This window comes from Elaeis guineensis, chromosome 5, assembly GCF_000442705.2.
Source record: "Elaeis guineensis isolate ETL-2024a chromosome 5, EG11, whole genome shotgun sequence".
NCBI lineage: Eukaryota > Viridiplantae > Streptophyta > Magnoliopsida > Arecales > Arecaceae > Elaeis > Elaeis guineensis.
In genome coordinates, this window is record NC_025997.2 from 115649288 (window position 1) to 115721376 (window position 72089).

Sequence of the window (72089 nt, forward strand, 5' to 3'; positions counted from 1 at the left end):
AATCTATTTCTAATCTTAGATCACACTGGCTTGAGTTTGAAGAATAAATCACAGTACTTGTCGAGTTTCTTGAAAAAAATATAAAAAGTATCAAATATTAAATAATTAAAACTAAATAACCAAGATATTAATACTTTTTATATTAAATTATTATACTTATCACATCCTTCAACTTGAATCTTATTGATCCTCGAGTAAGGATAAAAGGTAGTTCGTGAATTCTGTTTTAGAGAATAGTTGAGGGGACTACCAAAAACTATCAATGTCGTACACAAGTTTGCTTGGACTGAAAGATTTTTCTCGCATCTTTTTATAAGAAGAAGATATCCCATTATGTAGTTGATGAAACATGTCATTGGGATATTAATAGCATCTAGTAAATTAGTTAAGTGCAAACTCATCATTTTTCTAAGATAATTCTTAACCAACTCCTATTGTTATCTTTAAATCTTCTAATCCAAAGGAGTGGTGAGGTATTGTTTTGGTGCAAGTATGTTTTTTTTTTTTTTTTTTTTTTTTAAATTGAAAGGTTTCTTTACATTGCTCACTTTTTGATGCGAACATTAATGTTTCCTGAGGCAAAGAGGCTCGGTTACTCAGTGAGAGATCAATGTTTAGAACTTGACCTTTTTTTTTCTAAATAAATCAAAATTTTATTAATAAAAAAAAAGATTCATAAGATAGATCAACATTAAACCATCTGTTTGCAAGGTTCATCTTTCCTTCTGAGATGATGAAGCCTAGCCACGCATAGAAATCTTCAGCATTCCATCCATATTCTTTCTCTCTTAAAGCCTAAACAAAAACTAAAGAATAAAAATAAAAGCTTTCTTTCTGCCGACTCCCCTCTAGATGCCCATGGGGCTCTCCCTTTTATAGGCCAAAATCTCCATGTTGGAGCTTCGTCTTCACCGCATTCTATGTGCTTGCATCCACGCCCAATACGTTCTCAAAGGCTGGCATCCACCCATTGCTGGCTGTCGTTTTTCCTTTCCTATCCCATGCGCAAACAACACCTAGCATAGACTCATGTTCTGCACATGTTTTCCCATTTAAAAACCAACCCAAAAGTCCTTAATGTGTAAGAAACTAAGGGTCCCATGCTACTTGCGCATGCATCCCTGTGCTCCAGCAAATCAAACGTGTGTCACGTGCCCAACCACATGAGCCTCCGTGTTTTCCCGCATGACTCCATGCGCTGCCTTCACCAAAAATGGCAGAACCCCTGTTGCCTTTTTAAACGGTCTCCTTACTTTAGAAACTCTTTCTTCTACGTGGCTTCTCACATGCAAAACATACACAGCACCCATGCATTCAAGGCCTCCACACTCCCACCTGGCACCTTTCCTTTTAAATATTTCCCATGCTACCCTCTCTCTTTTCTTTCTTGGCTTTTGTCCCATGCATTTAACGCCCAGTGCACCATAAGATTCCAAAATGCATGGCCCCACTTGCAAACCATGTTCTTGCCACATCATCAGTCTACAGCTCATTAGCCTTCCACATATTGCCTCTTGCTATTTATTTTCTTTTGAAACTCGCATCCCATGTTCACTCCAAATTTCGTGCAGTCCATTTCTAATGTTAGTGCACACTGGCTTGGGTTTGAAGAATAAATCACAGTACTTATCGAGTTTTCTAAAAAAAAATATAAAAAATATCAAATACTAAATAATTAAAATTAAATAATCAAGATATTAATATTTTTTATGTTAAATTATTATACTTATCACCATCTCCTTCAGATGGTCTCTACGGCAAATAGACGTATCGAATGTATTCTTACAAGGTGAGCTAAATGAGACGGTCTATATGGAACAACCATCAGGATTCCAGCATCCGTACCTTCCTACTCATGTCTGTCAGCTGAAGAAGTCCCTTTATGGATTGTGCCAAGCTCCGAGAGCATGGTTCCAATGGCTGGGGTCCTTGATTCAACACGATTTTTTTGGTTCACGAATAGATACTTCCTTGTTCTTCCATCACAGTAATGCATGCTCCATTTACATCCTAATTTATATTAATGATATCATCATAATTGGAGGAGATGTAGCTGGTATCTCTATTGTTCTACAATTTCTCAAGCAAGAGTTTGCTATTAGAGATCTTGGACAGGCCCATTATTTTCTAGGCCTAGAACTTATCTACAGTGCAATGGGCTGTTCCCTCTCCCAGCAGAAGTATATTCTTGATGTCCTGCAATGGGCCAATATGCGTGAAGCCAAACCGATCACAACCCTTATGGCTTCTGATGCCAAGCTTTCCTCTCCATCTCCGGTATTGCAAGATCGATCTTTGTATAGGAGTGTGGTGGGGGCGCTGCAATATGTTACCCTCTCATGCCTGAATGTTGTATTTGCAGTCAATAGGGTGTGTCAATACATGCACAGCCTTACGGAGATTCACTAGTCTGTTGTAAAATGCATCTTGAGATATCTGAAGGGGACCTTGCACTACAGTTTATGGTTTCATCGTGACTCACCTCGGGTTCTACAGGCATTTGGTGATGCCGATTGGGCTGGCTCTCGACCTGATCATAGATCAACCAGCGATTACACCATCTACCTCACCAAGAATCTGATCTCTTGGAGTGCAAAGAAACAAGCCATGATTGCCCAGTCGAGCATCGAAGCAAAGTACAAAGCCATCGCCAATATAACGGTCGAAGTTATTTGGCTCAGGTCTCTTTTTCGTGAGCTACATCTACCTCTTATTGACATCCCGACTCTATGGTGTGATAATATCGGGGCCACATATCTAGCTGCTAACCCTGTTTTCTATGCCCAAACAAAACATGTCGAAATAGACTTTCATTTTGTTCGGGAATGGGTGGCCTCCAAGTAGCTTCAGGTGTCCTTCATCTAGACAAAAGAATAGCTTGCGGATGTGTTTACCAAGCCTCTTCCTCAACCAAGATTCCAGCAACTTTGCTCCAAGCTTAACATGGTTGCTCTCCTCATAAACTTGCAGGGGAGTGTTGACGCAGTAGGTTGTTCAATAGTCCAACAATTTCTATCAACTTCTCCTAACAAACACAAGGGCATTTCATGCTCCTAACAAACACAAGGGCATTCCAGACGCATCCATTATTTTGTTCAACAGTCCAACAAGCCCTAACAAAATTTTCCTAACAAATACACTGACGCTCTCTTTATAAAGGTGTTCCAGGCTCTGGCTTTTATGTGATGTAATGCAATTAAAACCAACAAAGCTGCAAGAAGCTCTTAACCTATGGTTTTGTCTCTTTGAATTTATACCTTTAGTACCTATTCATTTATTTAAAAAATAAAAACATAGTTATTTTCTGATATTGACTATTATTACTTTTGCTAAATGTGCATTGGACATGAATGCTAGTAATAACAAAAGCATAAGTGGAATTTTTTTTTCTTTATTGCCACAAAAATAATTGAAATTTATTTAGAGTAGCAAATACATAATCAAAACTTCTTCAAAGCAACAATCACAAGAAGCATTCAAATACATGACAAACTTTGCTTAGTAAAGTATAATGACAGACCTACTTAGTGAAAGCCTGCAAGCTACAAAAAATGAACATGAACTAACCCTTTGAAATAGTATTTAGCAAAAAACTAGTAACTATAGGGTATGTCAAAGAAAGTTTGGGATGATAGGTCGTTTTGATGAGGAAAGCATGCAGGGATGTGAATCAATTGGCTGGTGTCTCATGCTACAGCTAGTGTCTCATGCTACAACTACTGCTCTATTTATGATACTGTTGAGAAAAATATGTCGAGATTCGATCTATAATAAGCCTAGAATAAGATTTAGGACGATGAATGGAATCCAACGAGAACAAGATCAGTCCAAATGAAATTCAGATGGAAGAGATAAGCATGAGAGAAAGCCAGCAATAGGCTGGTACAACCTCGAGCTATCCAAGGGGCCCACATGCCGATGCAGGCCAGCAAGGGGCCCAGGCCCGTGAGCGCGGCCCGGCTTGGTGCAGCCGCATGTGCAAGCGGGTGCGGCGTAGGCCCAGCGCGGACACAGGCTCGGTGCAGGTGTAGGCCCAGTGCTGGCACAGGCCCAATGTAAGTGCAGGCCTGCTGTTTGACACAGTCCACGATGGACCATGTGTGGGGAAAATTCAATGCAGGGGTAAAATGGTAATTTTAAAACTTTTTCAAAATCACTATTTTACAGTAAAAATTATTAATTAATCTAATTAATTAATAAAAATTTATCCTACACTAGGATCTAAATATGATATATAGCATGCATGCATTTAAATTTGAAATTCGAATTTGAACGATAAATACTTTACTGTAATGTGTTCAGAACACAATACCTTTGTGCGGGTAGTAGATTGCCACAATCTGATCACCGTCGGGAGAGTCTGATCATCGTGATGCAGCCACATAGCGTGTCTGACCTCTGCGGATTGTCCACACGAAGCTTCCGGTCTGATCGACTCTTCACGAGTGCTAGCTCGTTGTAGAGTCCTTTCGACGGTCAATGCTGATCGAACTCCTTCGATTGATGTCTGTCGATTCTTTGGATGCTCCAGATCGTCAGCAGACGTGCTTGAGAGGATGTTGAAGATCTTCCTAAAATTTGGTGGGCTCACAACACTCGTAGCTTACCTTCTCACTTCCCGAACTCCAGGCTGAAACCCTGAATAACTCACCGAAACCCTGCGCACACTTTTTCTTTCTTTTTTTTCTTTTTCTCTCGAAAGGATATAGACCTTCACCTTACACACAAAGATTCCTCACGCTCAGATTTTCTCTCCAAAATTTTTTTTTACACGCCCCACTCTTCTCCTCCTTTTAAAATAATGTCAAACATCTTATCCACGTGAGAGGATAAAGATAAGTAATTGCACATTTGAATTCAAATCAAATTTTGAATTCAAATCAAATTTTGAATTTAAATAGAAATCAATTTATCCCTATCCACTAAGGGCGTGAGAAGAGGAGGGCATGGCTTAATTTGTGCATGAGTGATTTCATGAGAAATATTTTTTCGTGTAATAAATGGGGCACTAAAAGAGGATAAGGTCAAGGCGCTAAAATTGGTTGCTCATTCAAATTCAAACTTTGTTTTAAATTTGAATGGCCAACCAATCATCCTTATTCACTCATTTGGTGCATTAAAGTAGGGCGTGAGGAGGGCTTTGTGTGAGAAAAAATTCATGAGAACTTCCTTCTCGTGAATTCAAATGGGCGCAGTGGAAGTGAGGTGGCGCAGGGAGAATGGGTTAAGGTGGTTTCATTATTTAAACCAACCTAATTGAACCAAATAAGTTAGGCCCAATTAGACTAATTTAAACCCCACTTAATTAGGCTTAATTAGGCTCAATAAAATCTTAATCAAATTAAAAATTGATTAAGCCCAACTCCTGATCAAATCAAGGATCAAACCATCTCGACGATTAGGTCAACTCTTAATCTAATTGGATCAAACCCAACTGAATCCAATTCAATTGGACTTGATCCAAAAATAATTACTCAATCAAATTGAGTTAATTAGCGATCAAATCACTAATTAAACCTCTCATAAATATTGAGTCCAAATCCGATGGGTAATCGGGCATCAGAATTCATCGATATGTAACCCTGATCGAAGAGTCCCAAACGAGTGGGACTCTTGACCTCGGTACCCAAAATGTGTGGGACTCATGATCAGAGAATCCTGATTCTCAATCATAGAGTTTCAGACACGTAGGACTCATAGTCCACGAGCATTAGGACTCTTCATTAGCCATCAGATCAGATAGGAACCTCTAATATGTGTGACCCCGCAGGTTCGAACCTAAGCCGGTAGCACAGGAACCAATTTCTGTACTAATCGAAGTGACCATCTAGTAATGGTACCCGATGATCGGATAGGTCGAATAGTCACAATCGCAACACTCAGAACCTACATGAATATGGTTACTGTATAATTCATCCTTTTGACCTCTGTGTTTAGGACGACTCAGGGTTAAACTGTCAACCCTGATTAGATCATCCAAATCGTGCTCAACTCAAACAGTCCTGTGACTCCTCACAAAGACTACCCTGGCCAAGGTTTTGCTAAATTGAAACATGACTGTACACAGCTCTTAAACTGGAGTGGTCAATCCCATCTTGACACACGCACCGATAAGTCAAGTACTTGACTACACCCAGCAGCCTTCCATCACTGAATTAGAAATTCAGGTAGTCCAATGCCTAAGTGCAGTGAGTTGCTTGCAAGTCACCGTGGCGGTCTCAGGTCGGAGGGACATTTATACCCATATTCCATCAGAGTAAATCTTGACAGCAGAAATAGCTCTGGAGTCGATCACGTTCAGTGCAGATGTATCCTTACATCTCACCTGTATGCCATACCAGTGTCTCCACACTCATTGGTTAAGAGGACAACCAACCTATATGGCACACAACGACTTATGCTTGATAAATATTGTCGTCCTTGGTAACAACGTATCATTTGATCGCGAATAGATTTAAGGACTAAACGACAAATCCTTCTTTATCGAGTCTAAATAGTCCTAAGGACTTCACCACAACATAGGAGTTCATTAGAAGATGAAACATTTTGTGATGAAAAATACCAAAATAATTTTTATTAATTCATAATTCATGTACATATACAAAAATGAGCACAACTGTCAACAGGCTGACGATTGACTTTGGGACACTATTCCCAACAATCTCTCACTTGGCCTAAAGTCAATCGGTGCAGTATCTAATACCCATTTTTGACTTGTAGTCGTCGAACTCCTTCACCGCAATGACTTTAGTGAATGGGTCGGCCAGGTTCTCCTTTCCATCGATCTTCAGAAGGTCGACGTCACCTCGATCCATAATTTTTCGGATGAGATGGTAACGACGCAGAATATGCTTCGTCCGCTGGTGTGCCTTCTATTCCTTCGTCTGAGCAATGGCTCCAGAGCTGTCACAGTAGAGCAGAACTGGACCAACAAGGGAGGGTACTATTCTGAGCTCGATGATGAATTTTCTCAGCCACACCGCTTCTTTGGCAGCATCTGATGCAGCGACATACTCCGCCTCGCAAACTGAATCAGCCACTGTGTATTGCTTGAAACTCTTCCAGCAGATAGCCCCACCATTAAGGGTAAAAATAAATCCTGACACACTTTTGCTGTCATCGTGATCAGACTGGAAACTAAAGTCTATAAACCCTATAAGTCTCAAGTCCGATTCACCATAAACAAGCCACTGGTCCTTAGTATTTCTTAAATACTTCAGGATGGTTTTAACAACCTTCCAGTGATTCTCCCCTGGATCAGATTGGTATCTACTCACTATCCCTAGTGAGTATGCCACATCTGGTCGTGTACATGTCATGACATACATGATAGATCCCACTGCCGAAGCATATGGAATCCTACCCATATGCTCTTTCTCTTGAGGTGTTGTCGGACAATCCCTATTCGAGAGAAAAATTCCATGGCCTATCGGTGGATAGCCTTTCTTGGAATTCTCCATGCTGAACCTCTTCAGCATAGTATCTATGTACGTAGACTGGGATAAACCAAGCAACCTTTTAGATCTATCCCTATAGATCCTCATCCCTAGTATGTAGGAAGCTTCTCCCAAATCCTTCATGGAGAACTGTGACGACAGCCAAATCTTTATTCCCTGTAATGCAGGGACATCATTTTCGATTAAGAGAATATCATCCACATACAATACAAGAAATACCACTACTGGACTATTAGCTCACTTATAAATGCAGGGCTCTTCTCCGTTCTTAACGAAGCCATACGTCTTGATCGTCCTATCAAAACGTATGTTCCAACTCCAGGATGCCTGCTTAAGTCCATAAATGGACCTCTGTAGTCTGCACACCTTAGACTCATCAGTGGATGTGAATCCTTCAGGTTGTATCATATACACCTCTTCATCCAGCTCTCCGTTTAGGAAAGCTGTCTTCACATCCATCTGCCAGATTTCATAGTCCGGATGGGCAGCTATCGTAAGCATAATCTGAATAGATTTGAGCATTGCCACAGGAGAAAACGTCTAGTCATAGTCTATACCATAACGTTGACGATATCCCTTGGCAACCAGACGGGCTTTATATATTTTCATCTTTCCGTCTGTGCCCCTCTTCCTCTTGAAGACCCACTTACACCCTATGGGTTTTACTCCTTCGGGTGGGTCAACCAATGTCCACACATCGTTGACCTTCATGGACTCCATTTCGAATTTCATGGCCTCTAGCCATTTCTCAAAGTCGGGTCTCTGCATTGCATCCATGTAGGTGATCGGATCCTCATCGTTTTCATCAAGTTCGATAGGATCGTCGTCTCTGATCAAGAAACCATAGTATCTGTCCGATTGACGTAGTAGTCTACCAGATCGCCTTAAGAGTGCTTGAACAATGGGCTCCGGATCTGATCTAATCAAATTCGATTCAGGTTCCGCAACTTGTGTCGATTTTTCCACCTGTCAAACTTCGTCAAGTTCGACCTTAGAGGCAACAGTCCCTTCATCAAGAAACTCTTTTTCTAAAAATATTGCCTTAAGTCTGACAAACACCTTTTGCTCATCAGCCAGGTAGAAATAATATCCTTTGGTCTCTTTTGGGTATCCTATAAAATTACACTTGTCAGACCTAGGTCTTAGCTTGTCCGTAATTAAATGTTTAACATAAGCCAGACACCCCCAAACCCTAAGGTGCGAGAATACTGGCTTACGTCTTATCCATATCTCATATGGCATTTTGGTTACAGACTTACTCGGAACTCTATTTAGAAGGTAACAAGCCGATTCGAGCGCATATACCCAGAGGAAGATCGGCAGACCAGCAAACCCCATCATGGATCGAACCATGTCCAACAAGATCCGATTCCTCCTTTCAGATACACCATTATGCTGTGGTGTTCCAGGAGGAGTCCATTAAGAGAGAATCCCGTTCTCTCCAAGATATGTCAGAAACTCATTGAAAAGGTATTCACCTCCTCAATCAGATCGAAGAGTTTTAATATACTTTTCAGTTTATTTTTCTACTTTATTTCAGAATAGTTTGAACATTTCAAACGACTCCGACTTATGCTTCATTAAATAGATATACCCATACATCGATAGGTCGTCTGTGAAGGTTATGAAGTCGAAATATCCACCTCTTGCACTTTAGCTCATGGGTCCACATACATCAGAATGTACCAGACCCAAGAGTTCACTGGCTCGCTCACCTTTTTCAGTAAAAGGTGACTTGATCATTTACCAAGAAGACAGGACTCACAGGTTGGAAGTAATTCACAATCACCTACTTCAAGAATTCCTTCTTGAGCCAACCTGTTTATCCTGTTCTTATTGATATGACCTAGCCTACAGTGCTAAAGGTAGACTTCTGACACATTATCTATTCTAGGGCATTTACCGGAGGTTTGAACCACATTAACAGGTTGTGATAGAAAGTAAATTCCATTATAAAGTTATCCAATAAACATTGTAACACCATTCAAAATGATATTGCAAACATTTCTTTTTATTAAAAATTGATAACCGTTCATGGCCAAAAGGCCTACAGAAATAATATTTAATAAAAAACTTGGACAATAGTGACATTCACTCAGAATTATTTTTTGAGAATTGATTACAAGATTCATGATTCCTAATGCTAGAACTGAAACTTTGCTTCCATCTCCAACGTTCAGGAATCTCTCACCTTCATCAAATCTCCTACTGACCTGCAGACCCTGCATCGAATTGCAAATATGATAAGGGCTTTCGGTATCCAATACCCAGGCAGTAGTATCACAAATGAAAAAGTTGCAAGGTGTTATTATATAAGTACCTTGCTTCTTCTTTGGCCTGTTCGGGTCCAGTGAGGCAATGTATAGAGGACAGTTCCTCTTCCAGTGCCCCTGCTTCTTGCAAAAGAAGCACTCCGCCTGGCTCTGGTCGAGCTTGCGCTTCTTGGTCTGACCCTATGCAGACGTCCCAGCATGCAGCTGTACCTTCTTATTCTTCTTCTTCTTGTTCTTCTTCCCTTTCTTAAAGGGTCGACGACTAGAAGAAGACCCTCCCACAACATTCACCGACTTCTTATGGAGATGGTGGTCCTTCTCAAAGTTCTGCAGCAACTCCAACAAGCCGTGGTAGTTCACTGCAGGCTTTGTCATTCGAAAATGAGTAAGGAAGGGAAGGAAGGACTTGGGCAGAGAATTAAGGATCGCATCCTTACTGAGCTGCTCGTGCAGGAAAAAACCCAGTTTACTTAGGCACTCAATCATTTTGATCATGTACAGTACATGATCAGTGACTGAGGCTCCATCCCTCATCCGAGCATTGAAAATGGCACAACTAGTTTTGTGCCTTTTAACGTCGTCAGGTATGCCAAAAGAGTCGTTCAACATTTGAAGCATCTCCTGTGGCTGGGCGTTCTTGAACCTGCGGTTGAACTCATCATTTATTGCCGCCAGCATTATGCACCGGACGGTGGTGCAGTCGTTGAGCCACTTCTGGTAAGTGTCTCAGACCGTCCCTCTAGCGTTCAGGGCTGGCTCCTCAGGTGCCGGATCCGTTACTACATAAAGGATCCGCTCATGCTCAAGGATGATTTTTAATTTTCGATACTAGCTATCGAAATTAGATCCCATGAGCTTGTCATTATCTAATAATGACCAGAGCGACAGGGTAGTGGCCATAGCTGCATAAAGAAAAACCAGACCTATATAAATACATAAATTATTAATACTAAAGACTTGGACTTTAGTCTAAAGTTCTCCCAGTATTTTTATGAATTGGTAGCCTTAACCTCCAATTCGAGGAATTATTTTAATTCCTTAGTGGGTACTAGAATCCACACAGACTACACACGAGCTCAACTTTGGTTGGTCAACCCATGTGCATCTATGGGTAGGTTCATAACCAGTTGTTTCTCTAAACAACTTCTAATAACTGATTTTGCCCCAGAACCTAATCAGTAGGCTTTGACCTCCACTGAAAAGATCTGGTTAGGTCCAACCATTAACATGATTTGATTTTGTGAATCGGACCAATAAATGATCAGGCCCGACTTTGACCGGCCAACCTGACCACCATCAGAAAAACTCAAATCAAATTATCATATTATGAATGATAATTCCATTAGTCAATAAGCACCAGGCCTTTGGGCCTCCAATGATTATTAAACTAATGGACTCATTATCACTCACTTAATGGGAGGCTATGATTTAGTTATCAATATAACTTAATCATTTTTAGGGACCTAATAATTTTTTAAGGATTTTATTAAAGAATAGATGAGAAGAAAATATCCAGCCAATTTCAATCCTCCCACTGACTTCACCAAGTCAGATTAAAAAAGATTTACTTAAAGCTGGCATTAGGAGCACCTAAATTAGTCAAACTGATTTACCTAATGACATGGGTGAGCCCTAATCACCAAGTGATCTAATCAAAACCTAATTTACCAGGTTGGCTAGGTAAGTGAGATCAATGGTGGGGATAAGCCATTAACTCGTCAGAGATCAAATCACTGCGAGTAGCTCCCGCTTAAAAACCACTGGTCAAACTGCTAAACTTACCTTAGACACCAACCGGTTCATTAGTTTTAATTTGATCAACTTAGTAAATAGGGTTCTACTGCGTAGCCATGAATTAAGTCCATCTTGGTCTAGTTAAAAAGACATGGATCCATTCAACTACAATTATTGGAGTTGAGTCTAGAGTATCCTTGATCTAATCTAATTCAACTTTTGATTAGATTTGATCAATTACTTTAATTTAGTCTATTTCTTTAAGCTAATCTTAGATCTAACCCAATTATGGACCTAATCCATCTAACCCATTGACCCACAAGTTTATGCAATTGTCTTAGGTCTTAATTCACAATTCTAGACCTACTAGACAACACTTAATTCTTTTAATTAAGTATTTGGGCTGATGGGTCAGGGTTTGGCATTTCGAAAATAATTTTTAAATTTGAAAGGTTTTATTTTCTGTTCACCAAATATGTTGACTTATTACACAAATATATCAGCACATTTCATAAATAGCAATCCTATTGCTAATTACATAACAGAAAATAACTCAATCATAATAAATCATGAATATTTCTTTCGCTGCTTTATCTGCATAGGATATAATCGCATCGGCACCCCTACCACCATAGGAGACCCCATCGAATGGGAAGAGAGGGTCTTTAAACCTTACTTTTCTCCTATGACCAGACGGTCATGGCAACCAACCCAATTCGATTACTTACTTTTTGGATCAAGCATATCTAAATATACCAATTTCAAAATTTAAATTTTAAATTTCAAATTTTAAAATTTGAATTTTAAATTTCAAATAAATTTCAAATTTCAAATTTTTGAATTTTAAAATTTGAATTTCAAATTTTAAATTTTAAATTTTGAATTTTAAATTTGAAATTTCAACCAAATTTCAAATTTTTGAATTTCAAATTTTTGAATTTTGAATTTAGAATTTTAAATTTCAAAATTCAAATTTCAAATTTTGAATTTCAAATTTTTTTGAATTTTGAATTTCGAACAACTTTCAAAATTCAAATTTTAAATTTTAAATTTCAAATTTAAACTTTTAGATTACAACTTAATCTATGCATGCAAATATATATATCATATCATATCTAAGAACCAGCTCTGATACCATTTGTGGAGAAAATTCAGTGCAGGGGTAAAATGATAATTTTAAAACTTTTTCAAAATTACTATTTTACAGTGAAAATTATTAATTAATCTAATTAATTAATAAAAATTTACCTTACACTAGGATCTAAATATGATATATAGCATGCATGCATTTAAATTTGAAATTCGAATTTGAACAGTAAACACTTTACTGTAATGTGTTCAGAACACAATATCTTTGTGCGGGTAGTAGATCGCCGCAATCTGATCACCGTCGGGAGAGTCTGATAGTTGCGATGCAACCACACAGTGTGTCTGGCCTCTGTGGATTGTCCACATGAAGCTCCCGGTCTGATCGACTCCTCACGAGTGCTAGCTCGTTGTAGAGCCCTTTCGACGGCCAATGCTGATCGAACTCCTTCGATCGATGTCTGTCGATTCTTCAGATGCTCCAGATCATCAGCAGACGTGCTTGAGAGGATGTTGAAGATCTTTCTAAAATTTGGTGGGCTCACGACACTCGTATCTTACCTTCTTACTTCCCGAACTCCAGGCTGAAACCCTAAAGAACTCACTGAAACCCTGCGCACACTTTTTCTTTCTTTTCTTTCCTTTTCTCTCGGAAGGATATAGACCTTCACCTTGCACACAAGGATTCCTCACGCCCAGATTTTCTCTCCAAAATTTTTTTTTTACATGCCCCACTCTTCTCCTCCTTTTAAAACAATGTCAAACGTCTTATCCACATGAGAGGATAAAGATGAGTAATTGCACATTTGAATTCAAATCAAATTTTGAATTCAAATGGAAATCAATTTATCCCTATCCACTAAGGGCGTGAGAAGAGGAGGGCGTGGCTTAATTTGTGCATGAGTGATTTCATGAGAAATATTTTCTCGTGTAATAAATGGGGCGCTAAAAGAGGATAAGGTTAAGGCACTAAGATTGGTTGCTCATTCAAATTCAAACTTTATTTTGAATTTGAATGGCCAACCAATCATCCTTATCCACTCATTTGGCACATTAAAGTAGGGCGTGAGGAGGGCTTTGCATGAGAAAAAATTCATGAGAACTTCCTTCTCGTGAATTCAAATGGGCGCAGTGAAAGTGAGGTGGCGTAGGAAGAATGGGTCAAGGTGGTTTCATTATTTAAACCAACCTAATTGAACCAAATAAGTTAGGCCCAATTAGATTAATTTAAATCCAACTTAATTAGACTTAATTAGGCTCAATAAAATTCTAATCAAATCAGAAATTGATTAAGCCCAACCCCTGATCAAATCAGGGACCAAACCATCTCGACGATTAGGTCAACTCTTAACCTAATCGGGTCAAACCCAACTGAATCCAATTCAATTGGACTTGATCCAAAAATAATTACTCAATCAAATTGAGTTAATTACCGATCAAATCATTAATTAAACCTCTCATAAATATTGAGTCCAAATCCGATGGGTAATCGGGCATCAGAATTCATCGATATGTAATCCTGATCGAAGAGTCCCAAACGAGTGGGACTCTTGACCCCGGTATCCAAAATGTGTGGGACTCGTGATCAGAGAATCCTGATTCTCGATCACAGAGTTTCAGACACGTAGGACTCATAGTCCACGAGCATTAGGACTCTTCATCAGCCATCAGATCAGATAGGAACCTCTAATGTGTGTGACCCCGCAGGTTCGAACCTAAGCCGGTAGCACAGGAACCAATTCCTATACTAATTGAAGTGACCATCTAACAATGGTACCCGATGATCGGATAGGTCGAATAGTCGCAATCACAACACTCAGAACCTACGTGAATATGGTTACTGTATAATTCATCCTTTTGATCTCTGTGTTTAGGACGACTCAGGGTTAAACTGTCAACCCTGATTAGATCATCCGAATCGTGCTCAACTCAAACAGTCCTGTGACTCTTCACAAAGACTACCCTGGCCAAGATTTTGCTAAATTGAAACACGACTGTACACAGCTCCTAAACTGGAGTGGTCAATCCCATCTTGACACACGCACCGACAAGTCAAGTACTTGACTACACCCAGCAGCCTTCCGTCACTGAATTAGAAATTCAGGTAGTCCAGTGCCTAAGTGCAGTGAGTTGCTTGCAAGTCACCATGGCGGTCTCAGGTCGGAGGGACATTTATACCCATATTCCATTAGAGCAAATCTTGACAGCAGAAATAGCTCCGGAGTCGGTCACGTTCAGTGCAGATGTACCCTTACATCTCACCTGTATGCCATACCAGTGTCTCCACACTCATTGGTTAAGAGGACAACCAACCTATATGGCACACAACGACCTATGCTTGATAAACGTTGTCGTCCTTGGTAACAACGTATCATTTGGTCGTGAACAGATTTAAGGACTAAACGATAAATCCTCCTTTGTCGAGTCTAAATAGTCCTAAGGACTTCACCACAACATAGGAGTTCATTAGAAGATGAAATATTTTGTGATGAAAAATATCAAAATAATTTTTATTAATTCATAATTCATGTACATATACAAAAATGAGCACAACCGTCAACAGGCTGACGATTGGCTTTGGGAGACTATTCCCAACACCATGTAGGAGTTCGCGGACTGCACGGTCCATACATGGTTCAGGGTGTTTCACGTCCGTTTCAGGCGGTCTATGAGAATTCTATAGACCGCTTAAGGGTCTACGATAATTTTATGGGGTCTACATGCTGATTTTATATGTGGTTGTGCAATCTGATGTTCTGGGGTGCTCGCGATCATGATAAGATAGGCAGATGGTTGGTTGGATCCTATCAGGAGATGGACATTGCTTAGGACTCGATTTGAAGCCTATAAAAAGATCTGTGGCGAACAGAGGCTATGATCCGTGGTAGCAACAGTCGATAGAGAACCCTATGGTCTGGCAACAGTAGAGAGTTGTGAGAGGCAGAGGGTCTCCTGGGTTCTAGTTAGAGCTTTGTAAGGGTAGCTTCTAATTGAGAGAGATTGTATATAAGATTTGAAAGTGTGAGAATCTCCTTTTATACTTATTCTATTTTATAGTGAAGCTTTGCATATCCCATGGAGATAAGCCTTGAGTTGATCCATGTACTTGATTATTTTTCTCATCTTATATTTTTTTCTCTTTCTTTTGCAGTATCTACACGTGATCGAGTGCAACATGAGTGGTATCGAAAAGATCCTATGATGGTGGTGTCTTCGTATCAAAAAGATCCTATGATGGTGGTGTTCTGGCCAGACATCCTCAACAACTGGTATCAAAGCTCAGACGGTACCAGCATACAAGATTGTCAAGATCATGATGGTGTTGATCAAGATTGAAGAAGATGGAGAAGACAAACTCAATCAAGATGGAGATCAGTCGGTTTGATGGAAAGAGTGGTTTCTCCCTTTGATAATAGAGGGTGAAGGACGTGCTCATTCGTAGGGGTTGATCAATGCTCTTTTATGCGAGGAGATGCCGACTACCATGGAGGTGATGGTTTGAAAGTGGCTCCAGATGCAAGCGATGAGCATGATCCGCTCATATTTGGTGGATAATGTGATGATCCATATACTTGATGAGACTTCTCCGATGGTGTTGTGGTCGAAGCTTGAGGAGTTGTACATGACAAAGTCCCTCACTAACATTCTCTTCCTCTAGAGGCAATTTTACCAACCACGGATGATCGAGGGGCAAAGCATGCAAGAGCATCTAAGCAACTTTCAGAAGTTCCTCACTGATCTCCTCAATGTTGGTGAAAAAGTTGACCAGAACATTGGTCTTGCTATCATCCCTTCCATCCTTTTTTGAGTCTTTGATGACTGTTCTTCTAGTAGGAAAGAGCACCATCAAGATGGAAGAGGTGACTTCTACAATTCTTCAAAATGAGATTCTCAGGTGGAAGAATTGGGCTTGGAGTTCAGATGGTGACTCAGCCCTAATGGTGACTGGAGGATGCGGCGGTGGAAGACGAAGCGACAGGAGATCGCGATATGGGCAATCCAGGTCTAGGATGAGGGACTACAGTAAGATCAGATGCTACTGATGTGATGAGTTGGGGCATCGTGTCAGAGATTCCTTTCAACTCAAAGATCGGATGATGGCTACTATGGCAGTGGATAGTAGAGACACAGAGATTGTTGATGCGTTTATGGTCTCAGATGAGGTATCTACTCCTTCCTAGCAGTGAACTTTAGACTCTGCTTGTTCCCATATGTTTGTTACAGAGAAGAGCTGTTTGAGTCCCTAGAGAACAATAAGGGCACTATTTACTTGACGGATGGATCGAGCTGTATGATCAAGGACATCAGGATGATCATTGTGGAGACACATGATGGAGCAGTGAAGAAGTTGGGTGAGGTCCAATACATACCCAGCTTCAAGAAAAATCTAATTTTCCTCAGTAGAATGGATTCAAGCAGCTATAGGTGGAGAGCTGATGGAGGAATCCCAAAGGTTTTGCACGGTAATAGGACGTGATGAAGAAAAAGTAGTATGGAGGATACTACCTCTTAATAAGGAGTCTAGTGCGAGATGGAGCTCCAGGAGCAGGTGCATCGGATATGAGACAGGAGACTCGGGAGGATGATAGACGACGTCGTAAGGTGAGATCCTATTGCCGCAAGAGACTATCCCGAGCAGATCTCAGGTCAGAGTGGACATAGCCCATCACGAAGATGGGATCGAGCAGTCTGGCTTGACTCCCATGTTTGCCCATCCATGAGTAGCAGGTGTTTGCCCCAGGGCATGAGGATGAGAGATAAGCTCTTAGAGTTATTGTGAAGGTTGAATATCGAGTCAAGATGAAGATTGAGAAAAATATCTTGAGATTCAATCCACAATAAGTCTAGAACGAGATTTAGAATGATGAACGGAGTCCAACGAGACCAAGATCAGCCCAAACGGAGTTCAGACGGAGGAGATACATGCGAGAAAAAGCCAGCAGCAAGTTGGTACGGCCCACGGGCCGTCGGAGGGGCCCACGAGCCAGTGCAAGCCAACAAGGGGCCCAGGCCTACAGTCATGGCCCCGCCTAGCATGGCCCAGTGCACGCAAATGGGCACGGCCCAAGCTCAACGTGGGCGCAGGCCCGCTGTTTAACGCAGTCCATGGTGGACCGCACAGGAATTCGCGGTCCACGCGATCGCCATGGACCACCACACGGTTCAAGGCATTTCACGCTTGTTTCATGTGGTCTATGGGAATTCTATAGATTGCTTAAGGTTCTATGGCAATTTTATGAGGTCTACACATTGATTTTGTGTGCGGTTGCGCGATCTGACAGCCTGGGGTGCTCGTAGTCATGATGAAACGGGCAGATGCTTGGTTGGATCCTATCAGGAGATGGACATCGCTTAAGACTTGGTTTGAAGCCTATAAAAAGATCTGTGGCGAACAAAGGCTATGATCCGTGGTAGCAACAGTCAATAGAGAACCCTGTGGTTCGACAACAATAGAGAGTTGTGAGAGGCAGAGGGTCTCTTGGGTTCTAGTTAGAGCTTTGTAAGGGTAGCTTCTAATTGAGAGAGATTGTGTATAAGGGTTGAGAGTGTGAGGATCTCCTTTTGTACTTATTTTTTTTTATAGTGAAGCTTTGCATGCCCCGTGGAGGTAAGCCTTGGGCTGATCCATATACTTGATTGTTTTCCTCTTATCTTGTATTTCTTTTTCTTTCTTTCTCTTACGGTATTTACACGTGATTAAGTGCAATGCGAGTGATATCGAAAAGCTCCTGTGGTGATGGTGTGCTGGCCAGACATCCCCAATAGATACTCTACTGATACTCCTTTGGAACTCTACTTAAACTCTTTGTTTACATTGTACAAACCTTGTTTCTTTCATTTAGCATATTTAATATCCATGACTACAGGCCCTCAATTACTTCACGATTGTTGGTGAAGGCTTCTCTTAAGCTCTAATCATCTATGCTACATGAGATTCCTGGAAGATAGGCATTCTGGACATCAAAAGCTGTTAGATACACAGAAAGTTAAAAAAAGAGAGGAGAAAATAAGATTGGAAGGAATATGGCAAACCTCCAATGAATAGCTTTGAGGATGACATGCATCGTATTGCTTGGTATATGGATGGAATTAGTAGAAGCCATTGTTAGGTATCTGAAACCAATGCCAATAAAACATGGAAATTATCAGAAAATTGTTGCTGGAATAGAACGGCATGTGTAACATTGATTTCATCTTTGCAAAATCCATTATTTAGAATCTGAAACCAATTTTCCAAAGAAAGATAGAAACCTCAGAGTCTGTTATTGGAATACAATACAATAGTAATGCTATATAACATTGGTTTCATCTTATGCACCAATTTTGGAGGATGAAAAGCAAGAGCTGCAATAAGATTGGATCCACATTCCATAGAGCAATGGTAATGGATTGATGGCTCCACTCACCTCTCAGTTAGCGAAAATGAAAAGGCTCTATCTAATATTCCATCACAATGTGTTACAGTTTTCAAAGTGTAACTACAGATGGAGGTTGCATTGATATCAATTAAATTATGCATATACATGTATGGAAAATTACTGTAAAGAAAATACATTGATGAGTAGACTCAGCATCCAAATGGTTTTGGATAGGATAGCTTGCAGTCAACAGGGCATAGCCTTTTAACCAGGACTATCCTAGTGTCTATCATGATCCAGTATTTTGGCATCAATTGTCACATGATGTATAATACCTTAGTAGGTGTTCATGTTTAAAACATCCAAACAAGTTCAGACCACATGAAAATTAGACTCTGCCACATGAAAAGTAGCCATGCGAATTGCTAGTTTTCTCTATTTGTAGTTACTTAAACTACTTTTCACCAACACTGCACCTCTGCTCTGATGCTTCACTGGCACGGCACAGCATAGTTTGCATTGGCACGATATGGTTCTATTTTCCTGCTGCCAACTGCCGTCAATTATTTTAGCTCTTTATGTTTACTTCAGTGTGCTGAATCTTAAGTTGCAGACTTGTCAATTAAAATATGATCTATATCTTTGCCTAAAAATCTTCATCTGCCACAACAAATAATCACTTTGCTCTGCTTCAGTTTTTCAGCAGGCTGATGTGTCAGCATATGGACTTTAAGATTGGCTGATGTGTTAGCTTGGACTAGGAAAATATTACCTCAAGTGCAATTATAACTCTTTGGGCTGAGCTTGGGCTGGGTGTCTACCACTGCAGGCTAAATCCAAGCAAGAACACCTATGCACAATTTTTTATCCCCAGCAGTCATGAGCTAATGGATAATGTCTTGGTCCACTCTTCTTGCTTACTGTTGGCCTTCAAGGAATCATACCACAGTTAGTAGGGCATTTTGATTTTTGAGCCTTGCATTTCCTCCAAGCTATCAAATCATTATCCTTTGAATTGTCCAGAACGATTTGGCTTGTCTTTTCAGGTTATGGCCCAAATTCTCTAAGACATTACTTCTCATATTCTAATATTTATAGAATATATATCTTTGTGAAATTTCACTATTATTGGGCCCCTTCATGAACTTGTTTGTGATTCTCTGAAGTGGCTGTCATCCAATGCAATGATCTTTTTCTCAAACCTAGTACTCTTCCTTTAAGTCATATTGTTTCTTTATATGCTTTCAGCCCTTTAAGTGAATTCCTATTACCATCAATTTATTTGCTACTTGCCTGATGTTCATTACTTTACCTGTTTAGGTTCTGTTAGCTGTTGTTTTTGTTAACCACTTATGGGATTTGAGCCCATACAATAGCTCATAGCTCATCCATTTCGAAATCCAGAGAACCACATATTTATGGCCTTGGAACCTTCTTATTTTAGCTTTTACAATTACAATGGACTAGATAAATAGTGCTCAAGATCCTCGTCATCCAACTACTCTTCACTTTGCATTCATATTTGTTGGATCTACCTCAACATAATTTTATAGAAATTTCTGTCTGTAAGATTAAGCATTGATAAATTGAGTAAAAGCCAAGTTGATTTTGTGGAATTATCTTGGATAAATTTAGTTAAGGCCAATTGCCGAGAATTGTTTATTACTTTTTGGCACATAAACTCCCTGCCCCTAGATGCTTTAGTACTCAAAAAACTGATCTAGATTATAATATATGCATTCAAGACACAATATGGGGATAGCAAGAAATTCTAAAAGTAAAGTAATAAGTGTTATACTATATTGTTAGTTGAGATTCTATTTGCTTGTTACTGTTTAAATTTACTCATATTGTAACTTGATATATTGGTGGAAAAAGGTTTGATGCATGGTTTTCAAAATCGTCCTAAAGCAAGTGGTTCGAGGCGTGCCGAATCGGATTGGCAGAGAATCGGGATGGTTTCGGCATGAAAAATGGCACACACCAATGCCTGAGAAGAAAGGGAGGGAAACAGAGGAAGAGAGAGAGGAAGAAAGAGAGGCCGTCGAAGGCCAGCGGTGGCCCTCTGTGGCTGTCGGATGGTCGTGGAAGCCTCTGCGGCTTGGTTCGCCCGATAGAGCTGCTATAATAAGCGAGAAAGAGAGAGAGGGGGGGAGGCCATTGGAGACGGAAGGATAGGATGGTAGAGGGGCTGTCGGAGGTCTTCGGATGGACGTCGTGGCCATCAAACTGCAGAAATGGCACAGACAAAGTCATAGCCGTGGAACAAAGGTGACCATAGAATAGGGTGGCCGCCCCTATTTATGCATCAGCCGTTTTTTAAAAAGAGAGATGAACAATGAAGCCAGCACTTGGTTTGCCAACTTTACTTTATAAGAATTTAAAAAAAATTCAGGAACAGTGAAGCCGACAAACCTATTGCTGGCTTCACTATTGTTGGGCTTTTTTAAAAAAAATCCCAAAATAAAGGGCTTTTTTAAGCCCCTGTTTCATAGCCAGAGAGCCGAAAGTGGCATTTACGCAGCCTAACGGCCACAGCGGCCAACTAGAGGCCCTCTGGCGGCCTCTCCACTGGACCCCATTGGTCTGATTCTTTCCCCCCTCTCTCTTCTCTCTTTTCTCCCATGCGGTGGCCACCACAGCCCTCTGAGGGCCCACGCAACCCTCAAGTGGCCACCGATGTTATCTCCACTGCCTTAACCTCCTTCCCTCACCTCCTCTCTCTCTCTTTCTCTCTCTCTTTTCTTCCTCCCCAGTTCATCCCTTCCTCCCTTTGTTGGTTTGCACTGGTCCGGTTTGGTATGGGGCCATGCCGGACCGTGCCGTCGGTCGGCTGGAACGGCCACTAGTACTGCTATTCAAAATCTTGGTTTGATGTTTACTCAATTTTTAGAATAGCTTTAGGACCTTGTCACTTTGAGTTGTAGATCCAATTCTTTCCCATTCCAAAAAAGATGCTTGGCTGAATTACTGGAATTTATTCAAATTTATTCACAAATAGGGAGTAAATGTATTGGGTTCAGGTACCAAGTGAGTTTTTGGATAGTAAGAAATTTACAAACTATCTTGCTAGACTTTTAGGACTTTTCTCAAACTATTTATTCATCAAAATACTGCCTCAGCACTAAAACATGAAAAAATAATTATAGAAATATATAAATGCTTGTATTTTTTGGATCAAAAGGTGAAGGAGAACACCTTACATTTCATTAGAAATTAAATTAGTATGACTAGGAAAAACATGAAAAAAAGAGAGAAACCAAAAAAGGGGAAAAAAGAAAAAAGAGGCAAGAAGTCCCACCTTGGATTTTTATGCATTTCTTATATTATTATTAGATAAAATTTTTTGAATGTTATACCTTGACTCAAGGAAACCGTGATATTATTTATCGGGTTTTTGAATATGTCTTTGTAAATAGCAATGATGTTCTTGAAAAATTGAGCTATAGAGTTGTTAAAAATTCAATGTTATGTGTTGATTTACCCTGCATAAAATTATCATTTGAAAACACGGATCCAGCATTAGACAAATTTCACGTTCAAGTGTTTACCAAATTTCGGCCGCATTCAAATCAATGTGTTTGTCAATCAAAGTTTCAGACAGTAATTGTTCTACCTTTGCTTATTCTCAAAGCAGAGCTTTGCATCTTTGTCCTTTTGGTTGGTTTCGAATTGTTGGAGTTTTGTAATTAGCAATGAAAACAAGCTTCCTTTGAGGAGCTGAACTCCTATTGTATATTATTTTTCTCTTATTTAATAATAAAATTTCTGGGTGGCTATCCACCTCCATATCAAAAAATAATAATAATAAAAAGAAAGAAAAAAGAAAAAAGAAACTCCCAGAAAGCACATCCTGGTGTAGTGGCTTGCATCTATTGGGATTATAGGCATGGTGGGTGCAAAACCAACAAAGATATTTCATTTCCAATAATGATTGGTTAAATTTCAATTCGTACCTTGGAGTCACTTAACAAATAATGCATTAGTATAAATATAGCTGACAGGCTTGTGACTAGATACATTTGGACTTAAAGTCTGACACTTAATCTCTATCCAAGTTTATTGTGTTCTTTTTCAGCTTAGAGAATGGGATTTTAATGGAAGGTGCAAGTTCTGTTGGCCATCTGAAATATAAATTCAGAGCTGCTGGTTTCAGCTGTTCTGTTAAAGATGGATTTCTTCTCAACTTGAAGTCTTGGTGTACGTTTCCTGGATTAGCCTGCTCTAACCAAAGCTGGAATATGCTGAAATCTTATTAACTTCTCTTCAATTTTGCTCTCTCAATATACTTTGTAATATATCACACTGTAAAAAGTGACAATGTACTTCAATAAAAGCATGGTGGCACTTCTCAGCCTCCCTTTTCAACCAGATAAAAAAAAAGACAGATTGCATTAAGAGCAAGTAGTTGATAAAAGATCTGAAGCAAACACTACCTGATCTTTCCTTATATACCTGCTAGTTTAATTTAGTAAGGCTACCTATTATATACATAATTTTTGACTTCTCTCTATGCAAAACTGCTCGTAACACCATTACAAACTAAACATACATAGTCCAAACTTTCATGTTCAAACAAATGCACTACACTAATGGTCATGAAGAACATAGATACATTAACAAACATAAGAACCAGAATATGACGAACTAGGTAGCACTGCCTGCAACTTCTAATCAAGCAACCAAGAAAGAGAAGGGCTTGTTATATCATGCTCTTCAATGCTTGCTGGGGCCTTCATCAGGTGCATCATCAAATTGCCCGAAGATCTCCTCAACAGATGAAAAGGAGAGGTCTAATGGAGAAAGGCTGGCCAAATCAAGTTGCCCCATGCCGGCAGGCACAAAATCAAGGTTTTCTCCTCCTTGCCTGCAGCAGTGTGTTCCATGTAGCAGAAGTTTTGCTTGGAGACAACGACCTGGCCCTTGCCATTACGAACCAGTTTCACGGATTGGGTGGATTTCCATCAACCTTGGCCTGCAACCCGAGAAGCCCTGGTGCTGTTTGTCGCATCAGGATGCTTTCGAGTGGTCCACGTGAAGAAGAACCATTGAGGCAATCTATTGCTCCTGTCAAATTGAGCTGAAGAAAGGAACCCAAGAAAAGCCTGACTAGTTAGAAACCTTAATGGCACCAAACAAGATAAATAAGATGATAAAGAAGGGATCATGGTGTAAATCTTTATATATCTCTACGTACCAGTAAGGTTGCTTGGGTGAGTTCCATAGACATCTGCTTCTTTGATCCTGTCAGCTGGGAGCAGCACATGTTGGAGCTTCTTCTTGAGGAAGGTATCCAAGATCTCCTCATCCGTTGGATAGAAGACAAACCAGGTGCCGGCGGCGAGACTGCCATGTTTGCTGGCTGGCTTCAGCTGAGGAGCGAGCAGAGCAAACAAAGGGCAGGGTATCAAGGAGAAGAAGACCACCAGAAGACGATCAAGAAGGGGGGAGGAGAGGGGGAGAAAGAGGGACGGCGTCGGAGATCAGGAACAACGACACGGTTTCTTGATATTAGAATATAGGCGCGCGCTTCTTAAATATAACGGTCTTCCATGTCCGATTTGGTTTGGGAAACCGGTGGTTCCGGTCTCTGTTAAAAACCGGCGAGGCGAGACTGGGTAGCTGCCGGTTTCATATTTTTTTGAAATTGGGTTGGACCAGAACAAATGTTCTGTGGAAGGGTTCTGTTATCCTGGACAGGACTTTGGACCAGAACAAGCAGAGTGATGTTCCTCACAGACATCGTCTTGCAGACCAAGTGCTGTTGAAGACTAGATGCTTTCATTGGTTATGCCGGAATAAGAGGCTGAACGCTAGAGATAATGTTGCCGCAAAACCTGGAAAGATCTCTGTGGGTGTGCGCTTTGTTACAAGGCAAGGGAAACCATGGATAATTGGTTTTCAACATACAAGTTCTTCTCTGCCATTTGGAAGTCTGGTTGCTCAGTCCTTGGCGTGCTCCACCCACAATCTAGCTTTGAGTACCTCTGCCTAGCTTGGAGAACGAGAAATTTTTCTAACTCATCGCAGCCTGTTATCTTGATGTTGCTGGTCACTACGTCTTGGGCATGTTAGAGAGAAAGGAACTCGCATATTTCTCGAAATAAACAGTCTTCCATTGCTACAGTTGCCGCCGAGGGGCTCTCAACCTTTAATCACAGGTCAAATCTATGCAACTCGGAACTGCTGGTGGAATTCCGAAAGATCTTCCTTAGAATTGAAAATCTTAAACAGAAGCATCTTTTGATTCGTAGTGAAATCTCTGCTATAGGCACTTGCGGATGATTACAGGTGCTCAGAAAAAATTGACATCAGGAATTTCATTCACTGATTGCCGGTTTGATTCAGAAGTTCCATGTTCTCAGCTGTGTTTCTTACAAAAATGGACTACAACCAAAACAGAGAAGGAAAGAGTGCTGCTGGGCTCAATGCACGACAGGAAAAGGTGCTCTTCTATTTGAGCCTGGAGAATGGGATTTTAATGGAAGGTGCAAGTTCTGTTGGCCAGCTGAAATTCAAATTCAGACCTGATGGTTTCAGCTGCTCTGTTAAAGATTGATTCTTCCCAACTTGCCGTCTTGGTGTTTTCAGGATTAGCCTACTGCTGAAATCTTGTTATCTCTTTTTTAATTTTACTGAATGGGATTTTAATGGAAGGTGCAAGTTCTGTTAGCCAGCTGAAATTCAAATTCAGACCTGCTGATTTCAGCTGCTCTATCAAAGATTGAGTTCTTCTCAACTTGCCGTCTTGGTGTTTTCAGGATTAGCCTGCTGCTGGAATCTTGTTATCTCTTCTTTAATTTTGCTGTCTCATCATGCTTTGTTTATATATCATGTTGTAAATTTTTATAATTTACTTCAGAAAAAGCAGGGTGGCGCTTCTCAGCCACACTTTTCATCCAAAAAAATAAAAAAACAAAAAAGATTAACAAGTAGTTGATGGAAGATCTTGAACAAAACTACTTGATCTTTCCTTATATACTTACTAGTTTCGTTTACTAAGGCTATCCTTCTATATTCAAAGGAACATAAATAGAGGTACCACCGCAGAGTGCAGGATACCGCCAATGTCAAAGTCCATGCATATTTTTGCTTCATTCATGAGGGCTCTTCTATAAAATATTCACTAGGCAAGAAATGAAAAAGTTTAATCATGGTTTCCTTGTTTTCTTTTGTTTGCTTTTCCCCCTTCGAATTCAATTACTACATTGTTTGTTTTTCTTAAAGTCAATCATTTGATGGTTAAGAAATTCCAGATCAATCATCAAGCGCATGGAGCTTAGAGAATTCAAGCGACACTTAAAATTTTTTATGAAATTAAACCTCCTGTGATATTATCACCGTAGGGATTTAAGGAATCACAAGAATATAATTAAAAACTCGCATCATGAGTCTCAAGCAACAAAAATGTTGTAATAACAACAAAACATTAACTTCATATTCATTATTTACAGACCCATTTGCTGCCATGTATCATACCACCCAACATCAGCCAGCTCACCAAAAACTCAGTAATGCTGTGTAGAACTCAGTAATGCTGTTGAATCATATCACTTCACCATCAGCATTCACATCTTCGTAGAACTGCCAACCCACCACCTGCATGCTGGGATGCATGTCTTAGACCCTGTCCCTTACTTTTGATGCAAGTCAAAATGAAAAGTGGGCGACTCCCTGCTTGGTCTCCTGTTCACAAAGTCCATGGGGCTAAAGACAAACAGTTGAACTGGCCTGCAACTTGTTTGCAAAGATAGATTAGGAAGAAAAGACCATTTGAACAAGAGCAGCATTGTCTCTAACATATCCAGCTGCGATAATTGCAATCATTGAAATGTTGCCAGATTACGTGCTTTATGAATCTAACAAATTCTCTGGTTAAGGCGGTGACTGAAGCAAGGCAGTGAAATATTTAACCCAAATCCTGACAGTGACAATGGTGTTGATCCACAAGCTGCAGTTTCGATCTGACCTATCTAATCACAACACTTGCACCTAAGCATGATACATCCTTAACGTGTTCATGGAGTAACGAGATGTTTCCACCTGTCTCCTATAATTAACAACCTTCAGAAGTGTGCCGAAATGAGAAACTCTAATACATTCACCTGATATCCGAGCATCAAGATGATACCTTGCTTTAACTTGAACAACTAGAATCTAATTAAGCCCTGCAGCAGCTAAAGGCTCACAAATGTGCGAGATTGTCTCCAAGAAGTTAAAATGATACAAAAAGCCCCATGTTTTACCTTCTCCACAAATCAAACAGTAGTTCTTCCAGGGGAACTGAATCCCAGTGAAACTTTATATAATTTGAGAGTATAAGCTGGGTTAATTAGAAGTAGATTTTACCAGACCAATAAGTCAGCACAAATGATAACCTAAAGTCATAGCCATGCCAACCTAGACCCTTGTAAAACCTCTTAAGTTGCCAGCAACCATTAGTACAAAAATCATGATGATGGTTAATATTGATCTCTCCAATGGTGAATATAATTCTCAAACCAGCAGAATAGATTTCACCAGGTCTATCACAAATCTCTTTACCAGATGACTCATGGCTTTGAACCACTGGAATCAAAAGGAAGCAGTAGTACCACATGGCTTCCAATTACATTTTTACTGAAGATGATGAATGCCATCCCTTGTTCTTCCAAGTTCCTAACCTGAATTACAAAACACCAAAGAGAAGGAAGAAAAAATGGAAGAAACATCTGTAAGCAATCCTCCAGAGATTTACACAAGCAAAAGCTAGATGTAGGAAATTATAACAAATTCATGAACGGCTATGACTCTACCCTACTTCGTCAAGTCTACTGGGCTTCATGAACTAAAAGACTCATACCAAGCATAACGAGTGAACAATGCACCTAGCATATTGCTTGTTTCTAAGAACATCCAGATATTTTTGCTCCCTTCCCAAACATCATAAATATATATTGACATTTTGCAATACATGCTGAATTTTTGAATAAGCTACCAGCAGATGTTATGGTGGAGATTACTCATCTTTTGGCACAAAGAAGCCTAAAGTGTCATAAACTGGAAAGAAATGTCATACCAACTGGACGAAACAGCCCTTAGGGTATCCCTTCTGTTCAGCTTGACATAGATAAAAAAATTACAACAGTCATTCTTATGTATGGGCAACACATTTGCATTCACCAAGTGGACATTAGAAGAAAAATGTTATTCACTTCTAAAAACAACCAACTTGTTTTATTTTCCCAAAAGTTGTACACTAAATGGGTTTTCCTCTTCCAAGTTTACAAGATATACAATGTATAAAGGGGGTCGATTCACTTGTAATGCTTGAAAATTAGGTACATTACTGATGCAATTGCCTTCCCAAAATGAGAACAAGAACCAAGAAAACACCATTCACATTCTTTAATCCTACTGTCAACAATAACAATTATCTGAAGAACAATTTATAAATTATGAATTCAGACCAGAACCAAAGGAACCAAGAAACCTAAACTCAGATACCCCGCACAGGCATCAGACTGAAATGATTTCCATCAATCTTCAATTCTTATCAGGTAAAGAATATCCTGTCACTGAAACAACCACCTAAACTACATATCAGGACCAAGCCAAAAAAATAAAACAATGAATATTTAATGGGACCTGCTAATGACAATTTTTTCCTTTTATTTTTTTATCCAAAAAGAACTTTATAACTTTCTTCATAAGTTTGAGCTTCTTTTTGCAATTGGTTGTCAATGCTCCACCTTTCCCTCCAACTTCATGAACCACACCATGGTGCCTTATATCCCCACCATATAAAAAATATGAACAGATACAATCTGTCATTTACCAATCTTGAATTTACCATCTCACATAAAATGCAAAAAATATCCCTCCTATGGTTAGAATTCTAGGAATTGGTTGCATATATAAAAATTAATCATAGTAAGATAATTTCTATCAAAAAAATCATAAGAATAGTTACTAGTGAGTAGAAATTATTCAAATAAAGAATAATTGAGCAAAAATTATCATAAACATAATTATCCACAAGTAAAAAATTCCCAAATAAAAAACTCATAATTTAGTAGAATATTGGTCAAGAAAATTACCGAATAAAAATTTTTGAAACAATTCCAAATTTGTTTCCACAATAAGGAATCTCAAATAATTTATTTTCGACATAATGAATTCAGATAAGAAAACATATTGCCAATTACTCGTAAATAGAGAAATATTCAAATACAGAAAATTTGAGAAATTATTTGAATCATCAACCGTACTTCAATTACTGTGATCCATTAGGTAGAGGTTTTCATTCAACTTACTAGCGATTGATTTTCATTTCAACCATACCTCGTTTATTGTGAGCTGGTAAGCTAATAATGAGGTACCAATGAAAACTAGGAACATATGGTGCTCTATTGCATGTTACCCATGCTTTAACGAGATGATCACCGATTGTTTCATGCAAACTTTACTAGTAAATTGTCATTAAGATTAACATTAAATAATCAATATTGTTTTTAACAGAGTGATTCATTTTTTTTACTCTTCTACTAGGTAGTTTTCTTATTAAATCCTTTTATTCTATTCTTAAAAGTTTTTAAGTTTTATTCTAACTTATATTCTCTAGTTCTGTTTCTATATTTAGTTTTTTATCTTTGAGCTTGTACTTTAACTACTAATACATTTGTTTCAAAAAATGAAAACATATAACTAAGTTATTTTCTGATATTCACTACTATTACTTTTGCTAAATGTGCATTGCAAATGCCTGGATGCTAGTGGATGCTAGTAATAACAGAAGCATAAGTAGAATTTTTTTCTTTTTAATGGAACAAAAACAATTGAAACTTCTTTGGAGTAGCTAATACACGACAAAAACTTCTTCAAACCAACAATCACAAGAAACAGCCAAATGCACGACAAACTATGCTTAGTACAGGATAATAACAGACCTGCTCAATGGAAAAACTGCAAGCTACAAAAAAAGAACATGAATTAATAAGTCATTAGCAGAAAAACTAGTAACTATAGGGTATATCAAAGAAAGTTTGGGATGATAGGTCATTTTGATCAGGAAAAGCATGCAGGGATGTGAAAGGATATCTTAAAAAGTAAAGGGATTGAGATTATTCCAGAATCCCGTTTCTAATTTTAACATGTGTATATGAGAAATGTCAATGGTGTGAAGAGTAATGCAGAATCCATCATTGCTAGCAGAGAAGAACACTTAAGGATAGATGACTTGAATTAGGAGTTGTTGCCCAGCTATGCAACCCAAGAGGGACAGATGAATTGGGTTTTTGAAAATTTAAAATTAATCTAGAACCACAAGGATCAAGTAATAAAAGGCAAGTTAGTTGAAATGAGTAATTTAAACAAAATGAAGAAATTAGATGCAAGAGTGCAAGAAGAAAAAGAAAATAAGATAGAGAACAAGTAAACACACCACAAACAACCAAGATTTATAGTGGTTCGATACCAACTTTGTATCTACATCCACTCCCTAAGCTCTTACTTGAGAATTCAAATCCACTAAATCGTATTCAACAAGAATATAACATCGGTACCTCCGACTCTAGCTATCCCAAACTAGAACACTTATTTTTCGGGTACAAGCCAATCCAATACAATCCGATTCAAGGTTCGGATCAACCTTTCCACGTTTTGGAACCCTTTCAAAACTAAAGATCAATTCAAAAACAGAGTATAACAGTTAATCACACGGAAATACAAATGTAGCTCCTTTAATGAACAAATAAAACTTTAAATACACTTTACACAACAATGAAGAAGCTTTTCTGATTTTCTTCAACGTGGTTGAAGACTTGAATAAGCTCTTGAGAAGTTGGTGAACTTGAAATGAAAGCTTCTTTAACTTCAAGAAGGCACTTTCTTAGGGCTGAAATGAATGCTTGAAAATCCTCTTTTTAAAACCTTGTTTATTCTCTCCTTTAAGTACCTTTTATAGCTTCAAATGATGGTGGAGAGTGATCTGAGTAGTTTTAGAGCCGTTGGAGATCATTAAATGAGCATTAAATGTACCAAAATGAGCTGAAAAACTAGCCGTTATAGAGTTTTTCCGTCGCAGGGGTCGACACATAGGGTCGACTCATACATATGAGTCGACTCATGGGGTCGACTTCTGTGGCACAGAACAGAAAATGATTGTTCTGTAATTTTGGCGTGCACAGTAACAGAGATCGACTCATAGGGTCGACTCATGCATAGGGGTCGACTCATGGGTTGACTCAATTAGGTGTGCCAGTCAAAAAACAGCGTGCCGTTCAGCCCCATATGACATGAGTCGACTCATGGGGTCGATTCAATTTTATAAACATGATTTTCTTTCAAAATACACATCCAAAATTATTAAAATTACCTTCAATAGATCACAAATCTTCTGTTCTTGCTCTTGAGGCTTTCGAATTAGGACTTGATGAAATTACGATTCTGCCCCTGAAAAATAATAAATTTTTTTCCAAACCAAAATCATTAGTAACCCCCTCAAATGCTTTGTAATCATCAAAATCAATTCAAAGAGCAACAATCTCCTCTTTTTTGATGATGACAAAACACTTGAGTAAAAGCAGAGTATAACATATATAAAGCATTGAACATGAATTTTAAATTTATGAAGATGCATCACTTAAACATCATAGCCAGTTATTTGAATGAAATGCATCATGAGTAGTTTATCAATTTGAAATTTGCTTATAAGATCATTTGCTTTGAAGATTAAATTGAAAATTGCTGACAATTTTGGTTCTTTGACACATTTGCTTTGACAATTTTACTTATTGCTCTCGATTCTATTTCTCTATTGCTTATTGCTCGATCTCGATTTTTTATTCTCTACTCTTCCTTTTTGACAGCATCAATTAAGATCTTAAGAAATTTTGAAGAGAAAAAAATGATAACATAAACGACATATTTTCTCTACTCCCCCTTTTTGATACCATATTTTATTTCTTTGCTCCCCCTCTTTCATTGTTTATTTCTACATATCAATTTGCTCATTTAGAAGATATTGCTATTCATGATATTTCTTCACATATATATGAGTCATTTTTCATATCTTATAATTAAAATATTTTAATTGATCCCATTCATAAACATTAATCCAAAGACATTCATTGAAATTCAAAGCATAAAAAATATATATATCAAAATATAACTGAATACATTAAGTCAAAATACATAGATCATACAAAAATCATGGATAACAACTATCTAAGAGTCAATCAGTCAACGAAATACAAAGGCTATAAGATAGATCCTAGACAAAAATAAAAAAAAGATTAACTATTCTAGATCTAATAGATATCATGACTAGAGAGATCAGAATCTGAAGAGTCAGAGATATGATGAGATGTAGGATTAAATCCACGAGCACGATCTCGACCACATCTGCCTCGGCCATGGGTAGAAGTACCGGCATGAGTAGAGGGGCGAGAAGATCCTGGAGCCTGGGAAACTACGGACTATGCTAGAAAAGAAAATCTGATGGTGTCCAAAAGATCCAAAGCTCTCGACACAGACTGCATCAGGATACTAAACTGAGTAGAGACAGTCTCACAGGAGCCCCTGATCTCTCTCCTCAAAAAGTCAAATCCACTTTCTAAAACTCCTCGAAGTCTAGCCGCCTCTGCAGATAGGTCTGAGACCTTCGTGATGTCCTCATACGGTTGGAGATAGGCTAAGGCTAAAACTTGTCCTTGCAAGTCTAAAACTCTGCCTGTCAGTCTCAAAATATATTCCTCAAACTGCTTAATACGTACGGACTGAGCAGTAAGCATCTGAAAGACGATAGAGATATGAGGGATCATGGTCTGATCAGAAACAGCCTGAGAAGTCATCTCCTGAGCAAAACCTCAGGTGGCAAACTGCTGAGATAAAATAGAGACAACACACTGGGACATCAGCTCAATCTGATCGTCTGCCAGTCTGATCTCTGAATGATCTATTATGCTCCCAGACTGCGATACAGAAACATGCCTCCTCACAGACTCTAAAGGATCAGCCTCGTGATCAGACGAACTGAATATCTAGAGATGCTCTGTGATCACGAGGAGGTGAAGACAGTCTCTCTTCCTCTGCTTTCTCCTCAGCTGGCTCCTCTGCTCTTTCCTCGACACCCTTTGACCAACCGCCATCAGTCTTTGAAAAACCCATGCGGTGCAGTGTGTGGCGGTTGATGGTGTCGAAATGAGATAATCTGACAACTGCCTCCCCCTCAAAACTGACTTCGAACCTCCTAAAGACCAGAGTGAGTGCCATACTATAAAGCAAGTAAGCTTTAGACCTGTTCAGGATCTCTCTCATGGCCTCAAACATTAAAGCAGGAAGGTTCAAGGAGATCTCGATGATCATATGGTACATGATGCAAATGTCCCTACCAGATAGGAGGTCATGTCTGCCACTCTTAGGGACAAACAGTTTGGTTACCATGTGATGTAACAGCCTCATCTCCACTGAAAGTATCTTGGCTTCTAATTTATTTAAACTACCAGTAAAAAATTTGCCTAAGATAACATTAATTCCTTCTTCTTTAATTGGGAGCTCCATATTAGTATAGTCTTCACAAGGCAAGTGCAGAATTTATCCCAAATGCAAAGGATCAAGAATAATATCAACACCTTTTACTGTAGACTTTACTGTTCCATTGAAGTAACTTAAATGCAAATAAAATTATCTGACCAGATCAACATAAGTGTTTTCTTTCAATAGACAGTAAAACTCCCATCCTTGATTTCTAATCTTTGTTCCAATGGAGAACCCTTCTTTTTCAAAAAATTTGAAATCTATATTCTTCCCGAATTTTACTTTTCTATCAGAGAGAGGTACCTTGCTTGGACTGATTGGAGACTGTGTAGAAACTGAAGCAGGACCTGGAGCTGGGATTGGAGTAGGAGAGGGCTCGACTGCCATTCTTTTTCTGTGCTCAGTCTCTTCCAACCCGCGAACAGATTTTCTTCTCTGTGGGAGCTTCATTTTGGGAGCCATTTGGACAAGAACGACTTGCAAGGAGTTTAGGAGACTAAATGAGGTAGAGAGGAAAAGATTCTAGTGAAAAAGCTAAGATTTTGGAGAAGTGAAGCGCCGATTTGGAGAAGAGAGATGGAATCTAGGGCAAGCTCAAACCGTCCAAACGAGAAAGAAAGAGGAGAGGAAGTTGGTTCCTAAACGGACGATTTGAAGGGTGAAAATCGGTAAGAAGAGATATTTGAGAGAAATCTTCAGTTTGAAGGAGAAGAGAGGGAGAGCTTTTGGTTCGATGGGAGGAAGAAGAAGAAGGGCTGAGTCGGATCAAAAAAAATTTTCCAATAAAAAGAGAGCGCCCGAAGGATTTTGACAGAATTACAAGTTTACCCTAGAATCGACCCTGGGGGTCGACTCATGGCACAGAAAAATTCATAAGAATGATGAAAAAATTTGAAAAGATCTGAACCTTTGAGGAAAAAGTGTCTACCTAGAGATTGATCATGTGAAGTACAGTTTTGAGCTTTTAAGAGAAAAGAAGAGATGAAAATTGAGCTCAACAAATTTGATTCAATAAATTTTTGGTATTAAGAACTTGAAATTAGAGAGATACTTAAGCTGATGGATCAAGGATTCCTAGTTCTCTTCTAATTTCACAAAATCTATCTTCACTTAAGGCTTTGATAAAAATGTCAGCCAATTATTTCTCAGTACATACATAGTCAAGAATTATATTATTGTTTTGAACATGTTTTCTTATAAAATGATATCTAATTTCAATATGTTTTGATCTAGAGTGCTGAATTGGATTTTTAGTTAGATTGATAGCACTAGTGTTATCACATCTTATGGGAGTTTTATTGAGTTTGATGTCAAAGTCCTCAAGTTGTTGTTTAATCCATAAGATTTGAGCATAACAACTTCCGACTGTAATGTATTCGGCCTTGGCCGTAGACAGTGCCACTGAATTTTGCTTCTTACTAAACCAAGAGATTAAGTTAACTCCAAAAAATTGACAAGTTCCACTAGTACTTTTTCTATATAATCTACATCCAGCAAAAGCGGCATCTGAATATCCTATTAAGTCAATTGATGAGTCCTTAGAATACCATAGTCCTAGAGTTTGTGTACCATTTAAATATCTAAGGATTCTTTTAACCGCTTTCAAGTGTGATTCTTTTAGATTTGATTAAAAGTGAACACAAAGACATATACTAAACATAATATCTCATCTATTAGCAGTTAAATACAATAAAGAACCAATTATGCCTCTATAAAATTTTAAATCTACATTTTTACCTCCTTCATCCTTGTCAAGCTTACATGATGGGCTCATAGGTGTACTAATTGCTTTGGAACCCTCCATTCCAAATCTTTTGAGTTTTCTTGTATATTTGCTTTGAGTGATGAAGATTCCTTCCTTTGTTTGTTTAATTTGGAGTCTGAAGAAGAATGTAAGTTCTCCCATCATGCTCATCTCGAACTCCCTTTGCATGAGCTTAGGAAAATCTTGACAAAGAGTTTCATTAGTAAACCCAAAAATAATATCATCAACGTATATTTGTATAACTAAGATATCATCTTCATTTTTTTTTAATGAAAAGGATTGTGTCTACATTTTCTCTTGAAAAATCATTATTAAGCAAAAATTTACTTAGCCTTTCATACCAAGCCCTAGGTGCTTATTTTAAACCATATAATACTTTGTTTAATTTAAAAATATGATTTGAAAAAACATGATTTTCAAAATCGGAAGGTTGTTCTACATAAACTTCTTCAGCAATATATCCATTTAGAAAAGCACTTTTGACATTCATTTGGAATAACTTAAAATTCATAAAACAAGCATATGCAAGTAAAAGTCTAATTGCTTCCAATCTAGCAACAGGTGCAAAGGTCTCATCAAAATCAATTCCCTCTTCTTGATTATAACCTTTTGCAACCAATCTTGCTTTATTTCTAATTACATTTCCATATTCATCTAGTTTATTTCTATATACCCATTTTGTGTCAATTACTGGATAATTTTTAGATCTTGATACTAAAGTCCATACATTATTTCTTTCGAATTGATAAAGTTCTTCTTGCATTGCATTTATCCAATTATAATCTTTTTCAGCTTCATCTATGGTTTTAGGTTCAAAATGAGAAACAAATGCAAAATGATTGTATGCATCTCTATGAATGGAACGAGTTCTTACTCCATGTGTAGAATCACCAATGATCAATTCTTTGGGGTGATTGTGATCATACCTCCACTCTTTAAGTAGATCATTTGAGCCTTGAGATTGTTCTTGTTGTTCTTCACCTTCATCCTCTTATTTGTTTTCATGTTCTTCTTCATTTTGAATTGTTGAGTCTTTTAGGATGATCTCCTTCATCCCTTCTATAAAAGGATCTGCATCATTAATACCTTCATTCTTCTTTGAAGGAAAATCGTTAGTTTCATCAAAAACAACATATATTGACTCCTCTACTACTAAAGTTCTTTTGTTGAAAACTCTAAAGGCTTTGCTAAAAGAGGAGTAACCAAGAAAAATAGCTTCATCGGATTTTGCATCAAATTTTTCTAATCTTTCTTTACCATTGTTCAAAACAAAACATCGACAACCAAAAATATGAAAATATGCAATGTTTGATTTTCTTCCTTTCCAAAGCTCATAGAAAATTTTCTTTAAAATTAGTCTAATTAAAGCACGGTTTAATATGTAACATGCCGTATTAATTGCTTCCGTCCAAAAATATCTTGGGAGGTTGCTTTCACATAGCATGGTACGGGCCATTTCTTCGAGAGTTCTATTTTTTCTTTCTACTATCCCATTTTGTTGAGGTGTCCTAGATGCTGAGAAGTTGTGGTCAATACCTTTTTCATTACAAAACTTTTCAAAATCTTAATTTTCAAATTCGATTCCATGATCACTTCGAATATTTTGAATTAAAAAATCTTTTTTATTAGTGACTTTTCGATAAAATTTTGAGAACACATGAAAAGTTTCATCCTTGTGTGCCAAAAAGAAGATCCATGTAAAACGAGAGAAATCATCAATAATCATAAAGCCATATCATTTTTCATCTAGACTAGTAGTTCTAATGGATCCAAATAAATCCATGTGCAATAGTTCTAATGGCCTAGAAGTTGAAACAATATTTTTAGATTTGAATGAGACTCTTGTTTGTTTACCCAGTTGGCATGCATTACAAATTCTATCTTTTTCAAAATTCAATTTGGGTAAGCCGGTAACCAATTCTTTTTTAATAAGTTTTGAAAGTAAATGCATGCTAATATGTGCAAGCCTACGATGCCAAAGCCAACTAATCTCTCATTAACCTTGGCATTCAAGGCTACTAGGCATTGCATGTTTATTTTGGAAAGATTATTCAAATCTATCATATAAACATTACCATGTCTATGCCCAACAAATTTAATGCCTTTATCAATAGGACTAGTTACTATGCAAAATAAAGATTCAAAAATAACTTTGTATCCTTTGTCACAAAATTGACTGATGCTTAATAAATTATGTTTCAAACCATCTACTAACAAAATATTTTCAATGTATTTGAAGGAAGTGATACTAATGTTACCTATACCGATAATTTTTTCTTTGCTATTGTCTCCAAAGATGACCATCCCTTCATCTTTTGCATCAAGTGTGATGAATTGAAATTCATCACCGGTCATGTGTCTTGAGCACCCACTATCAAGATACCATTTTCGATTTATTCCTTGAAATGCAAGACACACCTGCATGCAGAAATCAAATTTTCACTTTAGGTACCCAAGCTTTCTTGGATCCTTTTTGGTTAGTTTCGGTGGTTCTTTTTGGAACCCATATTTTCTTTACATTAAAATTTTCAGATTTGTTAGAAAAACATGTATAGAATTTGTGTCCTACTTTACCACATTTAAAGCAAGTAATATTTGAAAACTTATTGCATGATGAATTTACAAAGATATTTTTCAGAAGTTTTTGTTTCTTTAAAGGATTATATCCAAGACCGGCTTTATCATAAATGGTCTTTTGATTGTCAAGTATCATTTGAAGTTTATTTGAACTTAAAATGAACTTTTCAACCATTGATTTTAACTTGGCAATCTCATTTTTTAAGTTCAGATTTTCTTGAGACAAGATTGATTTTTCATTTGAAATAATCTCATTTTCTTTTAGTAAAGATTGATTCTTTGATTTCAATTCTTTATTCTTTACCTCTAGCTTCTGTAGTTCATCAATTAGATCATAAAACGCTTCATGAAGTTCTTCAAAGGTAAAGTCATTAGGAGTTTCAGTATTTACCTCATTTTCATGTGCCATAAGGCACAAGTTGGCTTGTTCATTTGAATTTTCTTCTTCGGAGCTTGACTCATCGCTTCCGCTCCATGTAGCCATCATAGCCTTTTTCTTATACTTCTTGGGACCCTTCTTAAGTTGTGAACATTCAGACTTAAAGTGTCCCGGCTTCTTACATTTATAACAAATAAAGGGTTGCATCTTATCCTTCTCTTTGCTATGTTCCCCTTTTGTAGGTGGCATCTTCCTCATTCCTTGTCTTCTTTTCTTCAAAAACTTCTTAAACTTTCTAATAATAAGGGCCATTTCTTCATCCTGCTCTTCATTTTTCGTATCATCAGATTTCTTATCAAGTTGAGCAGTGGATTTGAGGACGATTGTCCTCTTCTTTTTGACATCTTCTTCTTGATGTTGTTTCATACTTAGCTCGTGTGTCATTAGCGATCCTAGAAGCTCCTCCAAGGATAAGATATTCAAATCTTTGGCTTCTTGGATTGCGGTCACTTTGGCCTCTCAAGTCCTTGGTAAAGACCTAAGAATCTTTCTCAAGAGATCACTGTTAGAATAAGACTTACCAAGACTTTTTAGACCATTAATAATATCAGTAAAACGAGTAAACATTTCAGTTATTGATTCATCATGCTTCATTTTAAAGAGTTCATATTTATGCACAAACATGTTAATTTTTGATTCCTTCACTTGATTAGTTCCTTCATGAGTTACTTCTAATCTATCTCATATTTTCTTAGCTGACATGCATGTTAAAATACGATTGAATTCATGAGCATCTAGAGCATAATATAAAACATTCATGACTTTTGTATTAAGTTGAGTCATTTTCTTTTCAACCTCATTCCATTCTTTTCAGATTTGGTTGATTCCACACCATCAATTATTTTAGTGGGTGTGTGTGGTCCATTTACTATGATACTCCACATATCATAATCAAGTGCTTAAATGAAGATTTTCATCCGAGCTTTCTAATAGGTATAATTTGACCCATTGAAAAGTGAAGGTCGGTTTGTGGACTATCCCTCGGCTAATGAAGCATCAACTTGAGTTGCCATAGATCTTTAGTTCTTTGATAGTTAAATCAAAGTAGGGCTAAAGCACCGGGCTCTGATACCACTTGTTGTCTAGCTATGCAACCCAAAAGGAGGGGGTGAATTGGGTTTTTGAAAATTTAAAATTAATCTAGAACCACAAGGATTAAGTAATAAAAGACAAGTTAGTTGAAGTGAGTGATTTAAGCAAAATGAAGATATTAGATGCAAGAGTACAAGAAGGAAAAGAAAATAAGATAGAGAACAAGTAGGCACACCACAAATAATCAAGATTTATAGTGGTTCGGTGCCAACCTTACACCTACATCCACTCCCCAAGCTCCTACTTGAGAATTCAAATCCACTAAATCGTATTCAATAAGAATACAACGTCGGTACCTCCGACTCTAGCTATCCCAAGCTAGAACATTTGTTTTTCGGGTACAAGCCAACCCAATATAATCCGATTTAAGGTTCGGATCAACTTTTTCACGTTTTGAAACCCTTCCAAAACTAAAGATCAACTCAAAAACAGAGTATAATAGTTAATCACACGAAAATACAAATGTAGCTCCTTTAATGAGCAAATAAAATTTTAAATACACTTTACACAACAATAAAGAAGCTTTTCTGATTTTTCTCAAAGTGGTTGAAGATTTGAATAAGCTTTTGAGGAGTTGGTGAACTTAAAATGAAAGTTTCTTTAACTTTAAGAGGGCTCTTTCTTAGGGCTGAAATGAATGCTTGAAAATTCTCTTTTTAAAATCTTGTTTATTCCCTCCTTTAAGTGCCTTTTATAGCTTCAAATGATGGTGGAAAGTAATCTGGATAGTTTTTGAGCCGTTGGAGATTATTAAATGAGCATTAAATATGCCAAAATGAGCTGAAAAACTAGCCGTTACGGAGTTTTTCTATCGCAGAGGTCGACTCATAGGATCGACTCATACACGAGTCGACTCATGGGGTCGACTTCTGTGGCACAGAACAGAAAATGATTGTTCTGTAATTTTAGCGTGCACAATAACAGAGGTCGACTCATAGGGTCGACTCATGCACAGGGGTCGACTCAATTGGATGTGCCAGCCAAAAATAGCGTGCCGTTCAGCCCCAAATGACATGAGTCGACTCATGGGGTCGATTCAATTTTATAAACATGATTTTCTTTCAAAATACACATCCAAAATTATTGAAATTGCCTCTAATAGATCACAAATCTTCTGTTCTTGCTCTTAAGGCTTTCAAGTTAGGACTTGGTGAAATTACGATTCTGCCCCTGAAAAATAATAAATCTTTTTTCAAGCCAAAATCATTAATAACCCTCTCAAATGCTTTGTAATCATCAAAATCAATTCAAGGAGCAACAGGAGTCCTCTGAAATGTCTATATCCATATTCACCAAAGATATATATTTCTTCCACTAAGTGATGATTTAAAAAGGTAATATCAGTTAAAAGAAGCACAGACTAAAAACATGGTACAAATTTACTTATTTATTTACCTTTCCAAATTGAACTAGAGACCTCTTCACATGGCAATTGCTAAGCAGACAAGCATCAATCAAATGAGGAAGGCTATTTAGTGGTTATATATTGATTACAACACTTGTATATTTTCCACCAATGCATGTTCTTCATCTTTCAAGTCCATGTTTTGTATTGCATATCGTAATTTGCATAAGTGATCTACTTGTCAACCCTTGAATGGTGTGTACCTCATATGGTGGTAAAAGGTAATGCTCAACCACAAAATTGCAATATTCACTAAAAGTTTCGGCACATGAAGGAAAAAGTGAAGATGGATTTTCTTTCTTCTAATTATATAGGTTAATTTGAGTTGTTATCATAAAGTGATAGGAATTCTGGTTGGTTTTTGCACTAAGTGCATCAGGCAAAACTTTTTGCTACTTGTGAAAATTCTAAAACGAGATATCAGAAGTAAAATCTAAATTCATTCTAGACCTAATTTAAACCCAAGAACCTGTTTGGCATTGTTTTATTGCTTCTTTTCTATTTAAAAAAAATATAAAAACCAAGATAAGAAACACATTTGGTGCTGTTGTTTTCATTTTCTAATTTTCAGAAGTTACTTTCCTTATTTCTAAAAAATGAAAGAAAGATTTTCAAAAATAGGAAATCCATGCTTTTTACCACCACGATTAACTCACTTCTACTACTACTGTGGTCATTATTTCTGCTGCCGCGGCAGCCACCGCTACCATCCCCACGACCACCGCTACCTTCAATATACAATCGCTATCATTATTGCTGCCTCCAGCATATTGCCAACACACCCACCACCACCATTACTGTTGCAGCCATATCATTCCATCATCGTAACCACCTCCATCATGTAGCTAGCACTCCAGCCGCCGCCATTACCATTGCAGCCATACACCACCACCATCATTTCCGCCTCCACCATGGAGCCAGCACCACCATCAACACCATCGCCTCCACTATGTCACCACCACCATCATCGTCACTTATGCCACAACACCGGTACTCCCACCACCATCATTATCGCCACCTTCGCCACAGCACTGCCACCCTGCCACCAACACTACCTGTACCTCCACTACTTCTGTCTCCACTACCAGCACCTCTGCCACCATTTAACTATGTTCATGTTTTCTTTTTAATAAAAAAAATGATTGTACCAAAAATGTTTACATTTTTAAAATTATGCAAAAAAAAAAAGAATAAAATGTCTACTTTTTGTTTCTAAAAATTTAAAAAAAAGAGAAAGAAAGTAATGCCAAACAGAACCTCAGTGTCTCAATTAAAATTAATCTCACAGACAAATCATGACATGAATCATGCAAGGAAAAGATTCCTTAGAGCATCATCCAGTTACAAAAGTATTCAATTCTGTAACTTGTGACTAAGAACTGCTCTACATGTGTAACTCATTTAGTTATTCAAGTTTCAAATCACTGTCCATTCAGAATGTGATATGTATATGCTGAATGATCAGAATGTCTAGGTTACCTACATTCATAGCTATGCCACAAATCTTGGAAACCAAAACCTAATTTGCATTGTGACAACTTTAATTCTGAGGTAAGAGTGAAAAAGCACCAAATGGAGAGTGCATAATGGAAAGAGAATGATAATCGCTTAACAGTGAGCTTCTTGCAGTGTTGCTAGCTTTGAAGAAACATCAAAAATTACTTAAGGTTGTAGTTGAAAGTTATAAATTCAGAAGAATGAGTCAAATGATCTACTAACTGTTATGTGACCATAGACCAAATGATACAATACCCTTTTGTGAAACATGGCAATCTGACATGATCACACAGCATTTTTTTTTTTTATATGGTTTCTAGCGTGAGTTCAGATATTGCTTAATATCATCACAGAGGCCAACAAGACCTCCTAAGCTCCTGCTCTGCTTACAGTCAACATATGTTATACAAAGGTTCATGAACCTTGACGATATCATCTTTGCATGGTTTTGCTTTGAAACTTCTTACCAATCTATTGAAACTTGACTCTACATACTGCATCAGCTTCTTGATAGTCTTTGAGTATATACACATGCAATGCAACAACACGGTCCAGACCTGCAAACAAACAAGATGCAAAGATTACTTAACAAGTTGAAAAGTTATCCATTTAGATGAGAAGAAAACTTCATAGGCACACTAACAAAGTGTAAAACAGAAAGTAGATTCCAGGGTCCTATAAGTTTTCAGTAATTTATGTATCACACTTATAATGTAAACACACTGAAAATTTAAAATTGATATGGACAAGACAGTAACAAGGATAAAGGGAAGTTATTGTTCCACAAAGAATATGGCACAAGAAGAGAATAAAATAAAATTATACGATACAACTAGAAAAAAATAAAACCAAAGGTCCAAAATCACTGCAATTGCTTTTCTTGGAACAAGTGGAATATAACAAAAACAGCCATAAGCGCATACACTATATAAAATTAAGCACACTTGGAACACATAGCATTCAATATAGATAGATATCCAACATGCAGTCAGGTAACTCTATGTTTGCATGAAAGGTGAGATGCTCAATGAATAATGATCAAGTTCATAATATAATCACAGTTTTACTATAAACATTATTAACAAAAACAAGATCTCCAAAAATAGCTTGTTACAAGCTATATGAAATAGCTAATTCATTTTTCAACAATAAGCAACACAGAGAACATTTACAAGATTCATCAAGAAAAACTGAATACGCAAAGTTGGCAACACTATAATTTGACACTGTCTGTAAAAGTCCCTGCCTGACCATTTGTCATAATATAGACCGTTATTTGTGTTAGATTTATCAAGCTCTTGATATAGATGCTGGCAGAACCAGATTTACAGTTAAAATTATATTCAAACGAAAAATCAAAGAACCAATGAATGCTTATAGCCGTAACACAAAAACTATGATATGGATTTCTTATCCCACGCACCACCTGATTTAGCTAATCCATCATGATTTATTGGCCAACACAAGCACATGAAGCTCCACAGCTACATAGCCAGATGCTGCTCAGCATATACCATGTTCTGATATGGATGGTTTGTCCTATTTCTTCCTCTGCAATCAGTCCAGCTATTATTTGATTGATGACCATCCACCTGGTATTTAGGTTTTGTATATCTTGAACCAAACCGACCACCTCCATCTCTCTTTCTTCCATTTCTTCTGTTTGGCTCATTATTCCTGTTCTCCCAAGTTCCCCATGAATTTCTCTTCCAATTATCCCAGTAATTATCAGTCCCACATACCAATAGTTTATCCCGCACAAGTCCCTTCCCCCAAACTCCACCACTGCAACCCCATGCATTGCCAGAATCATTCTTTATATCCCAACTTGAGCAGTAGGTCTCAGATGCATTCCCCCATCCACTGGGTCTAATTTGTTCAATATACGCATCCCAGTTTGCAGAGCTATGCTCACCAGTTTTCTCATTTGATGGGACAGGGTCCTCTGTATCATCCCACCCAGAAGCTGGAACTGGTTTGTCTGTAAAGATAAAGGAATCCCAGCCATTAGTTGCAGTATTATCCACATCAATAGAGGCTGGAGGTGGTTTATCTAAATCTGCCACCAGATCAGGATCGACAATAGCATCTTGGTCAACTTCATCAATATACAGATTTGGGTCAGGCGGAGGGATGTTACAATGGAAACCATTATACTCTGCAAAGAACCGGGCCTTTGCATTCTGGAAAGCCTCTAAAGCAGCTGAATCATCCCACTGTATCACATTCTTATACATACCCATAAATTTCTTGTTTTCACAGAATCTCTTCCATGGAATTGCACCCACACATGTGCAGAATTTCTTCTCCCACAAAGGAACTGACAGAATCTCAGATCCTGGAAAAAAAAAAAAAAAACAAAATAAAAGAACATAAATTTAAGTCAAAAACAGTATCACGGTATAACTAATCAAAAAAAGCCATCTTTTGAAACAATAATAACAACAGTGTAAGATAGTTCAAGTAACTATATAAGATGCTACAAATGAAATTCAATTAACAATCACAATCTTATAGAATGGCATAAGCTGGAATATTGCTAGGAAAACTATGACCATACAATGTATGAATAAGTTAATCATGCCTAAAAGCATGATTCTATGTGGCAGCACCAGCAGTTCGTTGAAAGAATTATAAATAAAGTTCCAGCTATTTGATATGAAGGGAAATCATGAACCTGCACCTCCATTCCTATGACAGAAAGAAAATGTTTCAGATGTCTATAATTCTCTGAATTTCAAATGACAAAAATTAGGAAGAATTGGAGGAGAGACAAAGATCTAAGATTTGCAACGTTCTAAAATAACACACATCCACCACAAAATAGTAGAAAGTTATGCCAAAATCTATATCTAATCTCAATAAAGAAGGCAATACTTGAACAAAGAATCATATTTAGTTAGGATCATAGGATCAGGATCACAACCAGAAATTCTGATCCTGTCTAGTGTTTTATGTTAACTTTTCTCCCTCTTCCATATCTTCAGAAGCAAACCTTTGCTGGCATCACCTCATCCACTCAACCTTTGTTCCCCATCAAATAATAATGGGATGGTGTATGTGGGAGGTGGACTAGAAAGCACAGAAAGTAGCAGTCTTTGATGCATGCTGCTTGTGGTTGGCAAGATTGGTAATAGGAGATTGGTAAGGCATGATGGCTTACAAGCTGCAGAAGTTACAGGACGAAGATATTTAACAGCTGCAGGATGGAGAAGTGATTGAGGGGTAGCAGATTACACAAAACAATGGAGGATTGGCACAAGGCTGCAAGCAGGCAAGTTAGGTCTTACAGAACTTGACTCCGATATGACAAAGTATGACTCAGGATCTAAGATTTAGACCAAGATCTGACTCGTTCACTTGGTTGAGTGGGTCAAGCTCACTTCAAGTTAACTTTATGTTGAAATTAAGTTTAATTGGGATATGCCCTTCTTTTAGGACTAATATTCAGCAGGTCATAGCGGGTCCTGATTGTATAATGCATCCAATACCATGTAATCCAATTCTAAGAGCATGGGAATTCATATCTTAGACAAAAGCCATCACAAAGCTACAGGTTTGAACTTGAAGTAGGTGTTGAACTCGGATCAGGTATCATTCCTGTCCAAGGATGGATTGACCATTAATGGAGGATCAAGGTGGATAAACAAGGTTGGTGTACACAAGCTGCAATCGAGTCATAGAGGTGGAGAAGAAACAAAAGCGATGGGTTATGGACTAGGTCAGGTGGACAAAGGTGGTACATGCAGCCGCAAGCAACAGAAGAATAGCAGGTGAGATCATGGAATGTGGAGCAGGTGATACAGGGTTTCTTGAAAACTCTCAGACAATGAAGTGGGTGCACGTGATTGGTTTTCAGTTTTCTAGATATATTCTGACTACAACCAAAATCTGACCATAATTGCATCATATTTTGTGGATTTAGATCAAGTTTCTTAAATGACAAATGAATCAGGTTAACAGCCCATTAGATATCATTTATAGCCCTAGGTATACAGAACTAAATCCTGAAGCAAAGCCTAGATGCCATATCTCAAACATTTCACTCTTTTTCTTTTAAGTCTGTATAACTAGAATGAACCGTTAATTTACAATCTCGAGGATCTCAACCCTATAAAATATAACAATTCCAAAAACTACCATGGAACTTCAATAGCTCAGTTGCTCTATTGTGACCTTGATGTTCTAGATTTAAAACATAGAAGCAGCCTCTCTGCACATAGGGGTAAGGCTGGAGGGTCAGACCCCCGGTGGCAGAGTCCCATGCATTAAGACATCCTTCCTATCAAGGAAATTAAATACTCATAAAATAATAGCCATGAAAAGCCTAAACAAAGCTAACATTATATATTTCAAATCTATATATGGAAAATAACTCCAATCAACAATAACATATTAAAGGAAGATAATGTACAAACTGAGAATTGAAATGATAATTATACAGAACATAATAAAATAATTGCCAAGATGGTCTAGCATGCTAATCTTATAAATGAAGGAAAACATCTCAGAGAGACAAGACTTTCCATATCAAGATTAAAATCCAGAGGAATGCCTGAAAGAATTCCGTTTATTCCCATAAAACAAAAAAGAACTTATCCAAATCAAAGGGCTCTATGTTTGAAAAAGCCCATGTAGCTTAAGGCAGAGCCCTAAGATCACATGTCAGGTCCTAAAAAACAGAATACGACCTCTCAGCCTTGTGATTGAGAAAAACAAAAGAAACCAAAAATCCCAAAACTGTATCACCAAATGGTTTTTTCCAAAGCAAAAAGAAAAAAAATAGAGTTGTGCTTTTCAAGTTCCAGATAAAGACAATTCAACCACTTCCCAAGACACATAAAATAATCGGTTGAATAAACTTAATTAAAAAACCAAAAAAAAAAAAAAAAAAAACTTAACTTAGTACTTCAGAGTCAGTTGTATCCTAGTTACAACCAAGCATTCAAACCATGCATATGGAACAGAAGTCCACTCAATCATGAGCACGATCAAAACCCAAAAAGGCGTAAAATAACCTGAAATTCTAAAAAGGATTAAATATTCCCTAAGATTATACCTCCTCATCCTTAAAAATTAGATGCACTCAAAACCAGGCTTCATCCCAAAGCAAATTAGCCCATCTACTTCCACATACCCCAGCCAAATCACGAGAACCAAGGGAAAAAGACCACGATCACAAAGATATAAACACCACAAGACAGCTAGACCAAAATCAATCGACAAACAAATAAGAATCCAGAAATACAGATCAAGAAATTACTCTATACTCCGGAAAAAGCACCAAGCAAGGCAAAACCCAGAAAGAAACCAGAAATCAAAGCCGAAGAAGCTATCATCAGAACAAGAAAAATTCAAATTATCAAGAAACAAGGACCTAACTCCCAAAATTTACCGGGCGCATGAAGCGGCCTCCAAGATTTAGTCCCTTTGCTGCCTCCCTCCTTGTAACGGTAGCTCTGCCCCCCGTTCCACGACCCCCTCGACTCCCCCGCCATCTCTAAACCCAAAAGAAGAGGGTTTTCTGAAAAAAGATCGGATCGTTTCCACCAGATTAAAAAGCCAGACCCGTATAGAACCCAAAACGGGGAAAATCCAAGAAAAAGGTCAGATCGAAGCCGAGAGTAGAAAAGAGATACTTCGGAGATGGGAAGTTGACAAGGCGAGAGGTCCGGGTGTTTTTTATTTGGTAAGCAGAGGTCCGAGTGTTTAAAGGGAGAACAAAATAGAGAAAAAATCGTGGGAAAAAACATGAGGCGGTATCGGGCAGCGAAACGTTTTGCTTACGTAGCGGGATGCTTTTATTCCTTTTATTACTATTTTTGGTTCTTTTAGATTTTTTTTTTTTTTGGCCTGTGTGCCGAGATTGATGATATCCTGACAACCTACGGAGGGATTCCGGTCATAAGTTTTCGGCGGGGGCCTTCGGATCGAAGCTGCTGGGCCGATTCGATCACGTTCGTACCGACATGGACCAAATTGGCCTTTCTCTTGTGTTTCTGTCGTTTTTTATAGTAAATTTTGAATGTGTTGCAGTGATTAACGTAAGTGTCTCGGACCGACGGTTACAACGAAAGCTCGGATTGGTATAGTGTGGCAGGTTATTTCAAGTTATCGAATTACCACCACGGCTATCAATTGTTATGCAGAGTTAAAAGCACTTGGCGGTCCATTTAGCATACAAACCGCTCTTATTGCCTCAGAGGACTTATTTTTTTGATGTACATGATGGATGTCCATTTCGAATGGATCAACTCAGACATAACTGACTCCTCCAATCTTACAAGAGCGATTGAAGGCTGAATTATCTTACCTACAATGGTACGTCCAATGATTCTGCAATCTCGAAATCGCATGATCTCACAGTTGTACAACCAGCTGTTCAACAGCCTTCTATATAAACCACCGAAGCCTCGAGAACCAGATAAACCAATCAATCCTTCTCAGTGAGCTCGTTGCTGCTTTATTATTTTCTGAATCTGATTTGAACATCGGAGGATTCTTGCTGGAGCCACAATCTTTAGTTTGGACTTATTTTGCAGGTTACTCCAACGCTAGCAATTCTGCGTAGGGCTTAATTGCCTTCTCTCTGACCTCGACTGATTTCGAGCAGCAACAGATAGAGGAAGGGCCAACACTCAAGTCGGAGCTGGCCTCTGTATGCTAAGTCAGAAACGTAAATACAGATATGAGACACAAGCGTGACAGAAGCAAGCTAATTTTTCATTAATTCAAATATTTGCAAAAGGTGGGTGCCTCGAGCACCGCTTTACAAAAAAAAAACAAGAAGAAAAGAGAGAAAGATTTCTTTTACAAGAAAAAGGATGGCATTCTAAGTGCCATATTATACACAAAGACAAGATCATGCCAGTCTAGAAGATCATGCCGGTCCAAAAGCAGATCCCCGTTAGCCGACAAACCCAGTTCGGAGCTCTCATCATCATAAGTGACAGCAATGATCGGGTGGTAGGCACTGTCCTCGATCCCCAGCTCAAGGATGAGGAGGCTCAATCCTCATCTGACGAGGAAGCCTCCTCATTTCTATTCCCAAGTTGGAAGGAGTAGAGCTCCAAATACGGCATTATTTGTAGCAAGCGAGCCTTGTAATTCTCGAAACCATCGATAAATCTGTCGACGGCAATGTCAATGATCTCCCTCCTAAACTCCGCAGAGTTTCGATACTCTTGAATGCAGTGGGCTCGGACCTCTGGAGGAATCTGTTTGAACTGGAGGGTGTGATGACCTTGGGCCTTGTCGGGGATCGTGGGGTGGAAGGTGCCCAACGAGAGGAAGACGGGCCTGTGCTTTTGGCTCTCATCCTTCTCCAGGCCTCTCTTATAAAGGCCCACTTCTCCTTTACCCTAGCCTTCACCCACAGCAAAGGAGGATGCAAAGGGGAGTGTGGGGGTGATGCCATCACGATAGGAGAAAGAAGTTTCTACGAAGGAAGAAGATGGGAGATTGAGTTTCTTCGCCTGTTAGCCTCTATTTATAGATGCCAACATCTACATCAATCACTAATCAACGATCGAAAAGAGCATGGCTATCCATCAAGCAATTAATGATGTACTTTTTCATTATCAAAAATAAATCCTGACGGTGCTTCATGAATCGGGGCGTAGCCACGTGGCATGTCTTTACACATCTTGTACTCTTTCTCCGATATAACCTTATCAGAAAAGTTAGCAGCCATCATTCCCCATGATCACGCAAATTAAAAGAGCAAAATGAAGTTATCACTCGGCTACTCATCTCAGAGCGGTATTATTAATTAATTGCTTCGAAGCGGCATTAATAAATAATCGCCTCAGATTGGCATGCACAAGTAAAAAAGATAAGGTATGATTAAGACAAATTTTATTTATTCCTTTTAAGTTTTCACAATGACCATGAAAGGTCCTATTATAAAAGAAAAGAAAAATAAGAAGGCTACAAGGCAGCGCCTAGAGCTGAGGCACCTATCATGGAGACATCCGCTGCAGTGAGATCCCAGATTTCATCTAAGAAGTTCAGGTCCAATTTCAGATGCTTGATGGTGATCCTTGTTAGGGATGTCTGACCAGGACACCATCTCCACAAGACCTTTTCGATACCATGCATCGCAGCAGAAAGAAAGAAGAAAATAATACAGGAAACACAATCAGGTATGTGGAACAGCCCAAGCGCTACCTCCATGGGACATGCAAGCTTCACTATAAGAAAAAAATAAATACAAGAGGAGAACATCCACTCTCAACTCTTTGTATACCATCCTCTCTCAACTAGAAGCTATCCTCACAAAAGCTCTCTCAAATCTCTCAAGGAGATCCTCTCACAGGTCTACCAGTATCAGGATCCTTGATACCCTTGGATGCTTTCTGTGTAGCGAACAGCTATATAGTGCCTCTTTACAGCTGCTCTGCCTGATGCTCTGCTCTAACCTCGATCTCCTGTCGGTGCTCTGCAGGCCTGCTCTGCCTATTGCGTACACTCGGAGTTCTACCGGACTCCTTTAGATGGTTGCACGAGCCTCCCTCACACTGATGCCTCTGCTCAAGGTTCTCTGCTGTGTCTCTACGTCTGTCTTTTAGTTCTGTTCACCCATAGCCTCTTAAAGGCCCTAAAACCTAGACTGTATCAAAATCAGACTCGTGATCGGACTCCTATAGCTTCTCGGCCATCCGATCGCATCTCAGATCAAAAACTGACCGTTGGATCGCATCCCATCATGTCGGATCATGCCTCTGATCTCCTTGGGATGGCTCACAGCTATCCGATCGTGACTGTGATCATCCAAAGCCACCAGATCATGCATCGATCCATGAGAATCCATCATGGACTGTGAGAAGCACCTCCGAAACATGTCCGATCCATGCTGGACCGTGAGAAATCAGATGGAAAATGCTCATTCAGTCCACGTGGGTCCCCATGGACCGACGGTCCATGCATCATGTGTGGACCACATGAGGATTCTGCGTGGGCCGCGCCTGCACATGCCTGCCTGGGCTTGGGCCGTGCCTATGCGCTCATGCACTTGCCTGGGCCTAGGCCGTGCACTGTGTGCACTCGTGGGCCGCCACACGTGCTCACTCCATCATGGCCTCTGCCAGCCCACCGCTAGCCTCCGCTACTCCAATCTCTGTACAGTCTTCCTTCAAGTGTAACTTCTTCATCCGAACTCCGTTTAGACTGATCTTGAGCTCATTGGACTCCATTCATCATCTTGGACCTCGCTGTGAGCTTCTTGTGAATCGAATGTTGAGACATATTTTCTAACAATCTTGTCCTGGATTGACTGTTTTTCAGTATCATAGGCATCAGCAGAATATTTAGCTTTTTCGTTCTCATACTCCTCAAAGGCCCAAAAGTCTTCAACAATCTTGGAAGCAGTCTCCGCTGCCTTCTTCTCTGCCTCCTCTAGTTGGACCTCGAGCTCTTTTATTCTCTCCAGCAACTGAGAGTTCTCCTCAACAACTCTCTTTAATGCAGCCTCAACATCCTCGGCTCTCCTATTGACAATATCGGCTCTCATGGAGGCCTCTCCAGCTTTCCTTTCAGCCTTTTCCTTTACACCTTTGAGCATCCCGACCTCAAGCTCGAACTTTTTTTTTCCTTCATGAGCTCATGGGAACTTTCTATGTACCCATTCAAATAATGGATGAGCTGGTAAAAAAAAATGACCCTTATAAGTAAACACTAAGCATATATACAAAGTAAATGAAATTACAAGAGTTTCAGCATATCCGGATGAGATAGTTCATAGCTACTTTCCTCATCTCCTTTCGAGGAACATTTAGCTGCCCATTTGTGTTAGCAGGAAGAAGCATCTTGGAGAGCAACTCACTTGCCAACCTGGGATCCCTCAAGGCTGAAGTCTTGAGCCTCAGAGTGGCCGGTGTGGCTCCAGATGCACTAGCTACCTCAGCTGTTGCCTCACCTGAGGAGGGACCAATAATGGGAGATACTGGTTAAGCCAGTGAAGTTAGAGGAGTAGACAAGCTTAGAATTACCTCCTCTAAACTTTGGTCTGCCTGATCCTCTTGATTGACCGTAGTAGCCAAAGCAACAGGTGAGCCACCATGCACCCACACAATTTCAAAGTCACCAGTGCGAGGAGGCCCAGATTCTTCTGACTCCAGAGTTGGCTGTGCGGGACTCCCAACTCTGGCATGAGTACTCTGCCCATCTGTGGGCTTGGCTATCCTTTTTTGTAGGATCTTATTTTTCGGTAGACTTGGGCTCTTCCTAGCAACCACCTCTGTAATCGAGACGGTCAAATTATCAAGATAGGAGTAACAAAAATTAAAAGAATTCAAGGTCTAAGCAGCCAACTGGCATATACCTTGGGGAGTGGTCTGGCTGATGTCGGTATTGAATAGTGTCTGGGCCGACAGCAGCTCCTTCAGATCTGGGACTTTAAAGCCATGCAGAATTACTAAATCCTGCTCCAAGCGACTGTTCATTAGGGGTTCCTTTAGTGCGGCCTCTTGTGGTTCACCCCAGGTGATGAAGTCCCAATCTTCACCTAACATCTGATAAATGAAGATAAACCATGATTTCCAACCATAGATGGTACAAGGCATACTCAAAAACTGTAAATGGAAGCCATCTTTCTTCTTTCAAGGCATCACGTACCACCACCCGCGCAAGTTTGGATTCCGTCTGAGGCTAAAAAGGAGGCGGAAGAATGTAATGCTGGGATCGATCCCAACTAAGACACATACTACAATGAAGCCACAGATGTGCCACCATGAGTTCGGCACAATTATGCATGACGATATCTCGAAGAACTGAAGAAGCACCATAAAGAAGGGGTGGAAAGAAAGTCACAATCCTGCTCGAAAACACTCCTCGTAAAGGCTCATCCATCTCAGAGGTGGTTGGCAGACTCGATCGTCTGGATTTGAAACTTCTAGTTAGAATGTCGGAGGAATCTAGTACTATTCATGAAGCACTGCTATGTCCCTCTTAAATAGCTCAGATTGAAATCCTAGTGGCGCAAAGTCAAAATCTTTGGAGGCCATTTCTCTCGCCTAGCAAGAAAAACATAGAGGATGGTGGAAGAAAGAAGAAGTGCTTACACCAAAAGAGAAGGAGAAAAATAATCTGAAACTTTGCAGAGCCTACGTCTAGTTTTGTCTAGGACTTTAAATAGTTCCTGGATCAGCGAAACCTCCAAAGGCTGTCTCCCATTAGTGCATTAATTGCAGGGGACATGAATCGATGGAAGGCAAATGTGCGCACGATGCATGGCGACCACTTGCGGATATAATTTTTGTCGTCAATTTGGTAGTTAAAGTCAAGTGGCAGGCAAATCATGCTTTATGCCACTTTTGAGGAAAAATGTGGAGACATGCGCCAGCACCTTCCATCTGGAGATGATTTGAATTTCAGTCTTCTCGAAATCTATACGATAGGTATGAGACATCTGATCGAGATCGAAATTTGAATTATAATTCATATTATGTTTTAGGGTTCTAACATTAGCTAAATTTAGTTTAGCTTGGATTTTAGCTTAGACTATGGCTCGGCCCATGCCTTGCTCGAAACATGGCCCGAATTATGCACTTGCTTAAATTATAATACTAATCAAGTTTTATGATTTCAAGTTGTAGTCAAGTACCTAGTATATATTGATACTTGATCAGTATACTTCAGAGCATGATTCGTATCCATCCATACATGGAACCAAAATCAAATGCATTTATATATTCCTATAAAAATTATGTTACAAGACTAGAAGGTTCAGATTACAAAAGAGAAAAAAAAAAAGAAAGAGGAGATGCAAATCTCTGCTTGGAAGCATCGCCAGGGCAACTATCTCCGAAATAGTCTTCCTCGACGCTGACATCTCCCTCGGTCTGGATGGCTATGTCAATTTTACTCACCTCGATAGGAAAGCAGGACATCCTCACAAATCTCTCTACACTATCTGCCACTACAGCCAACAAACTGTCATCTAGACAGTCGGTTTGCAGGGGCTCGACATGGTTTGAGGGGAAATGCACTCGGGCAATCATTCTATACTTCTTGAAGCCCACGAAGAATGTCGCCTTGTAAGCTTAGATTATGATTTTGGCTCCATTCTTAGTCAACTGACTTTCTCCATTTTTAGCATTTTTCAACAAAAGTCCTTGCTCTATGAATTTGCCCGAGAGGAGTTTTTAGTTTACCTTCCTCTCCTCCAACTTCTTCTTCAAATGCTCCACTTCCGACAGGATCTCCCGAGTTTTAGCAGGTAGTTTTGGAGATATCTGGACCCCTTTAGAACTAGAGCACCCATCTCCTCGAGGTATTCTTTCTCCGTGGCTTGTCCGTTCTAAAGTTCTGGCCCTCTTGGCCAGGCCCTCGTTGGGACTTCTTCGAGAATGAGTTTTGGAAAGGAAAGGATCTCAGCTTCTCCTTCCCCCGAGTATCCTCCTCAGCTGCTCCAAATCATCATGGATCCGATGATAGTCTCTCTCAACCTCTAACCTCTATCTCTCGAGACCTTCAATTTATCTCTCAAGATCCTCGACCTTTCTTTCAGCTTTAGACCTCTGCCACTCAAGAGCCTCAATCCACTTTTCAGCTTGCCTCAATTCCTCCTCTCGACGATCAATTGTCTCCTGAGCTTCATGGAGGGCCTCTTTAGAGGAGTCGAGCTCCTTCATTAGCTCACCATTCTTATTCTCCATCTACTTCAGTTGATATTTTAACAAGTCAATTTCCTCCCTCACCATCGTAAGTTCCAAGGATAGATCATCAGGGGTGGAGCCAACAAAATTAGCAAGGTAATGTTCTACCTATGCAAAATTTTATAAATAAATATCAAAAGCATAGCAGGTGATAGAAGATTGAAAGATAAGTGTTTGGAGACCTTTTACCTGGATGAGAGACCTAAAGGCACTCAATATTTATTGTTGCACTCCTCATCCATCCAAAGGCTGCCCCTCGAATGAAGGAAGAAAATATCTCAAAAGTCTTATCGTGACTTGGAGATCCTCTATCGCTGAGGGAGAAGAAGACGTCGGCTGTGAGGGACCAGTGTGGAGGACAACCATAGGGGTATATTAGGCAGCCATCACCAGCTCTTGGGACTCACCAACCTTCATGTCCACTTTCAGCATCCTATTGAGAAGATTGACCGTGCCCTCCACTCGTCTCTCCTCCGCTGAAGCTCCTGACGGGCAGTTGCTCGCATCCTCTCTTTGTGCTTGCTCCATCAATGCCTTCTCTAATGGGGGCTCCTTGAGTGTGACCGCTGCAATCATCGGCAAAGGAATCACAAGCTTGATGATCGGAGTGGGATTCTCATTTCTCCTAACCACAGGTTCTGATTTGGTGGCCGAAACCTCGATATCACCTTTCACCAGAGTCGGTGGGCCAATGGGCAAAACTCTGGCCTATCTCTTGCAGGCCGATATCAATTCAAGCCTCTTCATGCATTGGGGATCCATCTCGCTTCTAGAAATTGTAATAGAAAAACAGAGCAAGAGAAGGTTGCTATCACCTTTCGACTCCCTTGAAGCACAAATTTAAAGGAGGGGAAGAAAATGAAAAGCCACTATTGGATAAATAAATTTCCAAAAAGATCATCACCTGAATGTGCTCATAGCTATTCGTGTCAATTGCGCTAAGCTAACGTCACTTGCTTTAAATGCTGCAGACAGGTGTCAATTCAGAGACATGTATGCCCCTCGATCCAAGATACTTTTGAGATACTCCTTTTATCTGATCCTCAGACTCAGAAGTAGGAGAATAGTGATGGTTACCATAAGTGCCTCGAATCGACAATTACAGTGAATGCTCGGATTGGCATGGTGTCCCAAGCTACTTCAAGTTGCCGAGTCACTGCCACAATGATCAATTGTTATGCAGAGTTGAGGTGCTTGCGCGGTCTGTTTAGCACGCGAGCCGCCCCTATTGCCTAAATATATTTATTTTTTCGATGTGCGCAATAGCTGTCTACCCTGAGTGAATCAACTCAGGCATAACTGACTCTCCCAATCTCACAAGAGCGATTGAATGCAGAATTATCTCATCCACAATGGCATGTCCAACGGTCCTGCAATCTTGAGATTGCATAATCTCACAACTATACAACCAGCTGTTCAACAACCTTCTATATAAACCATCGGAGTCCTGAGGATCAGGTAAGCCAATCAATCCCTTTCAGAGAGCTTATTGTCATTTCATTATTCTCTGAATCTGGCTTAAGCATCGGAGGATCCTCGTCGGAGCCACAACCTTCGGTTTGGAGTTATTTTGTAGGTTACTCTAGCGCCAGCAATCTTGCACGGGGCTCAATCGCCTTCTCTTTGACCTCGATCAATTTTGAGTAGCAACAAAATGTATAAAGGTGGAGATGTATATAGGCATAAATAGAGATGGCAATTGTAGGTGGTTGTTGCTCCTAATATCTCCGTCTGAGATCGAACATCGAGGTGAAGATGGCCGAAGTAACGCTGTTGCTGGAGCTTCGTTCGAATACTTGCAAAAAGTCCTCGTCAGGGTATTTTTCGATGAAGATCTTTCGACGCTCAAGTCAGGAGATGGAGAATAATGAGAAGGAAAGAGCAAGAAATGGAGAACTTACTTTGAGGGTCTCGGAGCCTCTTTATTTATAGAAAAGAAGTTGAAGTCGTATCCATCTTGGAGTCTTGATAGCTTTTTGAATTTAGCATGCAGATTGATTCGAAAAATTTATTTCTTTTTATGGGAGACTCAATCATAGAGAAATCCTTCTTTATTTTGACTTTTCCAATTTAAGAGAGGCAGAATATATTGAAGTAAAATATAGTTCGATCGTGGATGAGCTATGATAGATCGTCTTAGGCCAAGGTGACCGCGCATGGGCCGAGGAATTAGGAACTGCTGCTAACTCATTGAGGTGTATTTAGTGGCCTTCATGCCCATCGCATGCTTGTAATCTATCAGGCATTCATCTCCCATAGCTCGATCGATGCCAAGGATGTTCAAGCCGAGGTCGAGATACAAATCCACAACAGATGCCTCCTACTCTCGATGCCGAGCTTGTATAAAGTTGGCCGAAGAGAGTATTAGTCTGAGGTTGAGGCTGATTTCATCGAACTATTTTCTGTCGACATGTGTCAAAGATTGACTTCTTAAGGTGAACATTCTTCAAATCTGGATTGTCGAATCGATAGATCTGCAAGGGCCACATTCTGACCAATCACAAGCTGCCATTTGACAGACATCAATGAGAGGAGGTAATTCAATAGTAGATCAGAGCCGTCCAGGCCTCCTATAAATATGGAGTTGCTGTAATCTCATTTTTACTATTTTTGCTATTCGACGGAGGAACTCGGGCACTTTGTTTTCCAGCGGTTCTACTCGATTGAAGCTAATCTACAATCAGCCCTCTCCTCATCCCTCATTTTGCTCGATTGCTTCACTTCCATAGGTCAGTTCCCTATCATCCTTACCATGAGTGCGTCAAGTCTGTCCCCATCCACCTAGAATTTGGGTGATGACCTGAGAGGTGCGGACCCAAAATTTGAGGTAGCTTGTTCTTCGGGTAGACCCAAAGCAAGTGACGTGTCGGACTTTGATCCGTTTAGAGTGAACTCTATCCTCACCTCAGAGGATTTGGAGATCAGTGGACTAAAGTACCAGATCCTGACTGAGTTTAGATCGAAGGTCACCATTGCTGGAGAGTGCATAGCTCTGCCTCGTCAAGGTTGGATAAGCCTTTACAAGGAATCATTGAAGGTCAGCCTTAGGCTACCCTTCTGTTACCTAGTCGTGGAATTTCTTAACTTATACCGAATAAGCTCCTGTAGCATTGCACCGAACTCATGATGTCAAATCTTAGCTTTCTTTATCTATTATTTTCTTCTAAGGGTCAAACCGACCTCTCACCTCTTTAAGGCTTCTTCACTTTAAAAGAGCATCCTATAGAGATCGGATGGTGGTACGTCTCTTCTCAAAAGGGACAACATCTCTTCTGAGATGCTCTTTCCTCGATTCATAATTGGAAGGAGCGGTTCTTCTTTGTCTCGATCGAGCAACTCTAAAACTTCAATACATCATGGGGTCAACCTCATAGGTCGATGGTCTGAGCTCCTACACTGTTAGATGTCGAGGAGGAAACATTGGTGCAAATCTTCAATCTCACTCTCCCTCCATTGTCTAAGCTCCTTATCGAAGAGAGCTTGTTCAAGATCAGGTTGAAATCGACAGACCTTGCGAGTAGGTATTTTGTATCTTCTTCAATTCAATGTTCGTTTCTTTCAACTAACCTCATCTTCTATATAGCAATGAGGTCTGATGAGATTGAAGCTCTTCATCGGGCTGCAAAAAGGAAGAAGGCGAGTGCAGCCCCAGCTCCTAAGTGCAGCCAAAGTGAGGTTGTTTTTGTCCAATCCGTAGCTGGGGGTTTCTCATGTTAGATGTATGTCCTAGAAGCCAATTTTAGCTGACGCATACCATAATTATAGGATATATTTTATACTTGTCGGATAGTTTTTATAACCATTCATATTGTATGTGTCTATGAATTATCTTAAAAATTAATAAAAATAATTTTGTATATTCTTAAGATGTTAAAAATTTGAGACATATATTATTAGTGATTTATTTCTAAATACTCCTAATCATAGGATCATCACAGAGGATAGTGATTGATCTCGTTAAGATCGGTGTATGGATCACCTTTCTTCTGAACAGATGAGTCTCAAGTCTACAGTATGGAGATACTAGGATGAGAGTGCAGATGGTTGTTAAAGAATAACTTACACTGAGCATGACCATCATGAAAAATCATTTGGATATCTACTCCCTCATCAGTGATTTTTTTGATACTGCAGTAGTATGACTGATTTTTTGACCTGTGGTGTATTAGCTATTCATAATGAGGCTACCTAATTTGACTGCATATTTTTTTAGTCCCTAACTATTGGGATCTTTGCTATGTATGTTGACTATTGCAGGTTCAGGTTTGTTATTTGAGTCGGATGCATCTAAATGAAATCTATCGATCTTGATAGAAAAAGAGTAGTCCTATATGATTCATGAGATTGAGTTCAGGAAGTCTCTGACCAGAGCAAATGTGAATACTGAAAAAGAGTTTCTATAAAAATTATAAATAAACTTAAGTCGAGCCAATCTGGTATATAACTGATGATGAGATTTGACGAGTTCTCCATGATCTCCATCTAGTTGGGACTCATAATAGAAGGACTGTATCACACGGTAACTGCATCTAGAGATTCATTCTTCTATTCTGCTAGGTTATCACTACATGCTACTAGGCATCACTGATAGATTGTGAGAATTTATTAGGATCATTTTTGGATCAATGATCTCTATTTGAGGTGAGTTGGAATCATTCCAGTCCATCGAAAGAAGTTTCGATGATACTGTGATAGAGATCATGATATATCTCACTACTAGACAGAATAAACCTAAGGGATCACATACAAAAGGAGCTTGACTCGATCAATGATTTGGATCATATTCGAATTATCAATTGGATTAATGCTTTAAATTTAAAAATTACTAATTTGTAAGTGTTACAGATGTAGCAATTGCTAATTGTTAGCAGAGAGTCTTAATTGTAAATGTTATAATTTAATTGGGATTGATTAAATTATAGATCAAATTCTAGTTAATTTAAATTAAATTTAATTTAATTAAGCTTAATTTAATTTAATACTAATTGAGTTTAATTATTCAAATTAGATTTGGATTTCAATCTTGATTAGATCAGGTTTGACAGTCTTTCGAATTTGATTCAAATCAGATTCAAATTGCATTAAATTTGAACTCAGATTGAACTCAATTAAACCTAAACACCTAGCCCACTTGTACCTAGACTTCTCTCTCCACTTGGCTGACTAGGAAAAAGGATGGGCAGTGATTTTTCTCGCTAATTCTTTTGTTGCATGCGTGAAAGGTTAGGGAGGAGTCGACAATTAGTTTCTTGATTAGTTAGGACACATATCTAGATAAGGATAGAGTCTAATTAACTCAAATGACAAAACAAAAGAAGGGAGTGTTTGCGTGAGATATGTGGGCACATGTTTTTTTTTTACTGCACCATATATTTCTTCACGCCACCTACTCCTTCAATCATCCATCACCACGCCTCATGATCAGATCAGATCAGATCAGGTTGAGAAGTTGGAGTGGGTGTGGAGTTTTGAATTTTGTGCAACAAAATAAAAGAGAGGAAGTGGGCGTGCGCTAAGAAGTTAGTTACATGTGTTCTTGGCATCCTCTTCCCTCCTCCACACCACCCTCTTGTTTCCTCCCTTCCACGCCTTGGTTCTTCCACCTCTAGATCAGATTTGAGAGAGGCTTTGGAGAGAAAAAAGAAAATCAAGAAGGATTCTTGATTTTTCTTGGTGGTTAGGATCAAACAACAGGACTGCTTCAAGTGATATTAAGTAAAAGGCCTTGATCCAAGTTGAGGAACGAAGCCTGCAAAGATGCTAGCACATCGATGGCTTTGGAGATCTGATCAGAATCATCTTTATGTGGATATCAGTAGAGGCCAAGCACTTGCATGGCTCAGATGCAAATCCTGAACATTCGTAGGATCTGAAATAATCAGGTATGGAGATCGAATCTCCTATTCACTATTGACCTTTTGTTTTTGATTTCAGATTTTGGTGATATGTTCATATGAAAATCCTTGCATGGCTTGCAGATAAGATCTAGTATGTATTTTAAATTAAAATATTTTTTTTTAATTTACTTCCACTACGCTTGCATAAACTATTTATGAAAAATTTTAAAATTAAACGCATGAAACCATTGTACTTTCTAACACCTCGAGACCTAGTGGCGCTCCTCCGAGGAAGGAGTCCTTGGCACCAAAGGATGTGCAGCCCCTCAAGTCTACCATTCTAGGGGATTGGGCCCCCTGGCCTTCAGCCTCTTTGTTGCAGCAGAGTTCGGGTACCCCTCAAATTTCGATGCAAATGTCATCGCACCCAGCCGACCTATTGTTTGAAATTTCTCCTTCGATGGGAGCCCCACCGGATGTCGAGGCCCAAAACAATAGGAAAGGCATCGATAATTATCGGATTGCCTGAACTTTGCTTAGGTCAGCAATGACACTGGCCGATGTTGAGGCCTTCGATGCTGAAGGCGACGCTTTCTGAGTCCATGACTCGTATGACTCTCTTTTTTCGATAAGTGATGACCTTACACCAATCCTCGGTTCTTTCGTTCTTCTGTTTGATACTTGCTGACTTTGTCTTGTTTTTTCTCTCTTTTTTTTTATAACTCATCCATCACATAGACCACTTCATGGAGACAATCTGAAAGCTCGATGGAACTCGAGGAAAGCTAAGAAAAAGGCCAGCCAGGCCACACAGAGGGCGGACGATGCCCAACTTTCAAAGTTGAAGGCTGAGGAGGAGACCAAGTCACTGAAAGCCGAGGTGAAGCAGCTTGAGTCGGAGCTTGCCAAGGCCCGAGCTGATGCGGAAGCTCGTCTGTCCACTGAAAACAATAAGTGGAAGGATAAATTGGAGGCCGCTAAGGTCACCGCGATCAAAGCCTTTGTTGGATTTAGGTGTTTTAAGCATGCAGAATTTTCAAAAATAAATTTTGAATAACAGTAAAAGACTAGATTAAATCTAATTTAATCTACACATGCATAAAATTAAACTAAACACCTATAGATCTAATTTATATGATAATAAATAAGAGAGAGATACATCTAATTTTTAAAATAAAATATAATATGTGATCAAATCACATACCTAAAATATTGAACTCCTTCAGATTTAGATCTGAGGATATCTTCAGATTCTGATGTAGCCACACACGTGTCTGACCTCTATAGGTATCCACATGAGATCCAATCTGATTGGAGGCTCCTTGATTTCTTCAGGATGCTAGCTCCCTTATAGAGATTACTTCCTAGATGGCTGATTTGAATCTTCCTCTGAACTCTAAGATTCTCTTAAAGAAGAAGAAGACTAGAAGGAAGAAGAAGATCTAGAAGAGAACCTTTCTTTTTTTCTCTCTTCTCTCTAAAATTCCCTACGCCCAAGAGGAGACCCACACCCCTGATGGATTTTAGATGCTTTCCCACATCCCCAAGCCCCTCTATTTATAGATGGCATCCAAGAGTTTTAGGCTAGGAGTTTGATTGGATCAAGACCAAGTCCAACTGGTACTTTGAATTTAAACTGTTTTAAACTCAAACTTGACCAAATCAAACCCAAATCAAATAGGGAGAAAGGGAGGTGACATGGAAGGGCTAGGCATGGCCTTCTCACATGCCAAATCCAATTTGGCATGGAGCATATGTGGTGCAAGGAGATGGGGACACATGGGGTGGTGCAATGGAGAGAGAATCCTGTCCAACTAGTATCTTTTTAAGGATTGATTTAAATCTGATTTAATTCTAACCAATTTAGGATTAGATTGCATTCAAATTAAGTTAATTTTTAATCTAATTAAAAATTTAATTAAATCTTAATTAGATCCAAATCTAATTAAAAAATTGATTGAATCAAGTTCTAGTCAAATTAGGAATTGATCACCTTATGCAATTGAATTATCTCATAATCCAATTACACTTGATCTAATCAAATTTGAATCAAATCAAATTGAATCTAATTCAATTAGATCTAATTTTAATCTCATTGCTTAATCAAATTGAGTCAGTTAGTAATTTAATTATAAATTAATCCTTCTATAATTCACTAACACTTAGCGAATTAGTTTATTATAATTTTTGTATTATCAATCATATTGATAATTAAATCCTATTATGATTCATAATCATAATTCAATCATCTAATTAGTCAAGAATCTCTTTTGTGTGTGACCTCATAGATTCTGTTCTATCTGGTAGGAAGATATACTATGATCTCCATCATAGTATCATCGAAATACGTTTCAATGGGTTGAAATAATTTTAACTCACATCCAATAAAGATCATCGATCCAGAATGATCCTAGTGAGTTCTCACAATCCACTAGTGATGTCTAATAGCATGTGATGGTAATCCAACAGAATAGAATAAAAATTTTTGAGCGTAGTTATCATGTGGTTCAGTTCCTCTATCATGAGTTCTGATGAGATGGAGGTTATAAAAACTCATCAAACCACAACATCTATCATATGAAAGATTCGATTAGCTCAAGTCTAAAATATGAAACTCATAAAAATTTCTTTCCATCAATCACCTCACTGTGGTCATAGACTTATGAACTTAGCTTCTCAAATTCCATAGGATTATTCCTTATCTATTAAGGTCAATAGATCCCATCTAAGTATGCATCCTACTCCTATAATGAACCTACTATAGCCAACATACATAACAAAGATCTAAATGGCTAAGAGGTTATATTTATGTACAGTCAAACTATAGTAACTCTATTATGAGTAGCCAAGACACCGCAGGTCAAGAAATCATTCATAAAATTATAGCATCGAGAAGATCACTGATGAGTGAGTAGACATCCATGTGATCTCTCGTATGATCACACTCAGTATCGATATTCTCTAACAACCATCTGCACTTTTACTCAGTATCTCTACACCGTAGACTCAAAACTCATCTATCTCGAAGAAAATGATTCGTGTGTCGATCTAATCAGATCAATCATCATCCGTATGATGATCCATTGATCGAGAGTAATTTAAAAATTAATTATACATGTCTCAAAGTCTAAACTTTTTAAAATATATATCTTTAAATTATTAATTTTTTGAACAATTCTTAAATACATAACACGAATGAATAGAAATTATCCTTTTTATTAATAATTCAATAGTTTAAGTATAAAAATATGTCCTAGAATTATTATAATATATCAGCTATATTGACTTTTAAGATATACATCTAATAGCCTTCTGTTCTTCGGATAAGTTCTGTGATATCCAGGTGGAGTTTGGCTCAGTCTCGTATCTACATGAGATTGCTGACTTCAAGGAAAAGGTCAGGAATCATTTTTCTAACCTCAACTTCAAACCTCTGGAGTTAGACAGCGAGGAGGTGGAAGTCGGCGATGTCGGGGATGATGGAGTGCGAGTCGAGGACCTCTTTAGCTTGATTCATGGAGATTAGGTGGTCAAGGATGTGGCATCGGCTCAGCCTCCCATAATCATCATCCTCTCAGAACTGATGATGTTTGCGAGTCTTATGCTCCTGATGGGGCTTAGGATTTTGTACTTCTACTTGGGTATATCCGGGCTTGATCATTGGTCGGTCCACTTTAGGAATTTTGGCTTTAGCCGAGGTATTTTGTACTAGACCGATCAAAATTTTGTAAAACTTTCTCTTCAATGAAATCATTTTATGCATGTGCTAGAGGTCGGTTAATGAAATATAATTAGGTTCGGTACCTGACCTTTATTAGGAATCTCGTAGTTCGTAGTTAATTAGAATAGCACCCGTCACCTTCAGGTCATCTTCCTGGAGGCAGAATGTAGAAACTAATGACACTCTCGAGTAGATCCAAACTCAGATCTATCATATTTCAGTAGATAAAGATTGGGTTATAGATGTTCTGGGCATCAATTAGCTCGTAAAGGGATGAGGAACATGTAGGAAATTATAGAGACGTGCTCAGCTCAGCTCATCCATGGATGCATTCGGAGATGCATTCTGCTCAGCTCGTCTATGGATGAGGAGCATGCATTAGAGATTATTCGGAGATACATTTCACTCAGCTCATCCATGGATGAAGAGTGCGCATTGGAGATCGTTCGGAGATGCATTCCACTCGGCTCGTTCATGGACGAGGAGCGTGCACTGAAGATCGTTCGAAGATGCACTTCGTTCAGCTCATTCAGGGATGAGGAGCATGCATTGGAGACCGTTTGGAGATGCATTTTGCTCAGCTCATCCATGGATGAGGAGCACACATTGGAGATCATTCAGAGATGCATTTTACTCAACTCATCTATGGATAAAGAGCATGCATTAGAGATCGTTTAGAGGCACATTCTGCTTGGCTCATCCATGGTCAAAGAGTGCACATTGGAGATCATTTGGAGATGCATTTTGCTTGGCTCATCTGTGGATGAGGAGCGCATGTTGGAGATCGTTCGAAGACACGTTCTACTAGGCTCACCTATGATCGAAGAGTACATATTGGAGATCATTCGAAGATGCATTCTGCTCGACTCATCCATAGATGTGGAGCACGTGTTAGAGATCGTTTGAACATATATTTCACTTGGTTCGTCTGTGGATGAAGAGTGCACGTTGAAGATCATTCGGAGATGCATTCCAGTTAGCTCATCTGTGGACATAGAGCGACGTTTAGGACAACATGTAGATCTTCAAAAATAATTTTTATTATTTAATCCAATAAAAATTATAATTTAAAGATGATAAATATGCAAATTGTCAGAGTTTCAAGTCCTAAAAATTGGAGTTCCATCCAGTCGACGAAGATGATAAACCCCCGATCGAACTACTTCATTAATATGGTAGGGGCCCTCCCAGTTTCGCACGAGCTTTGATCATTCAGTCAGGCGTGAAACTTCAGATTAGTGAAGAACTAGTTCTTCAGCTCGAAAGGATTTTTTTTGACTTGTGAATTGTAGTACTGAACTATTCTTTGTTGGTAGTTGGTCATTCGAATCCGAGCTGACTCTCGAATTTCCTTCAGCAAGTCTAGATTTGCTCTCAACCCAATGGAGTTGCTATCCTCGTCAAACTCTTCCACTCACAGCATGGGCAAACCGATCTTGAGGGGTATGACGGCCTCAATCCTGAAAGTTAATTTAAAGGAAGTTTCTCTGATGGGACTTGTTAAGTTGTGCGATATGCCCAAAGCATGCGATATAGTTCTTCGACCCATAATCCTTTAGCTTGGCCCTGACGGGCTTTGAGTCCTTGTAGCAAGGTTATATTCATCACCTCAGCTTCACTATTGCTTTAGGAATGACCTATCGAAGTCAACTTGTGAGAGATGCCAAGCCCTTCGCAGAATCCTATGAACTTTGGATTATTGAATTGGCACCCGTTATCGATGATGATGGCTCTAGGTAAGCCGAATCGGTAGATGATCAACTTCCACACAAAGTCACGAACCTTGACCTCAGTGATAGTTGCTAACGCTTTCACTTCTATCCATTTGGTGAAGTAGTCGATCGCAACGAGCAAAAATTTTTTTTGTGCCGCCGCAACAGGAAAAGGTTCAAAGATATCCATCCCCCATTGGATGAAGGGTCAAGGCATGGTGATTGGAGCCAAAGGGGTGGAAGGTCAGCATTGGATGTTTGAATTCCTCTGACATTGATCGCATTTGCTCACTAGGTCGGCTGCATCCTTTTACATGGTCAGTGAGAAGTATCCTTGTCGTAGCACCTTATGGACAAGCGCCTTGCCCCCCAAGTGATTGCCATAAATCTCCTAGTGAACCCTTGCTAGGCATAGTCGCTTCTGAGGGTCGGAGATACCAAAAGAAGGAGAGAGTGAAGGACCATTTGTATAGCCTCCTGTCATATATAGGGTATTGAGGTGCGAGATGTCTTAGTTTCATGGCTTCGTCGCTGTCAGCTAGCAACACTCCACCTTATAGATATTGGAAGATCAGATCTATCCAGCTTGGCTCAAGATCTGTTTGCATCATGGGGAAGTCTTCAATACTTAGATTCTCGAGGATTTCAAGGTACAAGCTTCTTTTTAGCTAGGTCGGCCATACTAAGGGTCGCGAGCTTTGATAAGAGGTCAGCCCGTACAATCTTGATATTTATTGGATGTTCATGGTAGTAAAGTTGGAGGCAAGGTTCTTGACTTGTTATAGATATTTTATCATGTTCAACTCGTGCATCTCATACTCTTCCTGTACCTATCCGATGATGAGCTGAGAGTCACTATAGACTCTGAGATGCTGAACTCTCAATTTTTTTGCCATTCTCAGACTAGTCACCAGCACCTCATACTTGGCTTCATTATCGGAGGTGGGAAATTCGAAGTGCAATGCATACTCCGCAACCACTTCATCTGGACTAGTTAGGATCAGCCCAACCCCTGAGCCTATGGTATTCGAAAAACCATCCACATGAAGAACCCAGCATTCCTTGGGTGTAAGAGATGTCTCCCTATCATTCTGTTCTTCATCTGAAATAGTACATTCCAAAATGAAATTGGCCAATGCCTAAGCTTTAATGGACAGTCTCGATAGATACTTTATGTCAAACTCTCCCAACTTGATGGCCCATTTAGCCAGCCGCCCTGAGGTATCAAGTCGGTAGAGTGTGGACTTGATCGATTGGTCGGTAAGGATAGTAATTGTAGTGCTTGAAAATATGGGCATAATTTCTTGGAGGATATCACAAGAGTGTAGACCACCTTCTCCAATCTTGTATATCTAATTTCAGCATCATGGAGATCTCGACTGACATAATAGATCGATTTTTGCATCTTAGCCTCCTATCGGATGAGGACTGAACTGACCGTTGATAGTGAAACTGCAAGATATAGGTACAGCACTTCTCCAGGCTCTGACTTACTTAAAAGGGGAGGCGAGTCGAGGTATCTTTTTAACTCATCAAATACAACCTGACACTCATCTAACCATTGGAAATTCTTCACCTATTTGAGAGCTGTGAAAAAGGGAAGACTCCTTTCGGTCGATCTTGAGAGAAATCTATTAAGAGCAGTAATTCTTTCAGTTAGATGCTATACCTCTTTGATTGTCCTTGGAGGTTTCATCTCTTGAAGAACTTGAATCTTTTCGAAATTTTCCTCAATCCCCCATTGCAACACCATGAAGTCCAGAAACTTACCAGAGGTGACACCAAACACACATTTGTAGGGATTGAGCTTCATTTGGAAATGCCGCAATGTGGTAAACGTCTCCTTAAGGTTGGTGATATGGTGTTCGGTGACTCTACTTTTGACAAGCATATCATCTACATACACTCCATATTCCTGCCGATCTGCTCCTTGAAGATCTTATTGATGAGCCATTGATAAGTTGTACCTATATTTTTTAAGCCGAACGGTATGATCCTGTAGCAAGAAAGGCCCTAGTCAGTAACAAAAGAGGTCTTCTCTTTATCTTTGGAGGCCATCCGAATCTGGTTATATTCGGAGAACATGTCCATGAATGATAAGAGCTGATGTCCGGAGGTCCCATCCATCAGTTGATCGATTCGAGGTAGAGGGTAGCTATCACTGGGACACCTTTGTTAAGGTCAGTGTTATCAATGCATGCGCATCACTTTCCACTAGCCTTCTTGATTAGGACAATGTTAGGTAGCCACTCTGGATAGTAGATTTCTTAGATGAACCCTACTTTCAGAAGTTTGTCGACCTCTTCCTGTATGGCCTTTTATTGCTCGAGAGCAAAACTATGCTTCTTTTTTCTGACCGTGTGATGCTTCAGATCTATATTGAGTCGATAAACTATAACCTCCGGATTGACGTCAGCATATTAGAAGCTGATCAAGCAAATACATCTGCATTGACCTGGAGAAAAGAGGAGAGATGCCGACGATCCTCTTCCTATAAATTTGAGCCGATCTTGACAACTTTGCTTGGATTCTCGTCAATTGGCACTGGGATGAGATCTTCCACTGGGTGGCCTCTTTGTTCAATTAGTTCATCCCGCACATCAAGCTCGTCTATCGGTTATTCCACAGGTGATGCTCCATGCAAGATTGCCATGTAACATTCCCTCACAAGTTATTGATTTTCTTGGAGCTCACCGACCCCGTAAGGAGTAGAAAATTTTATCATCAAATGGTAGGTCGACACTATGGCTCGAAGGATGTTCAGTCTAGGCGGACCTAAGATTACATTGTATACTGACGGACTCTTTACTATGAAATAGTTGATTTCAATGACGATCTATTTTGGAGCTCATCTAGCTATCATGGTGAGGGAGATAGTTCCTTCTACGAAGATCGTACTATCTGAAAATTCGATCAGAGGTGTGTTCCTCTTCATCAGCAGCTCATAATTTAAGTTCATATGAATAAATACATCTACTAAACTTTTATTATAAACTAAGACTCAATGTACATCATAATTAGAAATATTTAAAGACACAGCTATAGGATCATCATGTAGACACTTTATTCCTTTCATGTCGGCTTCGGAGAAGGTGATTTCATTGTCGATCTTTCTCTTTTTTAGCTCTCTTTCTTTAGCTTAGCTTGGTTTGGAGGTATTGTGGCCGAGCTGCCCCCCAGAGATCACACAGATCTCTCCCGCTATTAGTTGATCCATATGGGGGTCTTCTTGTCGAGGAGGCTCATTGCGTGGGTTCTCCAGGATTTATCGTTCATCAACATAGTGCCGAAGACGTCCGCATTGGATAAGTGCTTTTATCTCCTTCTTGAGCTACCAACATTCTTTTGTATCATGCTTGTGGTCCCAGTGGTATCTACAATAATTCTTTAGATTTTTAGCCCACGTCGGAGCAACCATCCTCCTCAGTCGAGGGAGTTCTTTTTGATACTCTATCTCCATGAGTATTGATGCATGTCATAGTGCACCAAAGATTAAATTAATTCTGATTCACTTTCTATTTCGTAGAATAGGATGAGACCAGGTTGAATCCTCAGGGATCTTGAGCTTTGTTGTTTTCAAAGATGATAAGCAAGAAAATAAAAGAAATAGCGTAAAGTAAAGAGTTTTTAAAATCTAAAAATTAATAGTTAAATTTATATTAAATATTAAAGTCAGGATGAATCAAAGAGAAGAAGGTACTTCTAGTTGTTCGAATCCAATTGTGTATTAATCAAATCTGTATTTTTGTAGAGATGCAACGGATTCTATGATTAAGTCTTAAGATAACCTATTCTTGTTGAGCACAAATCTTATCCTTGGATCACGATTCATCCCTATCAGAATATAAGTTATTCGAGATTTTAATTCACAGATTTAAAAGAGATGATTATCAATCTTTAAAATAATCTATCTTGTTAAAATATGAATTATATCCTTAAATTATAACTCATCTCTGTTTAGCATAGATCATTCAAAGAAGAAAATCTAAATATAACTCAAATATTTGAAAAGAAAACTCAGATTTCGTAGCATCAAATCCAAATACCAAAGATCATAAAGAGAAAAGTAAATTTGATTACAGAATTTTCATCTATTTTTTCGAAGTCAGGAGCCTCTAGCCATGCATGGAGGGGATGCTGTTTGCCATCACCATCTTCTTGCTTCTAACCTGTAGAATGAAAAGAGGAAGAAGAGAGAGAGTTTTTGTGGAGAAAGAAAGGAAGTCTGGAAGAAGAAAGAACAGAGAAGGGAGAAGTCGCTTAGGGCTTGATGATCCTCTAAGTAGAGGCCTTGGGGGCTTTTTGTAGGTATTAGGAGGTAGGAGGATTTATTGGTTAAGCAATGTGGGACTAATGATATGATAGGAGTCCTAAGATATGGATGGATGAGATGTAAGAAAGAAAGGGTGAGAGAAGAAGGGGCATGTAAGAAAGAAAAGATTTGTGGCATGGAGATTTGTGTAGTGTGAAGGAATTGGCGTGAGAAGATTAACGTGGCTCCTTTTAGAAATAGGTGGGCGGCAACAAAAGAGCTCCTTGATGTGGTGCCACTTCTTAGGGTTTCATGTGGTAAGATGGCTTAAATCCTAGCCATCAATCCTTAGTTAGTTTGCTTCTTAGCCCTTGATTAGAGAGGTTGCGCCTTAGCCTTTGGATCTTGAGAGCTTGCATCTGATCCCTTCATGAATAAGTCACATTCACACTTGAATCCTGATGAACAATTATTTTCTAATATGAGCCTTTGATTTTTAAGCTATGTTCACACTTGAATTTGATTAGTCCTTAGTTGGTTGCCTGGTTCACTCAAATCTAAGCTAATTTGAATCCAATTTGAGTTGTATGAGCTCAAACTCTTAATTACCTGTAAAATAAATTAGAGAGTATCAAATTCTAACAAAATAATATCAATTATTATAATATTTAGTACCTCTAATGACTTGACTTAAATATTTATCAAGTATCTAGGCTCGAGAGGTATTCAACGGAGTAAAGTAGTGAAATCTCTATGGTGGGGTTCTAGATCGACATTGTGTTACAGGAGATCTAGCTCGATTTTTTCAAGATAGAGTTCGAGAGCGACAAGGCATTTGCTCAATATGTTGGTGCTATGCTCGTTGATAATCTTTCTTCTTTTTCTATACCATATTTGATTGTGATCCACCATCGAGGTTCTTCCCTTGCTGATCCTAGGCTTCCTCAGCTTGAGCATGCTTTTCTGTCTGCTCCAGCATTTTGGTGAAGTCCTTTGGATACCTTTTGTTGAGTGAGAAGAGGAGGTCATTCTGAAGAAGCCTGACTTTTAGTGTGGTCATTGCAGCAGACTGGTCTAAGTTTCACACCTCCAAGATCGTAATATTAAAACAATTGATGTAGTCTCGGAGTGGCTCATTCTTCCTCTATTGTATGCTGACAAGGAAGTCTGAGTTGCGGCGCTACTGTTGGCTACTAACGAAGTGCACTATGAACATCCGGCTTAGCTGATGGAGGGAGTCCACGGTGTTGGGTTGCAAACTTGAATACTAGTGACGGGTTGCTTTCCTCAGGGTCGAGGAAAAAGTTCGACAAAAGGGTCACATTGTTAGCTCCTTATAAGAGCATGAGAGATCTGAAGTTCTTCAAGTGGTCTACTGGGCTAACGGTTTTGTTGTACAGTTTCATCTGTGGCATCTTAAATCGAGGTGGCACAGGACCATTCATGATCTTGTGGGTGAACGACAGGTCAGTGTTGAAATCTAGATCGATATCTTATTGTTGTGGGAGCCTACGGCACATCGATGCACTGCTACATCTCTCGAAGCCTCCTTTCCAGGTCATCTTCCCAAGTTGGTCAGTGATGAGGAGAAAAATGGCCTACTATCAAGTCTTCTTAAGATCGGAGTGGATGACCACCTATGCCTATGCCAAGGTGGGCTACCAGGGTGGCTAAGACAGCTAGCTCCCACCCTCGGGCTACGAGGAGGTC

The 72089-nt window shown here is 39.1% G+C and overlaps 1 protein-coding gene across 24 annotated transcripts; it reads right to left on the reverse strand.

Annotated features, from left to right (window-relative positions):
* Positions 1-26258: 26258 nt before the first annotated feature.
* Positions 26259-47906, reverse strand: LOC105045581 (uncharacterized). 24 transcript variants are annotated; one of them, XM_073258163.1, is made up of 8 exons: positions 47597-47904; positions 43628-44539; positions 42669-42758; positions 38160-38693; positions 36118-37609; positions 35164-35373; positions 31265-31341; positions 26259-27572 (listed from the first exon to the last, which is right to left on the reverse strand). In XM_073258163.1, exons 1-2 carry the CDS (start codon positions 47697-47699, stop codon positions 43686-43688), a joined length of 957 nt encoding a protein of 318 aa, XP_073114264.1. In that variant the 5' UTR covers positions 47700-47904; the 3' UTR covers positions 26259-27572; positions 31265-31341; positions 35164-35373; positions 36118-37609; positions 38160-38693; positions 42669-42758; positions 43628-43685. The 24 variants fall into 24 exon arrangements, with proteins under 24 accessions (XP_073114264.1, XP_073114250.1, XP_073114262.1 ...); XM_073258149.1 differs by having other exon boundaries at positions 43625-44539; XM_073258161.1 differs by lacking the exon at positions 38160-38693.
* Positions 47907-72089: the final 24183 nt, after the last annotated feature.

What these genes read in the sequence shown, in the direction of transcription:
- LOC105045581 (XM_073258166.1), bottom strand. Translation starts at nt 38,591, where the DNA reads ATGACACACGAGCTAAGTATGAAACAACATCAAGAAGAAGATGTCAAA.